Source organism: Equus quagga, chromosome 5 (genome assembly GCF_021613505.1).
Source record: "Equus quagga isolate Etosha38 chromosome 5, UCLA_HA_Equagga_1.0, whole genome shotgun sequence".
NCBI lineage: Eukaryota > Metazoa > Chordata > Mammalia > Perissodactyla > Equidae > Equus > Equus quagga.
The window spans coordinates 124,090,845-124,162,933 of record NC_060271.1 but is presented as its reverse complement, the minus strand read 5'-3'; positions in this window follow the sequence as shown (position 1 = coordinate 124,162,933).

Sequence of the window (72,089 nt, the reverse complement as noted above, 5' to 3'; positions counted from 1 at the left end):
TTACTCACCCAGTTAGAGGTAAGCTGGGGCTATAAAAACTTTGAGTTTCCTCTTTAATAGGCTATAAAAGTGACCCTGTTTTCACTCCTGTTTTCTCTGACAACTTTTTTTTTGCGTTTGCTATCCAAAGTTTACTTTTAACAGTTTAAAACCTCCTTCTTTTAAAAATAATTAAGAAATACATATTTAATCTAGATGATGATCTGACATAGATTCTGGAAACCTGATAAATAAATACAATTTTATGTTTTAATTTTCACCTAAAATATTACATAAATGGAAACTTCTTCTTGAATTCTATAGCATAAGCAGTCAATGACAAAATAGCTTCATACAAGATACTTTATTAAATGTACAGGAAACTTTGAGAATGTGGGTGGTATAATTTCTTCCCTCTTTATTAACTACAATAACACTGAGTGAAACTTCTGTTTCAAGTCAGGAGATTGTGTGATCCAGGATGAGGTTTTTACCTTCTTTGAACTTCTCTTTCCTCATATGTTAAATATGGAACAGTATATGTGTCTCATATTGTCCTAGGAGAGATTAAAAGAGATTATATGGATTAAGATGCCTGCAACCAAATCAGGTACATAAGAGGTACTCAACAAAATTTAGCTGTGTCTGATCTACTTTTTAGAAAAATTTGCAGTGAAATGGTCCTTCAGTAATTCTTTCTGTTCCTTCCCTTTCTTATTTATAAATGGAGATGTTTTCAGACAAAATGACCTCCAAAATCTCTTGCAAAGCTGAAGTTCTATATTTTTCTTACTCTATAAAAGTTTTCTGCGTGTCCTCTATTTAGCTAGAACTTCTTCTGAGAAATTGAGTTGGTCATTGAGAAGTCAATGAGAATCCCTCGATAATCAATAACATATATTAAAAGATCTATTAGATATCATGCATAGGCTTTGCTTGTGTTTAGTGAATTCTAGTGTTCACAAAAATACATGAAACTGAACTGTGATGAATGCCATTCTTTCCTTGACATAGAAAGAACTTCAAGATATTGTATGGCTTTTTGTTTATTCTTGTAGAGCAAGAACTATTGTGCTATTGGCATGTTGGTACATCAGTTAACAGAAATTTTCAGAATAAAAATTGAGAACTAGAGTTCTCTATTTATCTATTTGATGTTAGATGGATTCTGGGTTCATTATGGTAAATGTTTAATTTTTCCCTAGTCCCAGTAACAGTATCTGATGTGTAGTTGGTGTTCAACAAAAACTCAGAGCGATTAACAAGGTCATTTTTCTGTTGAGTTCCATTAATTGGTGTGATGAATAGAAAAGCATTAATTTGAAGTTCTTCTGCTCCAATTCTTTTCTTATTTTTTACTTTCTTTCTCCTCCTTTTTCTTCTATTTATCTCCCACTTCTTTCTCCTTCTCCCCTCCAGCGTCACCAGCTGGTCCAACATTGGTCTATTCTCTGCCGTGTTGTAGGAACCACCAGCAAAGGCCTCAGGAAGCAGTGGAATGTCAACAGGCAAAAGAGGATGCAGAAGGCAGCAGAGCCTCAGAATCATGTTTTCATCATCGACAATGGAACATGACATATGCTGAGCCAGTCTATGATTTAAGCGTTCAGTAAAAGGAAATTCTGCATGAAGAGTTATCTGCAAAAAATATTCCTACGGTGAGTTAAATCATCAAGCAAACATGGTTTATAAATGTTCCCATCTCATTGTTTTTGCAAGAATGTAAGCCCCACCTAAAAGCACATTCCTTATTTTGTAGGGAAATATATGGTGATGCACACTTTGTCCCTCTGTGCCAAAACTTACCCTTAAATTTAACTTCAACCTTCTTGTTTTCCTCCTGTGCTATAGTATGATTTCACAGTACATCCTCCCATCTGTTGAAACAGAGAAGTGCTTGTATTTTAGCCTGCGATGACTAATATTCATGAGGAATGAATCCAAATTCAAACTAAATGCACATTTTTGCATTTGTCCAAACCTAGCCATGAATTATCTCAGGCTATCAATAGAAGAAGAGGAAAGTTGCTATCTGTAAATCCCTATTTGTTTTCCCAAATTGCACCCTTGGCAATGGGTGTGACAGAAAAATGTTCAGTATTCCTAGTAGCCTAACCTGCCAAGAGAGATAAAGCCACTTTGATGTCCTGGACCCAGAGACTACACAGATTTTTACCCCAAATGGGCCTCAAGCCCTTTTCAGAGAGAAATGGGCTAAAATGATCTGCCTGCTCCCCAGCCTTCTGAATCCAGCAGATAGACTGGTCGCCTGCTGGCTCCAGGAGGTGGCAGATCTGACATTAATAGAGGCAATGCTCTTTAAACTACTCTGGCCAATAATTATGATAGTGATAATGACAATAAAACCATTAATAGTAAAAGTTAATACAGTAATCGTTAATATTATCAATGCTTACATTTATTGTGTGATGACTGTTTTCTAGCACTATGCCTAGTGACTTGCATACATTATTCCATTCACTCCTTACAATATCCCTGTGACGAAGCAAGTGAAGCTCAGAGTGGTTAAGTGCCAAAGCTCACACCGCAAGTAGCAGGACTGAGACTGATACCTACCGGTGCCTCCCTCTGAGACCCCTCCCCTTTACCTTTTCTGTGTGGCATATGCTGTCTCCTTGCAAATGCTGCTGCCTTTCTCAGCTGAGGCCCGCCACTGACCTCCTTCTGGGACAGCTTCTCCTAAAACACTGTCCGTAGCAGCACCCCCCGACATATGCCACACACATGAAAATGAGCTCTTCCAGAGGCCAAGTGGACAGAACACCCTAGAAGAGATGTGACTGTGTTGTGAAAGAAATTGCGTTTGTGAGGCTCTTTGGCTTTAGCAAAGTGTTCTCGCATTCCCCCTTCACTAGAGTTGCTCTGGTTGCCAATGTGACTTGGGGGCAGCTAGTTCCCAGTAATGAGGTCAGAGGAGTCAACTCTGGCTGCACTCCCTCTCCTGAAGTCTCAGTTATTCTCTTTCACGGGCAAGAATTTGTTCACTCAGCCATGTTTCTGAGCACCTACCTTGCACCAGCACTAGGCTAGATTCTACACATATAATATTTCCATTATTCCCCACAAAAATATTAGAAACACTTTTTGGTGCTTGTTTTTATTTTCTTTTGTTCTGGCTGATGAGGATAATTAGATAGGAAGCACGTATGTAACTTACCCAAGGTGCTAGGTGCTATTAACCCAGCGGTTCTCAACCAGAGGAGCTTTTCACCCCCTTTCTCCCAAGGGAATCTGGCAACGTTTGGAGACACTTTTGGTTGTCACATCTAGGCGGTGAATGGGGCAGGGCCTCTACTGTTATCTAGCCAGTGGAGGCCAAGGGTGCTGTTAAAGATCCTATGATGTGCAGGATAGCCCCCACAAGAAAGAATGATCTGGTTCACAATAGTGATAGTGCTGAAGGTGAGAAACCCTGGATTAAAATGAAATGTTTTTGACTAGATTCTGCCGTGTGACCACTCTGGCAGATGGCTTACATGCTCCTAGATAGACTCAGCTTTGAATCAGAGCCTCTGGCTGCTCTGCCAGAAGAGTGTCTACTCTTCTGTCACGTGCAATAGCCCGGGAGCTGGGGTCCGCCCTGCTCAGCCAACTGGCTCTCCAGAACATCCATGGCTTAATGCCTCAGTGCTGCTGCAACTGATAAACCCCTCTAGATGTGCCAGACTCACACATTTCAGAGCGACAGTGAGTCAGGAAACATCCATGGCCCAGGAATCTTGGGGTTCTAAGTACTCTTAAGATTCGGAGAGCCCTTTGCTGAGAGAAACTTTGCTTTGAGGAATGGCCACAAAGCTGGCTCCTTTAACTGGTTCTTGGCTCAAGGAAAAGAGGAAAGGGGGCTACCCAGTTCTTTCCCAGAATATAGACCAATTTCAGTAAGGCAGGAAAGGACTCAGGCTTCAGGGCAGCTGCTCTGTCTGGGAAAAAAGACGGAAAATTTGACTTCATTTATGCACCATCAGGTGACCAGACCATTTTAAACAGAGAGGTAGTATTCACAGTTATTCTACATAAATAGATGTTTGTTGGGGCAAAACTTAAACTGATGGTGTAAAGACCTGGGCTTGAGGCCCTTGGTGAGACTTTATTCATTCACTTATTTACTGAAAGATATGCTATTGAGCATTTCTTTAAATGTGTGTCAGACACTGAGTAAGGCTTGGGCTATGTAGATTCCAGTCTTGTGGAAGGAAAATCATGGAGACAGAACATTAAAATAGGATGGGAAAACAATGGCAAAGAGAAATGGGAACAAGAAGGGGAGGGGACTGGAAAGATACTCCAGCAGAGAGAAAGGCATATGAGAAGTCCCAAAGGCAAAAGAGAGCATAGGAAGTTTGAGAACTGAAAGAAGCCCAGTGTAGTCAGAGCACAGAGAGCAAAGGAAAGAGACACGGTGAGGAGAGTGAGCCGGAGAGCAGAGGCTGTGGAAAGGGTAGACAAGGTCGGGTCTGAGAATCTGGATTCACATTGAAGTCAGTGCCATACCACCGAAGGACCTGAGATCAGATTTGAGTGTCAGAAAGCAGGGAGGAGCAAGGAGAGACCAGTGAGGACATTGCTGCTAGGTGCAGACAAAGGTGGATGGGGTTTTGACTAGAGCTGTGGCAGAGGATTTGCAGAGAAGTTGATGAATTTGATGCATGCTTGGGCGAACGGAAGGCCAGGAGTTGGCGATAGATGAGCTGTGACAAGTGAAGGAGGTGGAGGTAAAAGGATTCCATCCAGCTTTCCTTTCCAGGCAACTGGGTGGATGCCATTTACCAAGACTGTACAATTCTCACTTTCCTCATCTATAAGCTGGAACAAAATTCTCACCTTTCCTACCTCACAAAGCCATTTTGTTGACCAAGTGATATAATAAATATAAAAGAGTTTCATAGACTGTAAAGCACAATAAATATCTGGGCTACTAGGTGATGGTTCATAATTATTATTAAAACATGTTCATCTCCATGGCTTGGTTACGAGTCCCTGGTGCTGTACAACAGCAACCCCAGCTCTCTGATAATATTGCTTGGGTGCCTTACAGCTTCCTAATTTCATGGTTACAGAAAGAGTTCACAAAACATATAAAACAACGAGGGGAAGGTGTGGCCATTTGTTCTCTGGCATGAACTTGGCTTTTAAATCTTGAAATCCACTCTGATTGCCATGAGAAAACCCGAACCAGCCGAGCTTGGTTGCTGACATGATTGGGGAATTGGGAGTAGACAATGGAAACTGTTTCTCCTGTATCGTTTCACTGAGTTGCCAGAGAATGGCTGGGTCTCACCAGTCTCAGCCTGGTAATTATCCAAATGGCTCTGGGTCATTGAAACCACAGGAAAGAGCCTACTGGCTTGCTGTTGCTCCAAGGCTCCAAAATTATGATTTTTTTTTATCCCTTTGCAGCCTTCGAGAATAGAATGATGATTAGATATGCCCAACCCCTGTTACAAGGAAAATATTCTGGGACCAGTAGATTGGGCTCAGCCTCAGCTTTTCCACTTATCAGCTCTGTCACCTTGAGGAATTCCCCACCTTGAGAAGTATTAATTTCCTTGAGCATTATTTGAGGACAAAGATCATTGATCCATTTCAGAGTTGTGAGAGGCAGAGGAGATAGTGAGCACACTTTGTAGTGTATATAGACATATATATATCTTTAAATCTATCAATCTATCTATCTATCATCTATCTTTGAATATATATATATATATTCAAAGATATATAGATAGAATATATGTATATATATATTCCTCACTTGAGACAGGGGATAATGTTTGTTGGAAAAATTGTATTACAGTAGAAAATGAGTGACCCAAATTTATCAATCAGTGCAAGTTTTAAAACTATATTCCTCATCTGCGGAGATACAAATAGTACAACCTGACCATATCTTAGAATGCTTCAGAACTGGAGATTACCTCAAAGGCTCTCTACCCGTGCATACTTTCTGAGAGGGGTCCCTGAGGGAAGCTGCTTTCTGTGCATATCCTGGCTTGTTCCTGATGATACAGCCAAGCAGCAGTGGTTTGGGGCTGAAGCCCAGACTTCTGACTTCTCATTCAGTGCTCTTTTTACTCAACCACATGCCCTCTTGGAGTCTTTCTATTTCCTGCCAAACATCACAACCCTCCTTGAGCAGGCAAGTGAGGGTCAATATCCCAGACTGCTGGTGGTGGTGATACTGGTAGGTCTGATGGGGGCGGCATTTCATGTTTATTGCATTTGCTGCTCAGGCCAGGCAACAAAACAGATTCAATTCACGTAATTGGAATGGTATTTTTTCTTTAAAAATATGACCACAGTGTTTAAAGTCATCACGTTATACTATTCAGAGTTACTTGGCTTTATTTTGTTTCATTTTTAAAATAAAGCAAACTAGTTCTACTACTTTACAGAAGAACAAAGAACCTAGTGAATATTAAAACAAGAACTATGGATTATTCCATTTGATGGGTAAAAGCCCTTCCTGGGAAACTAGCTAATCTCTAGACCCTGGACACCCCAACTCTGCTTTCTCTTGGGCAGATGAAGACTGATGTCAGGAGAGAGGGGAGAACATAGTGGCACTCTCTGTTTGTCAAAACATCTTGAACAATTTTTCAAACATTTTGAGTTTGTTAAAATCCAGACTGCATAGTGCCAAGCAGTTTCCTTAATTTCTAAACCCCTGGGTATTTAAAGGGAAATTTAATCGGTATTTTTCTGAATCGTTTCATTTAACTCATCAGTGTGCTGTTTCATAAGAGCCATTTGATGCCAAATAAGTCTTTCTGTGCCAATTTAGAAATTTTACTCTGGAAGGCTCTGAAGAGCTGAGAGCAGAAGGAAGAGCAAGGACCTGGGGGTTCTAGAATCTCACGAATCAAGATCTAGAAAGGACGATGGAAAGGTCTTGCTCTAGATTGTTGAAGCAATCAACAGGAAAGATGGAATGTCAATCCCAAAGTGCATAAATCTGCCCCAGGCATTGCTGTCTTTTGTTCAGAATGCCTTATAGTTCTGTGGTGGACAAACGTATACTTCTATTTAGCAGCGTTAATATGAATGTGGCATTTTCATGATTATAATACATAGCAAGGAATGTTCCTGAATGTTCTGCTCTAATTGGCATGACTATGCTGTGAGAAAGCTCTTGCTTCCTCAGGGTCAGAGCCCAGGGCCCTGAGGGTATAGTAGTGTCCCAGAGATAAAAGTTTACTGAAGTTCTTCCTCGCTTTCCATCTACTCACCTCCCATCAAGACAGTGGAAGCCCTCAAAACCAGTTTCTGTTTCTGTGCATTCAGTAGTGCAACACACACACATAGAGGTATATTTTAATGCTATTTGTACAAGGATGTCTAGAACTGGATTTTGGGAATAGGCCATTGCCCAATAACAAAGGACACATCAAACCAACAGTGATATGTCAACATAAAAGCTCAGGCTGCTAATGCAAAGTCCTGTTTAGTACCTATTCTGTCCCAGGCATGGTGCCCTGGGGTTTACTTATCTTCATTCATTTCATCCTCCTAATGATCGTGTGAGTTTCACAGTATTAAACTGATTTTATAATGACGATATTGGTATTTAGTGAGGTTAAGTAATTAATCTAACATCACCCAGCTAGTGAGTGGCAGAGCTGGATTTGAGCAGAGGTCTGTTGCCTTCAAAGCGCATGCTATCTCCATTTGCCACTCCACTTGCTACCAACAATATTTGGTTAGTGGTCATAAGTTAATAAAAGTGGTGCAGCCACATGAATGATAGTCAGACCTGATTAAAGGGAGCTTAATTAGATACAGTTTTCAGGTAAATATTTAATTCCCTATAGGCCTTCCCCAACCTATGGATAATTATGCTCTAGAATTTTATTATAATTCAGTTAGAAGTCAATAGCAGTGCATTTTTCCACAGAAATAACATGGAAATGACAGTCAGGCTTCTGTGATAACCCATAAAATCCTGTAAAACTCTGTAGCTCTGGAATAGGGGATAGCTCTGGAATTAGGAGCAGCACCAGTAGCTGGTCACTGTGTGGGGCAGTGCCCTGGGAGGAGCTGGGGCGTAGGAAGTGACGACATGGACTCTGGGTGGCAATGCGTCTACGGATTGCAGCAACTCTACCACGGGCATGCGAGCTCTTCGGCCGGAACTACACCTAAATCATTGAGCCATAGACATTCCATTGCTTTGGTTTGTGATGGCAAACTTCAGGGGCAGCATCTGTTGTTCACCAGGAACTTGGGGAGACTGAAGATGTGTTCTCTTCCTGTAAGACTCAGGCGCTAAAAAGCATCACCTCTCTGGAAAGATTCACAAGCCTTGCTCATCAGCAGTTTTTACATGAACACTTCCATTCTTCCTCTACAGTTCTGCAAGCACAAAAAAGGAGGGACCCCATATGTTTTGCCCACCATTGCAGCTTTGATAGCCAGCATATGTTCTGATATCTCATAGGTTCTCACTAGATACTCATCAAATAAATAAATCTTCAATGGATTCCCCATTCAGCTGCCATCAGCCTTGTGATTATCAGGAGATTTCATCAGCTAAGTTATAAAGGAAGGAAAGTTGCCTTCTTTACCTACCAGATGCCTATTAATCCATTAGGAGCTAAGTTCAAGCATCTCCTCTAGGGAACTTTCTACTATACCACCTGCCTCCAACAGAGGCTATGATAGATACTGATATTAGCCTATGGTTATTATCCCACGATGATTATTTATCACTGCCCCACATTATTTTGCTATTTTTTGCTTACCTCCTAGACTGGGAGGCCCTTGAGAGTTATTCCTCTTTGTAAACTCAACATCTAATTCACTGGCTGATTCTTTGTGCTTAAGTGTTTAACTGGTGTCAGAAGAATAATAGCCATCTTTACACCTATGCCCCTAAAGATGTCAGTGTCCTCGTACCTGGAAGCCGTGCATATGTTAGATTATATAACAAAGGGGAATAAAGATTGCAGATGGAATTAGGTTGCTAATCAGCTGACCTTAAAATAGCAAGATTATCGTGGATTATCTAGGAGGGCCCAATGTAAACACAAGGGTCTTAAAAGTGGAAAAGGGGAAGAAGAGGAGGTCAGAGTGACACAATGTGAGGACTCAACCCTCCATTGCTGGCTCTGAAGATGCAGGAATGGGGCTATGAGCTGAGGAATGCAGGCAGCCTCTAGAAGCTGGAAAAGGCAAGGAAATGGATTTTGCCCTAGAGCTTCCAGAAGAGAACACAGCACTGACGACATCTTGATTTTAGCCCAAAGAGACCCATGTCAGACTTCTGAAGTTCAGCACTGTAAGATAACAACTTTGTGTTATTTTAAAGCACAAATTCATGGTAATTTGTTTTACAACAAATGCAACTGGGATCTCCATATTTACCATTTAAAATATGAATAGTGGACCTGTGCAATGATATCATGGAAAGCAATCCTCAGGTTCCCATGTATTCAGATGAACACGAAGTCCAGTTTCTCAGGCTCCTCCCACTTCTCTGTCTAAGAATTCATACGTGATTACCAGTGTCTAAAAGATGAGTCCTGCTTTTGTCTCTTTCATTTTGCTGAGGTCAGATTTTAAGGGCCTGCATTTTGGAGTGGATGATGTTACAACTGCCATCAGAAAGAGTACTAATGTCATGAGTCATGCAACATCTTTGCAAAGGCTGAACCTGTTCTTTCATGAGTGACCCAGATAAAAAAATGTTCTATGGAACAAAGAGTCAAAGACAGAACCACTGTGTCTACCAGAATGTGGCCAGGCTGACATTTTGCTCCTGTACTACCACACATGTCAGAATGGACAACCATCCATGCCACTGAGATTCTTTTAGAGAAATTAGCCCCTCCTTTCCAGGGTCACACTTAACCAAAATCTGGGACTCCCAGATAAGCATGGCCTCCCTCCTTCAAATAGTGCTGTCAGGTTCCTGTGCTGAAGCAGCATCGTCAGCAAGGGTCCCATCTGAAGCCCTACAACTAAGGCTTCGGGATGTTGGTAAAGCTTCTGCAGATCCCTGTCCCTACTTAGTGGTTGTCCAAAGTGAGGAGGTCGTTCCACAGCCATAAAGTGAGACCAGATCACTGAACCCCACTCTGACCAGGCTCCTCAGGCTCCACTCAACAGCCATTTTTCCCAGACACCAGAAGTCACCCAAAGGACTGCACCAGAACAGGGTCTAGTATCCCAGGCTTCAGGACCCAGACCCCACATTCCAGTCAACATTCCACTGCCATCCCCCATTGTCAGTGCAGGAGCCAGTAGGCTACCCTCAGAGTTATTTCTTTTCCATGGAGCTCATTGTTCTTTCTTGATCTACCCCAAACTGTCTCCCTAACTTGGAATCTGAAAAAAGAAGATGGGCTCTCCATTTCTTCCTTTCTGCAAGACCCTGACCTCCTTATGCAAAATCCTGCCCAGACTCTGTGTTCTAATGCACACTGGAGGAGGCAACTTTTTCTAAGCTCTCCCACTCCCCTCTTCCAATCTCTCTCTGCCGCACACACACACTCACACATACACTTCTACACCTCACACAAATATTCTTGTACATTATCTTTACATAACTTAAAGAAAGCCATTCCATAATAAGAAAGATTTTCCAATATGTAGAAATCAGTAGAATTTTTAAATGGCAGATTATTTTTCATGAACAAACCCTCTGCATCAAAGGGCCCTCCACATATGTGTTGCTTGACTGACTGACTGATAAATGTGTGAATGATAAGAAGACACCTCTAGGGATTTTTAGGGTAATTGGAAAAAAGCAGAGCTCATATAATGGGGACTCACTGAGGAAGATGCAAAGAGGTGGGTTGAGGAGTTTGTTTTCATCTACACTGATAGGCAAAATGTCAGAGTAATTCAAGAAAATGAGATAAATTTGTTACCCATGAAAAAAGACAGTTCATTAGGATGGAGGCACCAGGAATGGTGACTTAAGTGATTCCAGAGAAGTGCTGGAAGCACATTCTCCTAGAAGGTTTAATAACTTACCAAATGCTTCACCTTCTTTGGCACTCTCCCCTCCCCCACTTAGAAGGTATAAATCACTGACTATCAGGATAATGAGAAGCAGATTTGCCTCTGCTAATTTCTGGGATGTGAAAGGTCTTTAGAAAAAGCCTCATAAGACATTGCTGAGTGTTATGAGCCCTACCACCTTGATAGAGGGCACATGTGGGATGCAGACTGGCAAGTCTGTTCCAACATGGTGGATGCTGCCGGCAAGGGTGGAGCTGCACAGGTAATACCTGTAAGCTCATCACATGTTCTGGTACATGAGGACCCTCTCTGTTTTGATTACCAGAGCCAGGGATGAGGAAAATGCAGTCTACCCTTCCATGCACTTGAAGTGTATACATCCTTCTCTTAGACTGAGGTGGAGGGATCTTTAGAATATCCCCCTGTGTTGTGAATAGAGTCAAGAGAGGCCAGTCAGAACTCAAAGACTCCCTCAATAAATTGCTAAGTTGAAATTGCTAGGGGTGCATAGAAACAAAAAGTGAATGCAAAAATCTACTTCATGAGAAATTATGTTAGTATAAGCCAGAAGGAAAGAGCCAAGGGGAAAGAATGCTCCCTGAAAACAGACCTACCTATGAGTCCTGAAGCAGGAGGAATTGACTAAGCAGGACAGGAAGCAACAGCAGAAGCAAGGTGTCTGGAACCTGGCTTCCTCGTACTGAGCCTTAGAAACTCCTTGTTGAGAGACAGCATTTCACTGCATCCCTGGCGGAGACCCTCTGCAGGGGCTGGCCTCCCTCAGGAGCAGCTGACTGGCTTGTCCTCTGGGTGCAGAGCTGGGCAAGGGCATTGAGGGAAGACCTTCTTCGGGTGCCTCTGCTGGTGGATACCGCACAGGACTACAGCGCCCCACAACTGAAAAGGTGGTCTGTGTTGCCAGGTGAATACAGGGACCTACCTCATTTATCAGCGACCTCTGCCACATGAGCCATTACATTGCAATGTGGCCTTTCTGTGCAGTGGCAAAGCTTGAGTGAAAATGAACATGTCTAATGGCTATTTTACAGTGTACAAAGAATGGATCATCACAGCATCACAGAATATTGCAATTGGAAGGGCACTTAGAGATTGTGTCTCCTAAATCTTTCATTCTACCTATGGAGAAACAGAGCTTCAGAGGGGAGAAGATCAGACTACCACTTCTGTAGAAGTTCATGGAGTTTATCGGACCTTCTGAAGAGTATTTGCCAATACCTCTATTTAGGGTGACCCTTAAAATATATTTTTGAAATGTATTTTATCCCTCAGAAACCAATTCTTCATTGCAATGCAACAGGCATGCCAAAGGCCAAGGGATGGAAAAGAAGCAAAAATATATTTTACACCATCAAGTTCCTTGCAGTATAACGGAACAATGACCTCTGACATGGAATAATAAAAGCTATAGAAGGACATACATATAATTACTTTGTTCTTTAAAAAAATTTACCAGATACCTACGTTTCCAAAGTAGGAACATGGCCATATTCCATAGAGGTGGAGCTGTCAGCTAAGTGATTTTCAGATGAGTAAGGGGTTAGTATAAATACTGGAGATGTTATAATAAGGAAAGTATCGTAAGGTGAGAAAAAGAGAGGCAAATAATTTTAAATAAATATAACTTTTTAAGTAAATTTCAAGTAAATATAACTTTTATTACTATAATGACAGAAACTCAATTATGGAAATTTTAAGTATATATTATGAACATTATTGGTTTGATGTATCAGCTTACTTACCTTTAAAAAAACCTCTAGTGCCTACATTAATCATATTGAATATTAGTGCTACCTCTATGAATTTCTGACTGCCAGAAAACACTTTGTAAGTAATTATGTTAATATAATGAGGATAATTTGCAGTTGGTTAAGTATTCAGTAGATCAAATCAAATTTTTTTTTGTAGCCCAGTGTTTGTGTGTGGCAGGGGGTAGATGCGTGTGGGTGCATGCATGTGTGGGTGTGTGTATGTACGTGTATGTTTCGCTGTGGGGACTAGGTGAAGTGAAGGGTGAGGTGATCAGATCAACACAGATCAGAATATCAGAATAAGAACGAAGTGTTGGTGACTCCACTATCATGAGGCAACTTCAGGGCCACATACTATCATCTGTGAGTGCTAATATAATTCATGGCCAAGGCCCCTTTAAGTTCTCAAAATGAGAAGGAGTGATGTGTTATGCAAGCTAATATATTTGACCCTCCGCTTTCTTTGCTCTGCCAGGAGCGACATGAAGTGACCCCCACGCTTTGGGGAAAGCGTCAACCTTCATCCTCAAAAGCTAACCCCTTCATCCTGCATGCAGCCATCTCTGACCCCCACCTTGTCAGCTGGCATGACCTTCAAGTAGAGGGAAATAATAGGATGAGGAAACAGGTGATTACCTCCCAACATTGGCTTCACATGTTGCTGAGATGAGCCTGTGCCCTGATGGGGTTAGAGAAGCATTTTTAACATCAGCAGAAGGATAGGACATGGAAATTATGTTTTCATATGGGCTGGGAAGCTGAAGGACAAGGCAACACTTGTACACAATCTGATGAGGCCCTTACAAGCTCCTGAAAATTTATTCTAACGCAAGCAAGGAGGAGATGGAAACTGATATATTTTTAAAACTTCTCCAAAGTTGCTCTCCCAAGCAAAATCAGAGAGTAGGAGTCATTTCATGTTCAGGTTTCTCCCAAATTTCCGCATTTGACTTAATCATTAATTCTTAGGTCAAGTAGTTGCAGAAAACTGACACTGACCTTCACTGTGCTGGCCCTATGTGCCTGCCATGTACATGGTTTTTTTCCAGTATATATTTTTTCTTACACCTTTGGGGACGGCTACCACTTTTTAATCTAGCACAATCCCGTATAAAGTAATATATATTAAAAAATAGTTTATTCTATTGTATATATCTATTGCATCATCATTCTATAATATTTCACAAAAGGCAGTGATTGCCAGGTACTCTGCTAGCTAAAACAATTGAGAACCACTGGACTAACTGAATCTTGGTTCAAATAGTTATCCTTCCAAATATCTCCTCTTGTTCTGGCCCAGCCTAGCCAAAGACATGGGTGAAATGGGCATGTTTACTGCCTATATGACAATTTCTTTCAACTGACTAGAGTGATTATCAGCAGCTTTCTTTCTGCATGTGCTTCTCTAATCTTTTTAGACTAGGCCAACAGAAAAGTTACTTTAAACTTTCTTTAAGTGTGGTCAACATAGATTGAGTTTTGTGGTTGGTTGATTCATGAAGTTAGACTTGCTGTGGACTGCTATAGAACCTGAAGCTATTGGAGAAAGCAGAATCTTAGAACCAGAATGTACTTTCAGAGATGCCCTGACTTAGAAGGAGGCTGAAGGGCTCCACGGCCAGAAACTCCACAGCACCTTGTAACAGAAATAGCAGGACACACAGCTGCTAATCTGTGAATCACCTCTACCCTGGCTGCAATTATGGCTCTCCTGGCAGTTCTCCTAACCTCTTGGCAATTGTTCTTCTTCAGTACTCAATTCTTATCTGTACTATTGCCCTGGTGTTGACTATGACAGTTAGATTTCTGCAAAGGAATCCCCAAAGCAGTGTCAAAAAGCATTTGAGACTCTAGAGAATTTCCCTAATAATTGTTTTTCCTTTTCACCAGAATAGGTAAGGTTGTGATTGCTACTCTTAAGTAAAATATGGACTGCACTTAGAGTGATTAATATTTTTAAATCCCTCTTTGAGGCTCCCTAAATAGAACAGGGAGACGTGTCCCCTTTGCAGCTCTCAAGCAAAATTATACTATAACAGAATTGCGCAACAAATGGAGGTCATGATTGAATTTCTCCAGGAGAAGTTAAGATAAAATTGCAGCTCTCAGGATTGTGATAGAACAGAGGAGTGTTCTTGACAGAATGGTATCCTCTACATTCTCCACCAGAATTTGGCTACAGGCCATGAGCATGGCTCTCTTTTAGCCCCCAGTTACCAAGTGACAAATGCCCATTTGATGACCCAGGACTACTTGGATCACTCCAAGTTGAGGCTGAAAGTAGTGCAGGGAGCATCTATAAATTGTTAGGATACTACATTTCAAAGAAAAAGAAAGGACATGTAAAGCTGATAGGCCAATCTATTCCTTAGTGTCTTGAATTTTCTCTCCTTGCTATTAATTAATTAAGGCATAGAGTGGCCTAAAAGGAGGAAGCACCCATAATTTTGACATATGATAAAACAGGCAGCAATTCACCAACTGGACTGAGCAAATGTCTCAGTTTTTCTAGCAGAATTTTTTAAAATTCTCAAAAATAGTCACGGTGAAATTCCTTAAAATAAATTTGAATTTGCAAAAATAAATATCCTTGTTTTTCTACTTTCTCTTTCACAAAGATTTAAAAAGCTGGCTTTAGGATGAAAGAAAATTTGAACTCCTCAGGGAATATGCTGCCTAACTCATGGAAGGCTCAGGTGTGGGAAACGCTGGCTTGACTAAGATATCCTGAAACACAACAGAGGTAAGAAAGAACCACACATTGTGAGGATCGTTGAGGAATTTCATCCCAGGGATGCAAAGGGTGTGAAACATCACCAATTGGATTCTCTCTTATCTAATCTCTGCTTAGACAGTTCATTCTCTTTTGGACCATTGTTTTAGAACGTTCTTCCTCATACTGACCTAAACTCTGCCTCCCTGTCACCTTGTTCCTTGCTCTTCCTCTAAACCCCCTGCAGGCTCCTTCTATTTAACAGTTTTTGGAGACATTCAGACACTGCCTCTCCCTTCTCCACTCCTGGGTTCTTTTCTTCTCTGCGCCAGGCACACCCAGGTCTTCACAACTGTTCCATATACAATCTTTCTTCTCTCTCCTGGCCTTCCTTCTTTAAACCAACTACAATTTGCCTAGAGAAATGTTTTCCCTCAAATAGAAAGAACATGATACTCCAGGTGAAATGAACACATCTCTTATTCTAAAAAGTAGATATTTAACATCTAGGAAGTCTAAACATTGATATTTAAAAACAGCAAAAAGAGTAGGATTTCACTGATCATTAGACAACTTTAGAATTTTCTTCAAGACCTTAAGATACAATACCAAATAAGTAAAAGTGGTAAATTTCAAATGTACGTAGACATATGTGTGCATGCAGGGTGGTCCACTTGATGGAGGGTCCTTATAAACCGCATTAGGTCCAGAAGCTTCCAAAATGCCTTGAGTTCAATTTATGAGGTAGGCTTTCTTTAGGGGTCTACAATGCATAAATAACTATTGATTAGCTTCCTAGAGACGGGTTTTTAGTAGAACTCTGAACAAGGGCATTAGAGAAATGCCCCCAATGGGGTCATTTTTGTTGACCTGGGACTACATAAAAATGGGAGTATTGAATGCTTAATGTCACATTTTATTGCTTGGTTCAGCTAATTTGTCTTGTGGGAAGCAAATGTTTTTGAAAGCATTCCAAAGCCTTTGTAGTGTTAAAGCTCATTACCTTGAATTTCATGTGAGCCAAAAAATATACAACTAACTAAGTGCTCTGAACCTCCACAAAATTTCATGACTAGACAGAAGCAAAGCTGTGAGTATCATGTCCTGCAAAACTAAGATGAATTTAGCAATTTGCATCCTTATTAGTAACATGCAATATAATAAATTTGGGGGGATTCCTTTGTTATTGTTTTCTTTAAAGTGCTAAAGATAAGTTAATGAACAGATTAAAGAACACATAGAATATATCTTCTTTAGTGAAATTATATTAATTTTCTGTTAATCCTTAACTCTGGATCCCAGTGTACAAACCTGGAAAAAGACTGTGTGCATTTTACCTAGACAGAGTACTTTTACAGACCAGAATATATTTTCAGTTACTACAATAGGACTTGTTCTGTGCCAGGATCTTTCATATACGTAACTCAATTCTAACTCTTGAGGAATTGTTTATCCCACTTACAGATAAAGAAACTGAGGCCCCAATGTCATTATTTTGATAAATAAAATTTCAGTGGTTCATAAGAGCCAGGAGAATTTTATTGCTCCACATGGTCCTCAAAATACTCACAATCTGGGGCTGGCCCCGTGGCCGAGTGGTTAAGTTCGCGCGCTCTGCTGCAGGTGGCCCAGTGTTTCGTTGGTTCAAATCCTGGGCGCGGACATGGCACTGCTCATCAGACCACGCTGAGGCAGCGTCCCACATGCCACAACTAGAAGAACCCACAACGAAGAATACACAACTGTGTACCGGGGGGCGTTGGGGAGAAAAAGGAAAAAATAAAATCTTTAAAAAAAAAAAAAATACTCACAATCTGATCCTAATCTACCTTCTTAGACCTGTTTCCCACTCCTGTCTGCCCTGAGCTAACATTCATTGTCAACCTTCCTCTTTTTTTGTTTTGTTTGAGGAAGGTTAGCCAGCATCTGTGCTAGTCTTCCTTTACTTTGTATGTGAGATGCTGCCACAGCATGGCTGACAGTGGAGTAGGTCTGTGCCTGGGATTTGGGCCTGGGGATCCCAGGTCACTGAAGCGGAGCATGGAACTTTAACCACTGGGCCATGGGGTCGACCCTTCCCACTCCTGTCTTTAAGGCCCTCTAATACGTTTTTTTTTTTAGATTTTATTTTTCTTTTTTCTCCCTAAAGTCCCCCCGGTACATAGTTGCATACTTTTAGTTGTGGGTCCTTCTAGTTGTGGCATGTGGGACACCGCCTCAGCATGACTTGATGAGTGGTGCCATGTCCGTGCCCAAAATCCAAACCAGCAAAACCCTGGGCAGCCAAAGTGGAGCGCAAGAGCTTAACCACTCGGCCACCGGACCGGCCCTAAGGCCCTCGAATACTAACTCAGTGGGTCAGGTAACAGTCGTTTGTTTGTGTATTCAAAATCTCACAATATTACTCCCTCTGAAATATTCTCTGTTATCTATTCTGTCTGTTGAAATGAGCCAGCTTCCAATCATCTGAACAATTCCTTCTGCAGGAAACACTCTTAGCTGGCCCTGACGCAAGGATGCACTCCATATCCTCTTAACTCCTTCTCCATAAATGCTGAGGGGAGAGTCAAATATTCTACTGCTAGTGGGATAAAACAAATCAACATATAAAATTTAAAAATTTAAATGTCCCTTTTATTCTGTAGATAAGCTAAACTGTGTATTTCAAGACTCTTTATCAAGTGATATAAATAGTGGTCCAAATTATTCATCAAATCATTCTTACAATTTCCAAATCACCTGTCAATATTAAGACATTGCTGAAATGAGCATTCTTTTGATATAAGTGTCACTAGCTAAATAATGAATCTGTTTGCAACTTTATTTTGACAGAGAGATGTGCACACTTTTCCAGTAACTTTTTGTTAAAAACTTTTAGATAGTCATAGGGACTGACCCGGTGGCATAGTGGTTAAGTTCACATGCTCCACTTTGGTGGCCCCAGGTTCACAGGTTTGGATCTTGGGCATGGACCTATAAACCACTTATCAAGCCATGCTATGGCAGGCTTGATAAAATAGAGGCACAGATGTTAGCTCAAGGCCTGTCTTCCTCAGCAAAACAAAAAGAATGAAAAAGAGGAGGATTGGTGGCGATGCCAGCAAAAAAAAAAAAAAACATAGGTATCAGGTGACTCAGTTCAATAAGCGGAGGATTTCTTTTAACATCGGTTCTATTATTCATGGTACTAAATCTTTTATCATCTTCAGCTGAATTTATGTAATTTCATTAAATTATTTTTAGCTCATGTATTTCTGTCTGAGATATTAAGATAATAAATATCTCTAGCGTCAGTCATGGTGGCCCAGTGGTTAGGTTTGGCACACTCCGCTTTGGCAGCCCAGGTTCAGTTCCTGTGCATAGACCTACACCACTTGTCTGTTGGTGGGCATGCTGTGGTGGTGGCTCACATACAAAAAGAGGAAGATTGGCAGCAGATGTTAGCTCAGGGCAAAATCTTCCTCAGCAAATAAATAAATAAATATCTCTGTTATGAACTAGGTCATGAAAATCATTTGTTAGACTGTTATGTTTATGAACTTTATTTTACTATATTTTGTTCAACTTTATTTCACAGAGACTTGCAAACTTTCTTTGGTCAAGTTTCATTATACACACAAATTCATTATATTTTTTACTTTTTGTCATCAAATCATGGTCATGTTTACTTATAGTAAACAATTTAATAGCTGTCTCTCTTGGAATAATACATTGTTGCTTTCAAATATTTTATCATCTTCATTTCTATATCTTTTGCTTTCCTTATATAGTCACTTTGTCGATTTCTTTAATAATAAGTAAGATTCATATTGTGTAAAGCTAAAAAAATTGAAATTAGGGTTCCATTTATTAAATTACAATTTTCAAATTGTACAATTTCTCCAATTCCAAAATTTTTATTGGAGTGACTGTTCGAGGCTTGGTTCAGCGTCAAAGGTGTTTGAACCTCTAGCGCAATAGGCTAATAAATATCCCTTCAATAATCATCATTTCAATTCTTTCTAGCTCTCTCTCCTCTTTGATATTTCTTTAATACATAGTCAGTAAATCTTATTGATTTATTGTATTGATTGTATTGTACTGTATTGATGTATTGATTGATTGATTATGTATCTTTATTATTGTATTTTATCTTCATCCAGAGAAATGACTTAGACGATACCAAACTAAGACATTCAGAAATATTTCTCAAACTGTAGGTGCCTCTCAGCCTTTCTCCAAAGCTGTGGCACCATCTATACAGTCTAACCCTTTGATCTTTAGTTTCTTCATCATGCATGGGGGAAGTACCTTCTCATATATATTTGCCATGAGGACTTCGTGAAATGCAATGGTAAGTAAAAACATGACACACATTGGGCCTGTCACAAATTAGGCCATAATCATTATTATCTGTGATGTACAATTATTGTTTCTATAAACCCAGCATCTTTGCTCCCTTATTTTGATAGTAGAAACCCTTTCTTTGGGGATCTGTTCCTCCCCTACTCAAAACATAGGTTTCTGTGTGCAGCCGATTCCATGACCCCATCTCCAAGACACAGCATGAGCACATGACCTGGATCCAGATGATAATAATGTTCCATCTCCTCTGGTGACAGTAATTGATCTGGGAATGGGAGTACGACTCAAGCTAGAGCAATCAGAGTTTTCCCCATGATTCTCATAAGCAGAGCAAGTAGAGAAAATTTATTTTCCTCTCTGACAAAGAAGCATCGTGGATGTGATGACTGCATGTCCTCTACACTATGGAGACACTGGAGAGTGTAAAGCTGACACCAGGGAGAAGTAGTGGAGACAGGATCCTGGAAAGGGTGACTCCCCTGTCCCCGAGGTGTCCAGTTACTGCAACTCTTCCACTAATTTCATGAGTTTTATCTATTCTTAACAATGAACATGTGTTAAAGTAAGTTTGAATCCAGTGTTCATCATTTGTACCCAAGAGCTTCTCTGATGAGTACATGAGTTTATGTAACGAAAAGCAGTGCTGTCAGAAAAAGCAGTAGAGAAGACTCATTTCAAGTAACTGTGGTGGTATCAGTGAGTTCTAGATATGGAAACTTCTATGACATGAAGAGGAGCTACAGAGCCCAGGTTATCAAAAGCAAACCAGTGTAGTTAAAAAGGAAGACAAGATAGAACACAGGTGCATATCCTTGAAAGAGAGACACTCGCCCAGGTGCTCCCACTGAGGCACCCTGAGGAAGGCTATATAAAGTACACCCACTGGGGCTTGGGCATAGTGCCTGGCAGAAAGGAGCTGGTGGGAAGACAGCTGCTGGATGGGGAATTTGTAAGCAGGATACTGCCCTGCAACTTTCCCTATCCTAAGGTGTCTCCTGTGTGATGTAGCACTCTGAAGGAACTCTTGATTCAAGTCAATAAATGTTATTTTCCTTTCAGCTATTTGGTCTCGTGCAAGGCATCTAAGTTTTCTGGGACTCTCACCCATATCTGCTCAATTCCAAAGACCAAGCTCTTGACCGCTTCATGGTGTTGAATCGACCCTGTTTTGGATGAGGGAGGGTTGTGCAGCTAGGCACTTCTGCATCAGTAACATGCTCTGTTGAGCAGACCTGACCTCCTGGAGTCTGGAATTATTGGGGAAGAAGCTGCCCAGAGAGGGTCTAGTACAACCCTTGAGGTTTGGCTTATCTCCTTTCAGTTGACTTCAGAAGAGCTCTGACATTTCTTTCATTTTCATCCTGGATGCTATTCTCACAATAATTGGCCCCTCACGCTGGTGGGGTGAGACATCTCTCTCATAAGGGTGTATTCCATGAATTCCCACACACTGAAATATCCTCTATGTACTAAGTCATTCGTATCCATCTCCAAGGAACAGGGAGCCTCTGCCCTCTGATATAGGGTGTAACATCCCATGAAACCACAGGATACTAGAGTGAAATGAGACTAAAGATATCATCTTCCATACAATTTCATCTTCCTGCTCTTGGACACCAAGTGAGAGTGTCCCACAATGGTTGTCGACAGAGCTTGGCTGATAACCTACATGTCCTGATATCAGCTTCACTCCCTGCATCACACACCACATTGCCTAAAGATGTCTAGACTTGATGGAGCTTTGTCTGCACTGAAGCCCATTCTGTGACTGAGTAAGGGTCTTGGTCATGTAGTGGCTTGTCTGTTGCCCAGGATGATATGGTAGGTTTAGTGAGATCACCATGCCTAAGACCACAGAGTCCTAGTGGCAGTTAACACTGCAGCTGCACAGATTCGTGGCAGCACCGTGTGCGGGCGCCCGGGCCTGCGTGCAGTGCAGTGGGCAGCATTCTAGACCAATGGAGCACTTAAGGCGAGAGTTCCTTCTGGGGATGACATTCTCATCTAAGTCTGGCCTTCACTCCTTTCACACTTTTACACTGAACACTTTCTATGCACCGGACCCTGTGATAAAACTGGGTATACAATGGAAAACGAGTGCTCCTGTCCTTGGGAAGCTCATAGTCTAGTGAGAAAAGGATAAGTTCCATGAAAAATGGGGACTCCCTCTGTGCTGCGCAAACAGAGGCCAAGTGCGCTTCTCCATCCTGGGGACTCAGAGACTTTCACTCTCATCTTCGCTGGAGAGATAAAAGGCACAGAGCATCAACTTCGACAAGCACTGATAATGGCTACCAGCCATTTTATTACATTTTTACCAAGTTAAAGGACTAGGGAGCAGGAAATCTACGTAACAGGCTTTTAACTGTACCAGTGTCCCTCTTCCGCCTCCATCAGCTCCTGGTGTCTCTCCCAGGAAAAGTACTTTTCACACTGAGCCACAATTGCTAACTCACCTGGCAAGCTCCTCTTTTCAACTGTTAACCCAGGAAGGCATGGATCTTGTGTTTGTTCTTTTTATCTCCTGGACCAAACATGGTCCTGCACACACCCAAAAATAAAAGATTCTCTTGGGGCTGGCCCCGTGGCCGAGTGGTTAAGTTTGCGCGTTCCACTGCAGGCGGCCCAGTGTTTTGTTGGTTAGAATCCTGGGCATGGATATGGCACTGCTCATCAAACCACACTGAGGCAGCATCCCACATGCCACAACTAGAAGGACCCACAAGGAAGAATATACAACTATGTATCAGGGGCTTTGGGGACAAAAAGGAAAAAAATAAAATAATAAATAAATAAATAAATAAAATAAAAGATTCTCAGAGCATCTGCTGAATGAATGAAGAAAGTTGTCTTTCGTGTCCTCTGACCTGTTATCAGTCCCTGGACCTCCATGTACTTATTGGTACAAAGGGGTTTGAGTCCTAATATGTCTAAGGTTTCCCCGATATTCTGCACTGACGTTCAATGGTTTAATGAGATATCAGAGGTTAGCATGGACTGGTGCATCTGTGCGTGTGTGCTGTACCCACGTGTGTGTCAGGGTGAGGGCTCAAGTAATTGGCAGGTGCAAGTAATTGCAGGTCGAAGGGTTTCAAGGTTAAGGCAAGAAGGGTACTTCTAGATCACATACAGGAAAGCATCATGGAATATAAATACATGCCAAAAGGTGAGCAGGATGAGTGTGGGACTCTTAAGTACTCAAAGGAGAGTGACAGAGGAGGGCACTGCAGCCTAGAAAAAATCACACCATTGTCATGCACGAGATCATTTGTTCAATCGCTGGCATTTTCATTGCAGGAAAGAAAGACAGGTGGTAACCAGATTCTTTAATGACAAATATCTGGGTTTGAGTCCTGAATTTACCATGTATTTGGGAAAATCAATTCAATTTTCTTATGTGCAAAATGGAAGTAATAATACGTGTTTCATAAGTTGGTGGGAAGAATCAGGGAGAGTCTATCAGTAAACCACCTATTACAGTGCCAGTTACATAGAAGGTGCTCAGAAGCATTATTATGGCTGTTGTGATTGTTGTTATTTTTATCGTGGAAATTTTTTCTAAAGCATAGTGCTCAAGGCCCTTGGGAGCAGGATCCAAGAATGGTGAGTTTGTCTGGTCTTCTCACCACACCTGGACACTGGGCTGCAGAAACTAGACTTGAGGTCTGTCGCATACGGCCACTCGGATGTGGAAACAGGGCTGGTGTCCTTTAACATAAACACACATGCAAAGCCAGCTCATGCCACGCCACTGCCTCACCTGGGCCTTCACTGGTGACTCGTGTGTTCTTGAGGAGGGGGGCTCATCGCCAGCACTGTGTTGAACACGTCCTCCTGCGCAGAGCTGTGCTCCAGCCTCATTGGCCGCCCACATGGCCATCTGGCTGTGCAAGACTTCTATTTAGTGTCTTCTAAACATGTACTCCATTATGTAGCACTCTTCTCCTGAGGTTTCTGACTTGACATCTTAAGCAAAGCCTGATAAATGGTATTATTTACAAAACTGTGTGTGCATATGTGTGTACTGTGCACGCGTGTGTTTCTGTATATGTATGCATGTGTGTAAAACACTCTCTGATTTTCCCGGGATGGTTCCAGAGCCTGTGCTGGGGCAGGCCAGTGGCTGATTCTGAAAATTTCCATGTACTCCTGGTCTGCGGGGTGGTAGGAAGGTCCTTATACCCGCTCCCCCATCTCTAGACTCAGCATCAGTCCTGGTACCCTCTGGAGAAGCAAGTTGGGTGGAAAGTTAAATCATTTCCACATATGCCGAAGTCCCAAAGCACCAAACACTAATATGGATAAAATAAATGCATAAACTTTTGAAGCATATTATCGTGTTTCGACCAAACTGTAGCTATTACCAGGCAAATAGGCCAGAAGTTTTTAAAAGTTGTTATTCTTGAAAAACATGATTGATTTTGGACTTTTTTTTTAACTTCAATGTCATGAACCAGACATCCATAATTATATTATTTGTCTTATACAAATGAAAAAGAATAAATTAAAACTGGACATGTTGCAACAGGACTGTTGACATTATATACAAAGCCTGCTTATTGTCATAAGATACTCTTAACCTTCAAGCCAAAATCTTTCAAAACTATTAGTGTTAAATCTAGCAGCTGTTGTCAGAGTTCTCCTGTTCTCTGTTTTATGCATTGTGCTTTATTTGAAATGTTTGTTATATTTGTGTATATAACTTTCTGTGAGCTGTTCCTTGAAAGCTCCAAGGATTAAACATGAAGGTTGAGCCAGTTCAAAAGGAACAAAGTTAAGAAAATTAAAGAAAACTTACTAAAATGAATGTTTAAACCATTAAAATGTTTAGTAAGGTTCGCCTGGAGCTGTTTCCTTTGTAAAACATGATGCATTTCTTTTCTCTTTCATTCTTTCTCCTTTAAAACAAATGAGGCTAAGGAAAACATAGTTCTGCTCTGAAGTTTTTTTTTTAAGCATTAGAAATTTAATATCTAAATATTTTATGCAAATAGATATGCTTTATTAAGGCAGAAATATCTCAAACATCCCAAGTGTTTGGGCTAGTGGTTAATGGACATATTAGATAGGTGAAGGAGATGCAGAACCTAAGTGATTGTCCTGTTTGAACTTGATTTTATTAAGTCATTAGGAATTAACTGTATGGCAACAGAGAGTGTAGTTCTTGTGCATCTTCAAAATGCAAAAGAAAGGATGAATTTTGCAGAACTCAGTGTAGATTTATCAGGCTTTCTGGGTTTATTTGTTCAGTTCCTAATGAAGAGTGCTTCATTGATATGCTTGATTTCACACAAGAACTTGTGCTGCCCAGCTCTCTCCACCATCCCATGGCATCTGGAGTTTCCTCCCTGTCCACTTGTTCAGAGATGCTAAGTCTTTGAATTGTACGGGCATCCATCCATCCATCCATCCATCCACTTGGGGGAAGTATGGTATGCTGGAAAGAACATAAGGTTCAAGTCAAACCATTCTGGGTTCAAATGACACATATTAGCTATGTGACTTGCAAACTTACTTAACATCTCTGAGCCTTGGTTTCCTCATCTGTAAAATATGAATACTGCAATGCCCACTTCACTGGGGCATTGTCAAAATTATATAAGATAATGTAGTTAAAATGCTTTTGTTAGTGCATGACTCAATAAATGTTAGGAGAAAGTATTCATCAACAAATACTGAGTGGGTGCTTACCGGGGCTAGTTACTTCATCCACCCCCTCAGGTCTGCAAAGCCTAAACTAGAAGAGGAATCTTGTGAGTTGTACTTTTGTAGAATCACCAACCAGCTTTGCCTAGGGCGGAGAGCTCCCGACTTTCTGGAATCACAGTGCCCTCCGTGACTCAAAAATTTTTTCAGGGTATCCCTAGACCAAAAGAAATACCCATTTATGCCATAACAATTTAGTGGCCATTTGAAAAAATGTATATATTATATTGTACGTAACTTAAGAGAAAGAAAAAAACATGATTTCATTCTTTAAAAAACACTGTGACTCACTAACGGGTTACGTGTGTGTGTCGAGCCCTGTGCAGCTTCTCAAAACTTGGAATCAGAGTGGATGCCGTCACTCCCATTTCCTGCTCCATGTTGACTTTCACGCAGTGCTCTGTTTTATCCACAACCAACCACCAAAAGCTAGCTTTGCAAAAATATGACGTCATTGAAAGGAATGTGATACAATCTAATGTTGAAACTGTGCCCTACTTCGAGCCAGTAGTTCTCATGATAAGTGACAGATGTTCAGTGTCACTGTGCTGCCTTTGAAATGATTTTTTTTTAATAAAAAAAATTATCAAGGCTGTGGTACCCCTGTGCTTTTGCTGCGGCATCCTGGGCCACCTCAGCACTCAGTTTGGCAACTGTGGGCCTAGGATATCCTCAGCAGAATTTGGTGTTGCTTCTACAAAGAAATTATCTGGCTTCTAGCTCCAAATACGGATTTCACAAGGTAGACAGAAGTGCCTGTGAAAATATTGCAATAGCAAAGTCTGGACTTCTGCACATTCACATCCACCCAGCAGTTCAGGGTACAAGTTCCAGCCTCAGCTGTGTGTACCGTGGGCCCTCTGACCAGGGTACTAAAGACAGAAGTCAAATGGAGCATAAGGAAATACAGGAGCTAAAGAAATACAGCTGCCCGCCAACCTGCCTGACTGTCTGGGTTAGTCATTGCCGAGTGGCTTCCCTACAGAATGGCCAATCATTCCACCTCTCTCTTCAGAATTTCAGTTTCTTTTGTCAGTGACATGTAGAGTCATAGAGGGCCACTCACAGCCACCAAAACATATCTACCTGCACGGTGGTTGGCATTGTGGTAAATGTCTGTCTAAATGCCCTGTTACTGGGCACACAATCAAGAGCATACTTTTCCCTCTGGCACTCCATCCTGTCCTCCACAGGCCCACCCTGTAGGTTGTAGCTCAGTGTCTTCACGGCGTTATTTCAATTAGCAAGTTTCAGAGGTGCCCCACAGGCGTGCCCTGGGCTGTAGTCTGTTTATTCTCACACAGCTGGACATACATTTTTTATGTTTCAATTTGAAACCACCAGATGCCTGGAACTGTGTTATATTCTGTGGGTGCAAAAGGAAAAGTCTCTGACATTCTCTCTTGCCCTTAGAAGAAAAAGATACTTAAGTTTCTGTTTAGCTGCTCTTTGGGCTGAAGTCTTACCTTCTTTAACATAGAAATCCCATGCTTTATGTGGAGGCTCTCAGACCTTTAGGGCATGATGCTTTTATGGATAGAGTGGGAGGGAGAGGAGGAGGAGAGGAAACTTTCTGGAGAAGCTAGCTTCTCCTCCAACTCTAACCTGGGAACTGTACACAGTGGAGGCAAGAAGTCAGAAGCCCAGGAGCCTCACTCATCTCTATCTGCTGATTTAGAACTCCTGCAGACTTGCCAAGAAGAGATGTGCTCCTGGCTTCTCAAAGCTTTGACTTGGCCTCTGACTTACAAAGAGGAGCAGTCTAGAACTCCTTTTCCGGCTGTGAATAGCTGGAAAGCCCTCCCCCATGCCAGAATAATTCTCCCTCAACCTCAAAGTTAAAACTGTCTGCTTTATTCTTATTTAGAGAATGATTTTCATATATTGAAAAGAAGAGAACTTGTTAAATTTTAAAAGAAGAAAACAGAAATCCTACCAAGAATCTGGTCAAGATATTATCTTTTCTTCTATTCTCTCTCTCTTTTTTTTAAGATGAATTCTGAAAAAATAGTTGAGCTCTCTGCATATGTAGGATCCCAGCTTCAGGTGTGTCCTGACTCCCACTTAGATCTTTGCACTACCAGAGTCTCCCGGTCCACTGATAACGTGATCCACCCCGAATCTTACTCTCTGCCCCTTTCTGCCCACACAGCCCTCTTTTTTTTTTTCTGCTTTATGTCCCCAAACCCCTCCATACATAGTTGTATATGTTAGTTGTGGGTCCTTCCAGTCCACACAGCCCACTTTACTCATACACTTGTATAGTTCTTGCAGACTCTGTGAAGGGAGCTGCAATCTCCAAATGGTTTCAGAGAGGGAAAGCCTAATACAAGGAGTGGGGAAGATATAGAAAAAGTCTGTTGGGGTCAAAAAGTAGGCATCATTGTGCTAAAGGGACGGTGTTCATGTTTTCCAGAACTTCCAACCTTGAACCAAGTGTCAAATACAAGTGAAGGGACAAAAGATCATTCTACCTTTTCAATGCCAGCAACCTCACTCTGGTCCCAGAAGCATAGCAAGAATAGATGCCACATTATCTTCTTCAATATATTTTTGTAAGACTTATAGTTAGTGGAAATTCTTCCCAGATCTTGGCAATAGGGTGAGCCTCAGTTCTAGTTTTTGAAACTGATTTAGGGATGAAAGTTATTGGAGATGGCACAGCAAATTCACAGCTGGGAGACAATGAGAATTAAATGAGATTCAGGGACTGTTAACCAGATGCCATTTTAAACCTGAATTTCATATAATTCTTTAGGAAGGATTTATCTATTTAAAAGTAGATAATGGAATATATTCCAAGCAATTTGATTCATATATTATAAGAGTCTAAAAATTACAGAGAATGATACCTAGAGCTTACAGATGGGAGAAAGTTAGATTACCTGGCCTATAGGAAGGATTCAAAATGCTCTTAAGTCCTTCTCTTAATCACTCATTTGGCACAATTTCTAGGCAAGTATTGAGATAAAATTAAATTTGAGGGGCTGGCTCCCTGGCCTAGTGGTTGAGTTTGGGAAACTCCACTTTGGTGACCCAGGTTCGGTTCCTGGACGCAGACCTACACCACTCATCAGTGGCCACGCTGTGGCAGCAACACACCTACCAAATAGAGGAAGACTGGCACAGATGTTAGCTCAGGGCGAATCTTCCTCAGCAAAATAAATAAATAAATAAATTAGAACCACTTGTGATTTGTATATGTGCTGTGCTTTTAACACTTTCCCATTTATATCACCTTATTCTCCTTATGTGATATCCTCATTCTACAGATGAAAATTTATTTTGAAAGAACTGGCAATCCTTAAGTGGATTCTGGTTCCACTATTTATTAGTTTATCAGTTCATTATCTAGATCACTCATCCATAGATTTATTGATTCCACTTTTTCGTAAAGACTGTATTTCAGAGACTGTGCTAGATTTTGAGGATGGATACAAGCAATGCTATAATAGTAGATGTTTTACAAACTCTCAGGGGATGAGGGGGTTGATTTTTAGCATTTGCCAATTTTTGTGATATGAATAATCCCACCATGACTGATTTCTAACTACCATTATGATATCACTGAGCTCAGAAGTGGAGAAAGATGATGTACCATTGGTTCTCACAAGCTGAATAGCTGGCTCTAGCATACTGCTGGACAACTGTCTTAGTCTATTCAGACGCTATAACAAAGTACCATAGATTGAGTGGCTTAGGAACAGCATAAGTGTATTTTTCACATTTCTGGAGGCTGGGAAGCCCAAGATCAAAGTGCTAGCAGATTTGGTGTCTGTTAAGGGCCCACTTCCTAGTTCATATGTGGCCATCTTCTCAGTATATCTTTACAAAGTGGAAGGGCTAAAAGGGGGGCCCTTTGGGCTCTCTTATGAGGTCACTAATCCTATTCATGAGAGCTCTACCCTCATGACCTAATCATCTGCCAAAGGCTCCACCTCCAAATACCATCACATTGGGCATTAGGATTTGATACATGAATTTGAGGGGGCACAAACATTCAGTATTCAGCAACAAAGTATAGAAAACAGTTTCTGTATTTGAGTTGCTCATAGTATTAGGTAAGAGGCAGAATTAAACATAAATACTTATGATATGAAATTCCATAAATGATGTAATAAAGCTGTATACAGTGACCTGTGAGAGGACTAATTTTCCTAGAATGATTATCAGGTAGATTTCACAGAGGAGGTGATGTCTGAATTGAGTCTTAAAGAGTGAGTATTAATTCCCCAGATAGTCGATGGGAGGTAAGGGCTTCACAGGCTGGGAAGAGGGCATGGGCAAGGCATGCAAGTGTCCATGAGCATGGGAAGTGCCAGGAACTGTGAGTGGTTCCTTAACATGTAAAGTGGGTGTGTCCTGAGAGCCTCAGGAGATGAGAAGTAAGATTACCAAGGAAATTTCAAATTGTGTTAAGTCTGGACTTGCTTGATCATGAGGAAACTGAAAAGGAGTTTTCAGAAAAATTTTTTGGCTTTATTGAAGTATAATTGGCAAATATGAATTGTATATATTAAAGATGAACAACTTGATGTTTTGATAGATGTATATATTGTGAAATGATCATCACAATCAAGCTAATTAACATATCCATCACTTCGCATAGTTACTGTTTTCTGTCTTTTTCTTTTTTTCTTTGTGAAGAGAACTTTCGGCTACCTCTCAGCAAATTTCAAGTATACAATACAGTATTGTTAACTAGAGTCACCACACTATCCATTAGGGCTCCACAACTTATTTGTCTTACATAACTAAAACTAGATTTTCTTTAATATATCACTTTGCCTGAGAGTGGTGATAGATTTAAAGGTGCAAGACTCATGGTAATGAGACAATCAGAAGGATGCCACAAGAACTCAGCTGAGAACAAAAAGGACTAGGTATGAAGAGGAAAGAAGGGTTTGACACTCAGAAAGTGGAATCAACTGGGCAGACTGATACAATGGAGACTTGAACCCAGTCCTTTGGGTCCATCCCATTAATCCCTTCTCTCACTGTACTGCCCTCTGCATACAGTGGCCATTAGTGGGGTGACTCTGGCCACCTAGGCAACCCTTCCTGGCCTTAGGTCATCCCGAGTTGTGGACCATGAAAGCGTAACCCCCACCCCAACCCCAGCAGACCCTATCTCTGCTACTGAGTGCTGCAGAGATGGCTTGCTCCCTGCTTTGAGAGGCCACGCAGACCCAGGGCCACTCTACAGAGAACATGTGGTTGCTATTTCATTTATGCTTTATCATTTTTCATTCTGACATTAAGGCTCCTCTGCAGCAGGGTGAGAGCGCTGTACATTGTAAGGCGTAATGTGAACCGAGGGCTCCTGCTTCGTGCCAGAGGAAACGTGATTCAGAAACAATTTGAGGGCAACTGCAAGGTGATGTGGCCCAGAGAACCAGAAGCTATTGAAACTTTAAACATCATTTCTGGACAGTATAATATGTTCTGCAGGGCAGCTTGGAAAAACAGGAAAACCCTCCTTGGCCAATCCTCAGAGAATTAGAAATCTTTAAATATCATCTGGAGCAAATGTTTCTTAAAGAGCCCACACCCTTGAAAGCAAAGACGACAATGTTGAGCTGGAAGCACCTTCACCCCGTGGCCCTCTGAGAAAGCTGGGGCCATAAGAGAGGATGGATTTGCCCAGGGTCTCACACAGCCTCACTACAGACATGGGTCTCCTGACTTTCCCCACCCCATAGCAGGCTTTCTCTGCCAATGGCCACCTTGTACCAATCTCTCCTTTGTAATCTTGAGCCATTGAAAGGTGAATTTTCAAGGGGACAAGTCTGTCAAGATCTTTTTAAAAGAGAAAGAGAGCTTCCTTATTTATCCTTGCACAGTGACTTTACTTTTGTGACTTTGCATGTGTCTCTCCCACTAGGTGGTGTGTAACTTGAAGGTACCTGGAACTTGAGGGTGTCTAGAACAAAGAGGATACTCAATAAATATGGAAGGACGAGTGAGAGAAAGAGGAGGAGTAAGAATGGAGGAAAGGAAGGAAGACTGAGAGAACCAAGAGGGAAAGATGTTTTTCAGTTTTGAGATTTTATATAAGCAAAAGGAGAGTAATTAAGCATTCTGCAAATTGATGTAGTCAGAGATAAAAAAGAAAGGCAATTTGTGTTTATTGAATGGCTTCTTTTAAAATCTCAAATTCTGCTCATCAGTTTATCACTGAGAAACCATGTTTTAGCTATGGACCATTAACAATTAATAGCAAAATATAGCAAGGTTATTGGTAAAATCAGGCTTCAAATGACTTTAACCGAGTGCAATTATTACTCTTTCGTGGGATCCAGAACACCTCTCCCTTGTTTTTTCTGCTTTTCAAGCATAATATTCAATCCTTCCGACCATGATGATTCAGTAGGAACGGGCACATGACTCATTGTGAGATGTAAAATGAACTTTTATTAAAAAATGCCTCGTTTTAGTTTTGTATAAACTTTAAAATTTAGGACAGTTTTAGATTTACAGAAAGTTTGAAAGATAGTACAATGAGTTCCATATACCCTTACCCAGTTTTTCGCATTATTCACATTTTATATTAGTAAGGTATATTGGTTACAATTAATGGGCGATGTTGACACATTATTATTAACTAATGTCCATACTATATTCAGATCTCCTTAGTTTTTGCCTAATTATCATTTTTCTATCCCAGGATCCCATCCAGAATGCCACATTGCATTTAATTGTCCTCTTAGCTGTGACAGTTCTCATCCTACATTTTAATAGGAGTGAATAAAAATCTGTTTGCTATGCTTAAAAGTGGTAAATAAATTTTCCTGCCCAACATGGGCTGTGCTGGAAAACACATTTTCCACAAGTGTAAAGTTTTAAACATGTTTACTCTGTTACGAGGAAGTAAATGGCTATTTCACTCAAAGGAGATAAACACTTACTCTACCCCAAGGTTATACACATATTTTAGAAAGTACAAAAAATTATGATCATGTTGGTAAGGAATGGTAAACAATGTATATGTCAATGATGGAACAGTTAATGTACCTTTGACTGTAAGCAATCAGAATATGAGGGGTGCCACTGTCAATCATTTGCGTGTGAGTCACCCCAGAGTACCCAGGCTCCTAATTTGTATATATGCCCAGTCCCTGCCAGACCACGAGGAGCATGAATCCCTGCATCGGTCCAAAGCTGCTTTCAGCTTTGCACACACTCACCATAAGGCAATAGAGACCCGGAAACAGTGGTCGAGAGTGAGTGGAGGCCAAAGCAAGGAGAGACTGGTCGGTTCCTCCACAGATGGGACGTGCCTTATCCCCTATCCTTTCTTGCTCACAGTTGCTACTTAGCTTGTTGAAGGAGATACATGAGAGAAAGCTGTTTAAGCTACATGGTGTTTGTATGCAGTTTTTCTTAGTATTGTCTACCCCTCCAATAAAACTCATGCTGGGCCAATTGAAGTATTTCCTAGGGACTTTGTCTACTCAGGAATCAGAACCAACAGGGAAGGCCCTTTTCCTGCACTACTTTCAATCTGTGAAGATGGAACCCTAGAAGTACCAGAATGGAGAGAGAAAGTTTATAACAAAAGCAAGTTGAGTTGGCACACAGAGAAAAGCAAACAAGAGAAGTGAAAATAAAGAGTCTCATATCAGTATTGAGCATTCAGAGTACTTGGACTCAATTACTCCTGAATCAGCCCCATCATTGTTTTTTCTAAAATCCTGTCCCATTCCTCTGTGCTGTTGCTGCTTTTTCCCCCTTATGTAAGATTTCTGTCATCTAGAACTAAAAGAGTCCTGACTAATACATCTAGTAAAAATACAAACTATTTAGGCATCTGGTTTTATGTTATTCTTTCTTATAGCATTCAGGTTATTTCCCTTCTAATGTTTATCACAATTTGTAATTGTGTGTTTATTAAATATAATTTCCCCATTAGTCTGTGTATAAATGAGAGTAGAGACCGTGTCTGTTTGGCTCGCTGTTGAATACACAGCACCTAGCATGGTGCTTAGAACGGAGTAAACATTTAATAAATATTGATGGGGGAGTGAAAGGGTGAATACATGAACTATATTAGATATCCAAGTTATTTTATTACTGAAAGCAATAATGAACTTTCAATAACCTCCATGAAAATAAATCAAGTAAGAGTATGGGAGGAGTTCTCAATGCCCAAGAATTTAGACTACTGGTGCTTATGAATAAGTCATTCAAATTTAACATACTCAATTATTTCATTATCATTTAACTTGTAGGGTTTTCAAGTTGTTGAGATCTCCATTGTGTTTTATGCTTTGTTTTTGAAATTAAAATTTTCAGTCTTGCATCTGGTCATTGTAGCCAATTAAAATGAGGATGCTTGCAATTTGGATATAATGTGACGATGATAGAATTCTTTCTATCCAACAGGGTAGTTGGGTAGCCAAATTAAAATAAGATAGTTCCCTGGGTAGTCTTTTGTACAAATGCACTACAAAAGTTTGAGGGAATAGGACTTTTACCTGAAAACCACCACCACCTCTAAGAACTAAATTGGTAAAATTAAGTCCGAGTGGATGAGATAACGATTTCTGCAGAAGTCCCTTTAGGGTACAGGATATCCTCCAAATCAAAGCAGAAAGAGTAGAAATCTTATTGAAGGATGTGATCTAGGGCAGAGAAAGAAGATTAGACATAAAAATTGTGCACACATCACTGAAGGAAATATGTGTATTAGTTTCCTAGGGCCGCAGTAACAAAGTGCCACTAACTGGGTGGCTGAAACAACAGAAATGTATTGTCTCACAGTTCTGGAGGCCAGAAGTCTGAGATCAAGGTGTTGGCAGGCGTGTTTCCTTCTGAGAGCTCTGAGAGAATCTGTACTATGACTCTCTCCTAGCTTCTGATGGTGTACTGGCAACATTTGACTTGTAGAAGCGTCGCCCAGATCTCTAGCTTGGTCTTCAAATGGCATTCTCTCCGTGTATGTGTAAAATTGGATTAGGGCCCATCCTAAAGACCTCATCTTAACTTGATTATCTGCAAAGACCTTATTTCCAAATAAGGTAATATTCTGGGGTACTGGGGTTAGGACTTCCATATAGGAATTTTGAGAGGACACAGTTCAACCCATAACAAGATGAACTTGCAGAGAAAGGATGCTTCATTTGGAGATTTAAAAATGGGAAGCAAAAGAAAATCCATGTTTGTTACTCCCACATGGTCGAGGAGAAAATATGCTCACATAGACCTGGCTTAGCACTGACGTGTCTGTTTCTAAGGTAGAGATGAAGAATCATCTTTCTTCTGCTCCCAGCTCTGACCCCATGCTTATGAAGCAAGATTCTGGAAAGTATTTTAGTGTTCCCAGTAGGGGAGAGCATGGCTGATCTGATGGCATAAGCTTTCTTATCCATTCTGGAATGTTAATTCTCAATGTAAATTAATATCATTGTCTACACTATAAATCTATTTCTGTGGACTTTGTTTAAGGTAAATCAGTCCTTCTGAGCCCAGTACCTCTAAGTGCCATGGCTGGATCCATTTTCTGGATGTGTCACACCCCGCTATAAAACTCAGAAGGTGTAGTCACCTTGTTTCCTCAACATGATGATAATGGAGTACAACTTTTAGTAAGTTTAAGTAACATTTACTAATATTCGCCTACTATTTTACATATTATCTTTCCTAGATATATATCTCATTCATATCGATATTTTCAAAGCTTGTGAAAATGCTCAGTACATAAGAGGAGCTGAGAACTATCATCGTTAATAATAATAATTGTGCTAAAATGAACATGGCTCCTCCAAGTTACTGTTTACATAACTTTTGATAAATCTGAAAAACATGTATGCAGCCTTGCTTCTAAGTTATCTCCAGTGATTGCAATGGCATTTTGTTTCCTTGCTGTGAATTCCTTCTTTGGTTTTTGAAAAGCTCCCAAGATCAGATCTGGCTTTTATCAGTCTAGATAGATGCCCTAGGAAGGAGCCTAGAGCAAGTTGTCACATTGATGTTCCCATTGCACCCTGACCTTCCCCTTTATTAAGACTCATCCCACCCATAAATTATTTTAACAGCCTTGTTGAGGGGTAATTGACATAAATAACGAGGACATAAATAGTATAATATGATATCTTTGACGTATGTATATACTCATGAAACCATCATGACAATCAAGATAATGACATACCCATCACCTACAAAAATGTGTTTGTACTCTTGTAATTTGTCTCTCCTGCCCTTTCTCATTTCTGTTCCTGTCCCTAGACAAATCCTAATAGATTTTCTGTCACTGTAGGTTAGTTTGCACCTCTGAAGTTTTATATGCATGAAATTATATAGTATGCACTCTTTTTGATCTGACTTTTTGCTTTTAGAATAACTATTTTGAGATTTGCCTATGTTGGTAAGTGTATCAATAGCTCATTCTTTTTTTGTGAGTGTTACCTCACTTCATAGATATACCACAACTTGTTTGATGCATTTACCTGTTGATGGACACTTGAGTTGTTTCCTACATTTGGCTACCGTAAATAAAGTTTCTGTGAATACTTGAACACAAATCTTTTTATGGACATATGGTTTCATTTCTATTCAGTAAACACACAAAAGTAGAATAGCTGAATTATATAGTAACTACATATTTAACTAAGAAGTTTCCAAACTACTTTGTGAAGTGGTTGTTCCATTGTACATTCACATCAGCATTGTAGGAGAGTTCAAATTTCTCCATATCCTTTCCAATACTTGATATGATGATCAATCTCTTTGTTTTAGCCATCCCAATAGGTATCTCTTTGTGGTTTTAGTCTGCATTTCTCTAATGACTAATGATATTTAACATCTTTTTGTGAGCTTACTTGCTATTCATACATCTTTTTTGGTAAAAGTGTCTGTTCAAATCTTTTGCCCAGATTTTTTATTGAGTTACTTGTTTCCTTATTATTGAATTTTGAATATTCTTTATATATTTTGGATATAAGTCCTTTATCAGATACATGATTTGCAAAAATGTTCTTCCAGTCTGTAGCTTTTTAAAATTGTTTTAACGTGTCTCTGAAAGAGAAGTTTTTCATTTTGGTGAAGCCTAATTTATAGATCCTTTTTTTCCTTTTGGAAATCATGCTTTTCATGTAATGTTTAAGAAGTCTTAAATGAACCTATGAACATAAAGACTTTCTCCTGTTTTAATGTAAAAGTTTTATAGTTTCAGTTTTTAAATTAAGGTGTAAAATTCATTTTGCGCTAATTTGTGTATGTGGTGAGATGTACTGCTTGAAGCTTAGTTATTTGCTTATGGTTTTCCAATTTCTTGAAAAAAAAATCCTTTCTCTCCACTGAACTGTTTCTGTACCTTTGTGGAAAAATAAGTTATTTGTATATTCATGGGTCTATTTCTGGACTCTTCCTTCTGTTCTATTAATCTATTTGTCTGCCTTTACATCACTATTACACTGCCCTAATAACTTTCACTTCATAATAAGTTTTTAAATTGAATAGTGTTAGTCCTCCAACTTTGTTAATTGTTTTTAAAGTTGTTTGGGCTCTTTCATTTCTATTGAATGTTAGAATCATCTTCTCCATTTCTAAAGAAAACAAAATAAAACAAAAACAAAAAACAAAAATCTTGCCTGTTTTCAACTGGGATTGCATTGAATCTATAGATCAATTCGTGGAAAATTGACATTTTTAACAAGATTCAGTCTTCCAATTATGAATTCAATATATCCCTGGATTTTTAGGTCTTTTAAATTTTCTCTCAGCAATTGTTAACCTGTCAGTATATAGACCTTGCACAACTTTTGTCAGAATTATCCTTAAGTATTTTGTTCTATTTTATTTTGAGAAAGATTAGCCCTGAGCTAACATCCATGGCCAATCCTCCTCCTTTTGCTGAGGAAGAGTGGTCCTGAGCTGACATCCATGCCCATCCTCCTCTGTTTTATGTGTGGGATGCCTGCCACTGCATGGCTTGATAAGCAATGCATAGGTCCGCGCCCAGGATTCAAACCGGCATCCCCGGCCACTGAAGTAGAGCACACGAAGTTGATTGCTATGCCACCAGGCCAGCCCCAAGTATTTTATATTTTGATGATATTGTATACTTTTACTTCAATTTGTTATTTTTCATTGTTTTTATGTAGAAATAAATTGAATTTTTGTATGCTGATCTTGTATCATTCAAATTTGCCAAACTCATTCTTTCTAGTAGCTTTTTTTTTTGGTATATTTCATCAAAGGCTCTACACAGATGGCCATGATGTCTCTGAATTAAGACAGTTTTACTTCTTTCCCAATCTGGATGCCTCTTATTTCTTTTTCTTGCCTGACTTCCCTGGATAGAACTTTTAACACAATGTTGTATAAAAGTGATAAAAGATCTGAGTAACACTGTGGGCTATTTCAGTGATCTTATCTACTTAGCTTACACAAAGCCTGCTGGGTCCTGCTTTCTAGATATTTATTCTAAAGCCCAGGCTCTATATTTGTCAATAATGTGGGCATAATAGCTTTCATTAAGTGTCTGCTTCTGGTAGCAACCTACGCATATTATGCCATTTCATCTTCACAACAGCTGTATAGAGAGAGAACTTGCACAATGCCTACTTACCACTTAGCATGGTGCCTGAAGCCTAATAGGTACTCTAAAAATATTCACTTAAGAGCCAGCTCTGATGGCCTAATAGTTAAAGTTTGGTGCTCACCACTTCATTGGCCTGGGTTTGCTTCCCAGTTGTGGAACCACATCACCTATCTGTCAGTTGACATGCTGTGGCAGTGGCTCACATAGAAGAAATAGAACAACTTACAACTAGGATATACAACTATGTACTGGGACTTTGGGGAGCAAAATAAAGGAAGAGGAAGATTGGCCACAGACATTAACTCAGGGTGACTCTTTCCCTGCAAAAAAAATAAAATAAAAAAATAAAATAAACAAATAAAAATATTCACTTAAGAGGTGATTGAATATTTGTGTTATTATCTTTATTTTCCAGATGAGAAAATAGATCATTAGAGAAGTTAAGTAACAGACTCAATAGCAGTGATGAAACCAGGATTTAAGTGGAGTCTGTTTGAATTCAAACCTTCTTGTGGACAACCTTGACTCAAATTCCGTCTTCATCACCTGCGTGACTCTGTTGCTGAGTCATCTGTTGCTCATAGCCCCATGCTCTATAAGGATAATATGGAAGCCACTATTTACACTCATCTTTTTTAGCTGGCGGTCGTGCCCATATTACAGCCAATGAGTTGAAGTTAAAGGAGGGTTTACCTCAGATGAGTGTATATTTGTATGAGGATGCTTAGATTTGTATTTATCCTCTGAGAGGCTAGGTAAGTGCTCCTTGCAGGCTATTCAGTTACCATTGAGAGGCGAGGATAGGTGTAAGAGGGTGGGGATCTCTGGCCCCACCTACCGCTACTTCAATCAATGCAATGTTTGTTTCTATGTTATATATTGAAATGATACTTCAGATTTCACTTTGAAGGTGATAGATAGATAGATAGATAGATGACAGATAGTTAGATAACTGCAACAATAAAACCTTTACAAAAATTCTGCCTTAAATATAGCCCCAGATTTAATGTTTTAGGAATTCTTCAAAATAAAATGTGGAGACAGGGAATGAAGTCATTCTACAGCTGACTCAGTAAAAATAAAACCAGCAGTGTGTGAAATTAATTATTAATTGAATGCTTCTTTTAAAAAATCTTTGTAACGAACTGTACCCAACCCTCAGCCTATCCCAGGGCAGTCTGTAAGGAAGAGCTTGTCACTTGTCACAACACTAAGGCAAGTGAGAAACTTCGCTGAGGAAACACTGTTCTTGTCCTTCCTCCAAGGGCAGGGCTACCTTAAATAAGCTGCCCCGTGCTTGATACACACTTGTCAACCATGTTTTTCAGCTTCTGAAGGACTGTCAGCAAATGCATGAAATGAGGTCAGGTTTACACTTCTGCTGTCAACAATCAGCCAATTGTTGAGGTTGAATTATCCTCATTGCTAGTTATTAAATCATTAAATGTCGAAAGTTTATTCATCCTAACAGTGCTCAGTACAATTCAATTTTGTTTTTCAAATGATGAATAAAATGTCCTGAAAGCATAAGATCTTAAAGCTAACAAATTAATACTCTTCCTAAAGAAACCCACAGCAGAGACATGATTTATAACTTCAAGAATAATTGCTCATTTACAGATACCAAACTTCTTTGCTAACTAACACATTCTTACTGACTTTACCTTAACTGCCCATGACCATCAATGAAGAAACAGAGACGTAAACTGAAATTCATCATGTCTCATGGTAAGGTATATAGCTTAAATTGCTTTCAGCTGCAAGTTTCAGAAACCCCACCTCTAATTACCTTAAATAATAAAGAAATGTATTATTTCTCATGAGAAGAAGTCCAGAATAACATAGTGGATATATTATCTCACTCATCATACAGCCTTTCTCAACTGGCTCTCCAGAGAATTCAGCCCTAATGCCCCAAGTCATCTATTGAATATCATGAATTAACTTTTCTCCTATGTGTCTCGAATGGTACTATTATAACCACCCTTGAGAAAATTAAGAAAATAGACACATATATCATTTTCTTTGTGTGGTGGTTCTAAAGAAGAACCCAATTGAGGAAAGTTGAATAGTTTGGCTTCTCCCCCGAAATGACTGCAAGACACTTCAGCAGTTCCTAGCATCACATGCAAATGTGACAGGTCTCAGAGAAAAAGACCTTTTTCCTTTGCCCATTTCTTAGAAGAAAGAAAACAAGAAGGCTCCAGCACACTTTCCTCCACATCTTATTGGTCCAATGGTAAATCCATTGAATCACAAATATTTTTGCATAACGAGCTTCCACAGAGAATCAGACATCTCCTGTGGTTCTTAAATCCCCAGTTGCTGATACTTTTCTCAGAAGGATATAGATTATAAACCAGTGCTGTGAAATGAAAATATGCTACAACTATTATTTCTGATTCTATAAGCAATAAACATGCATCTGAATACAAAGTCTAGAGTTCCATTACGAGATAATACAGTTTGCAGATATTTTAGAATACTCTTTCTAGTATGTAGTTGTTCTGCAGCTGCATATGACATAAGCCACAGGACTTCAATATTTTGAAAGGATTAAGCACAACTAAAAAAAAAATTTCCAGAATTTCTGATTAGGAGTCATCTCTGAAAGTTGGCTGCAGTGACTCCATCATATTTACTTTATTAAACCATAGAAGTACATTACTAGAGATTTATATTTGCTAATTTTCATCCGTGGATTTTATGCTTGTTTGTGTGTGTATGTATATATATATATATATATATATATATATATATCTCCACTTGCTTATCTAACAATGTCTCGAACAGAATTAAAGTGCAGATAAAAGAACCCACCCTAGCTAGTTTAAGAAGAGGATTCATTGCCGAGTATCATCTGGTTTACAGGATTCTTTGGAAGGTTGAAGGGAATGACTCTGGCTAGAGCAGAACCAGGCCAGTTCAGAGATTTTTATTATCAGAGAGCCTCTTATTGAATTGGGCTGCTGCCAGCTCCAGAATAGGCAAAATGGTTTATACATATTGACTTTCTTAATGTTACATTGTTTTGCCTGCCTTAAAGTCTTGACCTAAAGGCTCAATCCTATTTCTTTATTCCTCAGATGCAACTGTTGTAAATCAAGGGACGATGTAGTCTGCGTTTTTTCTTTTAATTCCTTTAATTCAGTATCTCCCAGTATATCCCATTCTAGAATCAGATTCAAAATGAGGTTATATAGATTTGACTCCTTCAAACCTAATTTGAACTTAAAATTTCTCTAGTTATTCTTTCAATACTTTGTGACTTTTCTCCTAAGGACATGAGATTTCTTGCTCTCTTAGTGTATATCTTTCCACAATCCTTATCATTTTCCCCTCCACCCTTCCTGCTTGACAGAAAAAATTGCTGAGGTGCAGTGTGAGGTGAAGGGAGAAAAAGACAATGTTTTCTTTGCAGTGTTCTTTGCAGTTCTTAATTTTGTTCTCCTTATATAAACACGGAAAAGGGTAAAAGTTAATAAACTAAAGGATTTTTCATTGTACCAAAGCGTGGCATTTTAATGGAGCCTCTTTCCCTCTAAGGTGGCAATTCTGCAGTCTCTTAAAGATAAGAAAACGTATTTCCAACTTCCAAAGCTAGTTCCAACTGCTCATGATAGGGCTATGGATTCTAAGACATTTTAAAACATAGCACTTTATTTAACAACTGGAGTTGTCCCTAGAAATGCAAATATTTTACTGCCTGTCTTCTGAAAACGTAGGATAATGCAACAACGTTTATCAATAATAAGTTTTTTAGGGAGAGGTATAGAAGAATTCTATCCTGGCTAAGAAATCTGCTACTGCTGATTGTGGGCAAGCCTTGTTCTGGAGATGCCATGATAATGAAGCTATTATGTTGACAAATCCTTAGAGACTTACACAGTTTAGGGTTAGCTAACTCCAGAGAACTGGGGATTAGGAGATATTCTAAGATCTAGCCAGTATCATTACTATCCTAATGTATAAAATTGCTTTACAGCAGCAACCATGTAGGAAGTCTACTGGATTTATTGACTAGATAAAAAATAACTTGCCTTATCATTTCTGTGCAACTGGACACTTTTGGTATGCCTCCCTAGCCTTGAAATGTCTGCTCTTCAATACTTCACCCAGCTTTGTGCTGCTTTTGTATTGAATTTGTGCTCTGATCTGGATAAGGAGTTATTGCCGAAAAATGTTTCTGTCTTAGCTGAGCCCAAACAACAGAGGTTCTCTCTCTTTTGATACACCAGAGCTTAGAAAATATGTTTCTCATATACTCTTCTTTAAAAAATGACCAAAAGATCATTAAAATTTAATAATTTGAGATTGGAAATAATATGTTAATGTATTATATAGAGATAATATATAATATATTAATATAATGATATTAAGTGTTGAAAGCAGAAGTGCATATAGCCTGAATAATAATTGTAAATTTGGTAACAACACAGACAGCAAATACAAAATTCACTCCATAGTATACACACACACACATTCATTTAACAACAATAATCTGAGAGGTTATGGCTGCAAAAAATATTAACAAAAACTCAGGAGTTGATCGACTAAGATTTTCTTGTAATTAATAATAGCTTAAAATTGTTATTGGAATAACATAAAAAATCAAAATCAATAGTATTCTCCTGTAAATATACAAAACAGTTTGAAGATGATCTGAGAAATATTCTATGCATATTAATAATAAAAATAACCATGAATTACCCAGCCCAACAAAAATGTTCAAAGCACACGTAAGAACACAATAAAACTTTAATAAGAAATTTAAATATGAAAAAAAGGAGAGCCATATTCTGTCCCTGGATGGGAGTATTGAGCTTTATAGATATTCATTCTCTTAAAATTCATTTTGATTCTCCAGGAATAATAAATGTGACAGCTAGTTTGAAAAAATACATATAGTTAAAATCCTAACTCATTTTATATCTCACAATTAATGCTAAGTTAACATAAAATTAAGCATAAAAAGAGAAACTCTGAAGGAACCAGGAAACAAAAAAGCCAATCTTGAGGCACTTGGAGACTTTTATGCAAAAAAAACCACACACAAAAAAACGAAAAATAAATAAATAGGAATAAAATAAAGAAAAGAATTATAATGAAATCGAAATATTTTATCACGACAAATTCCTATTCATCGATACACATTGTAGACAAAATCTGCAATGCAAAAAATTTGGGAAAATGTTTGGACAAAATATTAGGCTTAAGATATTAATATTTTATATATCATTAGAAATATATTTTAAAAGTTTCTCACACCAAAATGGGCAAAAAACCCCCAAACAAATAGGAAATGAAGAATAAATTTTAAAGTAAAGGAAGTACACGTGAAAATAAATTTAATCTCACACAAAATTTATAAAAATTTACAAGATACTATTCTTTGCCTGTCATATTAGGAAAGATTAAAACGCCTCGTGAGGCGACTGTGTGAGCAAAGAAAGGTTCTTGTACAACCACCTAAATAAATTGAAAATAGTTTATTTGGGGAGCAAATTGGCAATGTTCGTATAAGGCCTTAAACTTGTTTAGATTATTACCCTCGTAATTCCACTGGGGAAAAGATGTGCCCTGACAATCAGAAATGTGTAGCTATATTTATGTCCATGTATGGTTATTACATGAAAAGCTAGCAAAAATTGAAATGCCTAAGAAGAAAACAACAGTTAAATAAGTTATGAAATATTATATAACATGGTGTGCGACTGGATTCAAGAACGTGGCTTCAAAAATGTTAAGCATGTGACTAAGGAAACAGGCAGTAACAAAAGAGCTATGTACAATTTTCTTAAAGTGCTCCATCATGGGGGTGCCTGCATTGGGCCAAAGCAATATCTAGGAAAACCACGGCAACTTTTGTTGCTGGGACATGGAATTGTGAGGGATTTTTATTTTTTATACTATATGTCTGTTCTCAATATTTGCCTAGAACATATATTTCTTAAAAAAAAAAAAACCTGAAAGTAATAGCTTAAAAGGTAACTGTCGTCTCTACATTTTGGAATTAGATTGGATTTTTGTATCTTTATATGGTGAAATAATAAGATCCCTATATGTCGGAATTGATCTCGTGATTATGTTAAAATTATTTCTAACAACTTAGAGGGTTGGTATTTTGCTGTAAGAATTAAATATGTCTCACATATTAATCTGTTGTACAGGATATTTTATTCACAATGATTCTGTCCTGTTTCAAATCTCTCAGCGTTATACCTGGATGCATAGAGCAGAGAGTGGGGGAGTTTGCCCATGGAATGAAACAAGCTGAGTTCAGACCTTGCCTCTGTCAGTTACCATTTGATTGCCCATAGGAAAATTACTTATCCTTGCCAAGCTTTTGTTCTCTCATAAGTAAAATTGGGATAATAACACCTACCACGTGGGATTATTTTAAGGATAACATGAGATAATCTATGTAAAGAATGTATTGTAAGTGTTCAACAAATATGAGCCATTATTTTCACTTGTAAGGGTACTTTAAACCTGAACAGCTCAAAACTGTGTAATTACACTATATTCAGCCTCAGTTATAATTACTACATAGTATAAATCTACTCATGAAGCCCTTGGCTATGCCCTGAATGTAGGTACAACAGCTGTTTGGGCTGCACGAGCTTCATAGTCTATGGTACCATGTCAATAGGAACCTTTTTTGGGGGCAAGTCTGAATTGAGCCCAACCCGGCCCAAGCTGGTGGGAGTAATTAGCCCACACAGTGAAATCTTGGGAACTTCATGTTGCAGGGGGTGCAGTCAAAGGAAACAAATTGTAGTGAGCAATACTGTGCTTAGATCAAGTACTTTCTTTTTCTATTAAAACCACTTTATTAATGTATAGTTGATATACAAAGAACTGCACACATTTAATGTATATGATTTGATGAGTTTGGATATGTGCAAACACTCGTGATTCCATCACCACAATCAAGGGAGTGCACATTTCTAAAAGAGCTGAAATCAGTGTCTAGAAGAGACAGCTGCACTCCCATGTTCATTGCAGCTTTATTCATAATAGCCAAGATATGGAAACAACCCGAGTGTCCATCGACAGATGAGTGAATAAAGAAAATGTCACATTTGTATAACGGAATATTGTGTAGCTTTAAAAAAGAAGGACATCGCATCATTTGTGACAAGATAATTGGACCTGGAGGACCTTATGCTAAGTGAAATAAGCCAGTCACAGAAGGACAAATAATGCATGCTTCCACTATATAAGATATCTAAAATAGTCAAACTCATAGGAGCAGAGAAGCCAATAGTGGTCACAAGGGGAGGGATGGGGGCTGTTGTTCAACGGGTATGAAGTTTCACTTACGTTAGATGAATAAGTTCTAGAGATCGACTGTACGACGTAGTGTCTATAGCTAACAACACGTTATTATAAGGTATTGTGAACGGGAAGATGAAATACTTTCGAAGAGTGAACCTCCACTGCTCAAAGAAGAGGATTTCATGGTGCACTTGAACACTGTGTTCAAAGGGAAATCTAAGGAGGGGAAGCAGCAGCACATGTTTCCTACCCCGGGGAGGCAGCACATGTAGTGTTGTGCTTGGGGTCACTGAAAAGAGAAGGGGAAAAGGAAAGAGTAGGCGCTGTCTTTCTTTGAGATGGAGTGTAACTGGAAACAGCCTCCAGCCAAGGTCAGGGTCAAGAGTAATAGAATCCTGGCAAAACGTGCTAGTTTATCTTCCCCCAATGAATCGCTGCCAAACAATATACACAGTGTCGCACAGCACCGGAGAGTGTCTGATGCATCTCCAGGGTATTTATGAGGACTTCTGTTTTGAAGATAGTTTCTTAGGTAACAGGGTAAAAACATATATGGATGAGCTCTCATTTATCAGTGCTGTGGCTTCCTGTGAAAATTAAACAGCAAGAATTTTGATATTTTTCTCCTGAGCAAAGCAAGTTCTTCAAAGGGACGAATCGGGTGGGGTTCTTTGAAGATGGTGTATGCCCAACCGACTCAGCAAAAAGCCTGGCATCTGTGTAAATGACTCAGACGTCCTGGCCCAATGCTTCTAGTCCCAGCTCTAATGGAGAAGGACCACGGCAGTGGAAGGCCTGAGTGAAGCTGTTCCTTACGGCGCGTGGAGCCCTCTGGCTGGGGCGTGAGCACCGTTTTGCTATGCTTATTCCAGTCACCTTCAATGTCCCTGTTTCTCAAACTTCATTCAGCTGCTCTGATGCCTGGAAGTTGTTAGACTAGAAATTCTAGATGACAATTAGACTAGGAATTCTTTCCTTTTTAAAACAATTCCCTTAGTTCTGTAACACAAGCTGGTCCCATGTTTCCACAGAATGATTTTTGTCAGCAGGGAATGGCCAGAAAATTGCCTAAGAACCAAAGAGAATGCTGAAGGGGCGCAATCCAGAACATGGAGGACTCTGACATGGGTATACAGGAGGCAGGGCCAGGATGTGCCAAGGGAAGCACTTTTTGGTTTAACTTGAAATAATTGTTTAGTACGACAAAATGTTTTGCCTTCTATGAAAATACCCCCCAAATTCCCCAATTTTAATATGAAAAAGCAGATATTTTTATTATAAAATAATGCATTTTTAATTGATAACATGGAATTAGAGTAGAAAGATTCCACTTTATGAAGATATAAAAATCCAATCCAGCTCCCAAATGTGCAACAGCTAACAGTTACACTTTAGACTGCTACTTTTCAGGTTTATTTTTTTTTAAAGAAATATATGTTCTAGACAAAGAAATTGAGAACATATAAATAGTATTAAAATATAATCACTCATAATCTCACTACCCGGCAATAAAAGTTGTTGTTTTCCTGTATGTTGTTCCGGTCTGATCCAGGCATCTCTCATGGTAGAGGGATTGAATGAAATTGTACATAATTCTTTTGTCACTGCCTTTTTTGTAAATCACATTCTTAACATTTTTAAAAACATCATTCTTAAATTCAGCAGTATATTGTATTTTATTAATAATCCATAATATTACAGGTCCCCACGAAATAAGTAAATAAATAAACAGCTTGAGGCTCCTGACCTAGTTAGTCAAAGTGTTCATTCTCCGAGATTTAGTCACCATTCTGGAAATGTAGAAAATGAGTCTTAGTGCAATTAAAGGAAGTTTTTTCTGGACAGAACACCCAAAGGCTGGGGGAGCTAATCAACTATTTACCCCCCAAACCTCCCCAAGCACGCTAACCCCCCACCCACCCATGTCCCCCTGCCAAGATGTGCTTAGACACCCTTGTAAATGGTCCACAAGGCAAACACTGTGCACAAAACTTGAAGGGTCACTCTTGCATATGCAGCTAAGAGGCCAGGTAAAGTCCCCTTTGTATGGAAAGAGAGGGGGGACTGCAGATGAGTTTGAGGTGAAGAGTCACAGATTTAGCTGCTCGATTCTGTCACCATGCTCTGGACGTAGCATTTCGACCTGCTCCGGCGTTTTGAATCAGGCTCTGAGGGACGTGCTCACTGAGAGAAAGTCCACATTTGGAAGCCATTTGCTTTTACAAAATGTTTACTATTCCAGCCCCTGACAGTTATTGTTACTGGAGTCATTACTGACGGAGTTCAGAAAGAGCAGGGTTCAGACAACCGCCCTGTGGACATGTACACGTATGAGGGAACAGAGACGGGAAACAAATGTGCATCTGCCGCTAGTATTGTTCCACCTATTCTGAAACCTTAGCTTTCTCATCACATCCCATCATTTGAGAGTGTTATAAAGAAGCACCCATACGCAGTATGCTGCTTCCCCAGCAAAGATAACAATTCTTTTCTTTTTTTTTCTAACTTTTGTGGGTAATTCTCCAACTATAACACATTTACAGTTGCCAGAAATAATCCCAGGCTGATTATTGCTTTGCAGATTGTTTGTGCTGTGTGTATCTTGAGGAATTATCTGGTGAGAGGATAGGTGTGAGTAATAAGAACTAAACTAACCTTCAGGGAGTTCCAAGTTCAGCGAATCACCTCATCAGATCAGATCATATCCATGGATGTGACCCTTTGCCTTCACAGAATCGACACAAGCAGGGCCAACTTGCCTAAACTTTTGTTGCTCTTAATTTTTTTAAAATACTTATTCCTCTATTTTTTATTTTTCTGGTTATGAAAGGAATTCTTGCTCATTGTAAAAACCATGAAAAAATACACAAAAAAATTTTAAAATTGTCTGTATTCCACAACCTAAAACAACAACTGTTAACACTTTGGAGGGTAGTTTTCATCTATATGGCCACTTCTAAAATAATGCATGTAGACCATACTTCATTAAGTTTAAGGTATTTGATTATAAGACACCATTGATTTGTGTACCATCAAGAAAATCTGTGGCATAGTGCTTTTTAAAACAATTTACTTCTCTTTTTATTTGTGTCACCTAAGGAGAATTTCACAGAAATATAATTTGTGGGGGTTGTAATTAACATAAAGTGAAACGGACCTTTTCAGAGTACACGCTTCTACAGTTTTACCACACATATAGATTTGTGTAACCATCACCAACAATCAGGATACAGAACACTTCCATCCCCCCAAAAACTCTCTTTTCCTGCCGCTTTTCAGACATCCCTCTCTCACACCCAACCGCTGATTTGTTTTCAGGCACTATAGTTTCGTATTTTCTGGAATATCATACAGATGGAATCATAAAGTATGATATCTTTTTTTTATCTTTCTTTTATTTTTAAACTAATTAAATTTTTTCTGATTTTTTCTCCCCAAATCCCCCCAGTACATGGTTGTATATTTTCGTTGTGGGTCCTTCTAGTTGTGAGTATGACGTTTTTGAGACTGACTTCTTTCACTTATCATAATGCCCTTGAAATTCATCTATATTGTTGTGTGTATCAACGGTTTGCCCTCCCCTCTTTTTTTGATAAGCAATATTCCATTGTATGAATATACTATAGTTTGTTATCCGTCCACTGTAAAGGACATTTGGGCTGTTTCCAGCTTTCTGAGACTGTAGAGAGAGCTACTGTAAGTATTCATGTGCAGGTTTTTCTGTGAACATAAGTTTTCGGTTCTCTGGTGTAAATGCCCGGATTGAGATTGAATATATGGTTAGATATATGATTTCCAAATATTTTCTCCAAGTCTGTGACTGCATTTTTCATTCTCTTAACAATCTTTCTCAGAGAAAAAGTTTTAATTTTGATGAAGTCCAACTTGACCAATTTTTTCTTTTATTGATTGTGCTTTTTGTAACATGTCTAAGAGATCTTCACTCAAACCCAGGGCTCAAAAATTTTTGCTTATATTTTCATCTAAAAGTTTGATAGTTGTACCTTTTATATTTATCCATGCTTCATTTGGAGTTAATTTTTTGTGTAAAAATTGTTGAAGGTTTTTCTTTTTGCATATGGATGTTGATTGTTTCAACATCATTTGTTGAAAATATTACTCTTTCCCCACTTAATTATCTTTTCTTATCTTGGTCAAAAATTGATTGACCATTGGTGTGGGTCTGTTTCTGGACTCTTTATTATATTTCATTCATTCATGTCTATACGTTTACTAGTTTAGATTACTGTAGAATTAGAGTAGATGATATTATATTTTTGATGTTGAATTCCAATTAATAATTGCTAGTATAGGGCTGGCCCAGTGGTGCAGCGGTTAGGTTCCCATCTTCCGCTTCTCGGCCCCCTGGGGTTCGCTGGTTCGGATCCCGGTACGGACATGGCACCACTTGGCACGCCATGCTGTGGTAGTCGTCCCACATATAAAGTAGAGGAAGATGGGCACGGATGTTAGCTCAGGGCCAGGCTTCCTCAGCAAAAAGAGGAGGACTGGCAGTATTTAGCTCAGGGCTAATCTTCCTCAAAAAATAATAATAATAATAATAATTGCTAGTATATAGAAATGAGATTGAATTTTGCATGTTATCCTTGTGCTCTGTGACCTTGTTATACCCACCTATTAGTTCTAGCAACCAATTATTCTGTTTGTAGATTTTTTTTGAGGTTTTTTATGTAGACAATCATGTCTTCTGCAAATAAAGACAGTTTTATTTCTTTATTTCTATTCTGTAGAATTTTATTTCTTTTTTCTTCCCTTATTACACTGGTTAAGACTTCCAGTGCTATTTCAATGCAAATGATGAGCATAAGCATCCTGGCCTTGCTTCCTTCAAATTTTAGTGGGGAAGCCATTCAGTCTTTCACTTCAAAAAGGTATATGAAGGGTTTTTTGGGTTTTTTGCTATAAGAAGGAATTTATATAAGATTTTCAGTCAATAACCAGGATTGTATTCTTTCTGAAACTTATTCTTAAATGTTTTCATGAGTGAAACAACGAGGAGTGGCAACAGTTCAGTCATTCTGACAGGAATAACAGCCAAGTTCATAGATGTGCTGGCAAGAACAACTACCTCCACTGCTACCTGGCTTACAACGATTGCAAGGCACCATGAATTTTAAGATGCATTCTGATTTTGGAAATGTTAAAAGGTGAAAAATGTGTATCTTGGAGCTGGTAACGTGTAGTATTTTTTTTTTTTACAATATGCTTTTGGAAAATTAACCCTATTTCACGAGCAATTTCCCAGGCCATAAAAAATCTTTATAGGCATATTATTTTAATGGGACCTAATATTTCATCATAGGGATCTACCAAAACTTATTAATCTGTCTCATGTATTAAAATTTTATTTTGTTTTCAATTTTACTACTATATATGATACTCTGATAAGCATTTTTAGCATCGGATTTTGATTTACTACCATATGCCTTCAATGAGAATCAAGTAGAAGTGGATTTGATCAAAAGATAATTTGTTTAATTTTTAAACTAATTGTCCTTTCAAGGATATGGTTTTATACCAGAAGAAAATCAAATGATCCCTGAGAAAATGAGTCAGTGTTGATAATATAAACTTGTATTCTAAAGAGAGCTTTAGTTACCACGTCATGAGAGATGGAATAAAATTTAAATGATCAGATTTTTCTTGTCCATCTGCACAAAAGGATAGCACAGGCTGGGGATTATTCTTTATTTTCCCATAAAATTTGCTGGTAAATTGAGAAAAAAATCAATTGCATAACAATCTTCTTGTTAGTATATTTCCACTGAGGGACTATTGCTACAAATTGTAGGCTAAAGTGGAATGTTTACTGGATGAATCATAAGGATTTTTATATCTGACGCAAAGCAAAGTAATTTAATAGGGAAAACACACAAATTTTTGAGTTGTAAAATATTATAAAATTTTTATTTCTACTCAAGTTTGTAAACCAAAATATTCCATTAATTCCATTCCGTCACTATATGAGTAACTACGGGAAAGTTTGTTAACATGTCTTGGATAAGAATATCAGTTGTATTGGAGTTAAAACAAATATGTGTTGCAATACAATTTGCTCCAATGTTTAGCTTAGCTTAGAAGCAGAAAATGTTAACACAGTAATTTCAAACTGTTGATACTGGTTTGTATTTTAGGGGCCAGCGCTGAAATTGATATAAACAAAAAGTACTTACATTGGATTTTTAATTCATTCTGTCTTATGCTTCAAGCTGATGGCTGTTTAAATGAGGAAGTAAGAAGGAAGAGATTAGGAATAAGTGACAGCCACATTTGTACATTTCTTAGTAAGTGTAATTATAAATTACGTAGAAATTGAATAAAGAAATGTACACGTTTTTAGAAAGGGAAAGATACACAGAGGCAATGTGGTATTGTAGAGAAAACTTTGGATTGAGTTAGGAATCTGACACTTACAAACTGTGTGACCTAACATGTTTTCCCCTGTGAAGCAGGGATCTCTAGCTGAGTTGCAAATTTGTGAAAATCAATAGAGAATTGCCAGGAAACTTTCTACTCTTAAGTCTTTTATGACATTATAGTCAAATGAACTATTGTTAATGAAGAGCAAAAATACCCATCTTTACTACCTACAATGTGACCTTGAGCAAATAATTTAACAGTTATGAGCCCTGTTCTTTTACCTGGAATATTAATATTTACCTCATAAAGTTATTTTAAGTGTCAAATGAAATAATTTTGTGAAGTGTAAATGGTGCAGCAAAAGGAAAGAAGATTGGGACAATTTCAGATGCATTTTCATAAGAGGTACCCTTTATTTGCTTGGCATAGGGTAGAGACTTGCAAATCTTGGCTAAGCTCCTCTCCATAGCAATACTGGAAGGCATTATTTTAGCTTAAGAGTCTACAAAGGTCATCAAAGGATGATTTGGCATGATCTGGAACCCTATTGTGCAATGTGTTTCAAGAATCATGGACACAGTCTCTATGGTAAATATATATGTATACACCACACTTACAGACATTATTCAGCTATCCCTAGGCCACGGGGTGATATTAACAACCAATCCCTCATACCAAGCAGAAATGAAAATTTTAGGAAAAAGGCTACAGTTGTGTTTGTGTCCCCATCCTCATGCAGATTTTCATTCTCTATTACTTAGTACTTCTTTAACACCTAGGGATACTCATAAGTTTCCATGCTAGTAACTTTATTGAGCATGATGATTCTTATCATTCTGGACGATTTTATTTGAACTGATTGATTGATTGGTCAGTTGTCCAGAATTCTGTTTGTAATTGTCCTGCATCAATTCTTTCAAGTACAGCCTCATTGTCTATCTTTCTAAAACTTTCTTTGTTCTCTTGCTGGTACAATACCCCCACAGAACCTATAAATGCAGGTGATACAATAGCCTTCACTCGTGCCGTGGTGCTGCAGGGGTAAGTGAGTGGGCAGCACGACTAAAGAGGTGGTGCTTTTATTGGCTTCCATGCACTTTGGTTAGAAGAAAAGGAAAGATCTCAGGACCCCCTAGGACTCTCTCAACTCAAAAGCCTTCCCCTCTAGGGTTACATCTAGTCTCATAGAATCAGACAAATGCTCCTTCAGTTATGTCTCCTTGTTGTCTTGTTCAATGTCCATGCATACATGATTTTCAAAAGAACTTTGAAAATTAAAATTCAGTAGACAAATATGAACTGTATTGTTATTATAGTTTTAAAATTAGACCCTGTCTCTGTTTCATCCAAGACCTTAAGACGAAGGGTGCCACCTCCATCCTGAAGGAAAGTATGAGGCAAGCTAAGCAGGACTACATGTGGGCTACATGTAAGAGTGTTAGCCTGGGTTTGTCTTAAGTCCTGCCCCCAGAGGCCACCTGGAGGGTAAGGAGGTTCAGCAAACAGAGGCTGGAGATTTTCTTGCAGATGCCCTTACGCTGAAAGGTGGCCCTAAGTGCCCAGCCACAGAGAAATGCAAGGATAGATCACCAGAGTTGGGGTAAGCTTCTCCAAGGAACCCACAGAAGCATCCAGAAGAACCCAGAGAGTACTGACAGGACATCCAAAGGACCATTCAAACAAGGCCTTTCCTGACATTTACCTCACATCTTTCTCCACTCTCCATTTCTGGAGGAATCAAATGCTTTGGTTTTTGAGCTGGGGGGAGAAAGGTACAAACACAAGACAGGGAAATAGAGAAGAAGACACCCCATAGCTCCCTTTCCCACTGCAAGGCCCTGCCTGGAACAGACCCAAGGTGGGGAAGGGAGAGGTTTGATTTTAAATGAAGTTAAGAGTTTTGATTACTACATATGATTGGACTTTTTAATTAATAAAATAATACAGCTTTGTGGCTATCAGAAATCTAAGGAACTTTCATTAATAATAAGTGACCAGAAAAGTCATGCATTCTGTCACGTTTCATGAAAGGTATACGGAAGAGTTAGCCCTGCAGAGCAGGTGTGACTAGACAGTGGGAGGGTCAGAGACAAGTGGTGGTTTTCCGATTGCTCACTCATGTCCCACTGGTTCCAAGTATTGCTTTAAACACCAAGGGCTACAGATGATGAGCAGCACCACGGACACTGACTCAAACGCTCCTGTCTTCTTTCTCCCCCATGGCACAGAGCTCTCATGACCCTAATCACAATGGTTAACAGCAAGCAAGACTGCTTCGGAGAACTGCTGATGGTACTTCAGGAAACGAGTGACAAGCCATAAACCTATTGCTCTCACCTTCAGGAACGCCTCCTTTACACAGCTACTCATGCGATTTTTTTAAAGACTGTTGTTGGTCTCAGAGAAATGATTTCTTTTGAAATGATTTCACAAATACCAAGGGCAAGATCTCATTTAGATAGAGGAAAAACTTCCCAAAGCCCAGAGGAACATTCCTCCCAGGGCTGTGATTTCTGCTGAAGAAGGGGAGGTGTCTGAGATAAGCAGAGCAGACTGTGCTGGGAGAAAACAAACATGTTTGTTGTTCCCCCGGTGCATTTTTTTCCTAATATAGTCCTGGACCTTGAGAACTCTGGCTGCCCCTGCCCCGGCGGAGAAACTCAGAGCTCTGTCCTGCGGAACCCAGAGGCCTGTGCCTAGTGAGAATCCCCAAGCGGCCACGAACCCTCTCTGAGAAGAAGGCTAGTCCTAAATGGGCCAGCCTGGGGCAGAGCATCTCGATTCTAGATGGTGAGGGACTGTAGGCTGTCACGTCACTGCAGAGGTTGAAGGGAATAGATGCCCACCTCACTTTGACCCCTTGCCCTGGGCCTTTAAAGAGAAAAGCTCACTGTGTTGAGATGCATTCCTTAAAGATGGCTCTCCACTTAAATCAGCAGTAGGCAGTGTGATGTGTTCAACATTCATGGACCACCTGCCAAAAGTGAGGCTCTGCTGGACACTGGGAATAAAAGATGGATCAAAACACCCAGGGGTATAACAAGAGTGGGAGATGAGAGCAATAGGAGAGGGCATTGTCTGTAGGAAGTCTAAATACAATAATAAAACAGACTTAAAATACATCCACTTTCCTTTATCATCATGCACCAGAAGTCTAAATAACATTGGTGATAAAATATCCCTCACTGAAAAGAATCTTTGTTAGTCTAAATTCTAAATAATTGCTGCAATTACTATAGGATTTTAATTATATGTACAGATATAGTCATATATTTATAATGGTTTCTTATTTATTATTCATAATATTTATTATGTATATGACGTATAATGTGTAATATATTTATGCAAATTTATATATATAAATGTATACAATATAAATATGCATACATTTATATATAAATATATTTATGCAAATATTTTATACAAATATTTTATATAATATCAATATTAGTATATATTAATTTAAGTATATGATGTATAATATACTGTATAAATAAATACATAAAATATTTTAAAATAAATATGTATTAAATAATATATTCCTATAAAACCACACATATATAGATAAGCTTCAAATATGCACCATTTATGACTTTTCCTCTAATAAACATTCTACCCATTTCAATTCAGAGAACTCCCAGTTGTAAGCTGGTCCTACCACACATATGCTCAGCTACATGTGTTTGTTTTGAGAATCAGTGCTTGGTGGTTGAGAATCGTCAGAGCTCATTTTAGGTATGATTTGTGTCCGGCCTCTGTGGCACTAGATCTTCTTGTTTAAGTTTAAATAGTAGCTTTGAAATAAATAACGATGGCATCACGATTTTTGAAGACAAGGAAACAGAATGTGAGTAATTTCTGTGACTGCTTGGAGTTTTTACTTATTTTTAAAATTTAAATCAGTGAAACAGAGTGTAAGCCACGAAGTGAGATGTAATGTTTTCATTTGATAAGTACACATTTTAGTTCATACACGGATATTGTACTGAATTTGAATAGTATCTTCAAGATTGAAGTTTATTCTTTGAAATTATAAATTGTTGCAAAAATAAAGAATAAATCAGGCATTTTTAGTCTTTATTATTATTTGTTTTATTTTCTGACTATAAATGAAAATAAATTTGTCATGTAGAGGAAATGGGTGTAAAAAATTATCTTCTCTGCGTCTCAGATATACTAGGTCTGCTGCTGACCACAATATTATTGACAAGGACAAATATTTACTAAGCAGCTACTATGTGCCAGGCACTATTCTAGGATGACAGATACAGCAATAAACAAAACAGACAAAATTTCTGCCTTTGTAGAACTTATATTCCAGTGAGGAAAAGTAAACGATAAATACAAAAATGAATACATTATGTAATATATTAGGAAGTGATCAGTGCTCTGGAAAACAACAAGGTGGAATGGGATCAATATCTGTTCTGGAAGGGGCTATGGTTTTAAGTAGGTTGGTCAGAGTGACCTCAATGAGAAGCTGTTCTTTGAGCAAAGACTTGAAGGAGGTGACAGATCCAGACACCATTCTCATCCTCAAAGACTTCGTGCGTCAGTGACTTGTATGCCATTTCATTGACCAATCTCATTACTGTTGGTTGTGGAGACAAAGTAACTGAGGTCCATGGATATGACTTAGTTGAACAAAATCTCATCCTATTTAATATCATTTCAATTTTTTTTAAAACCTGAAAATAAATATGTTTATATCTGAGAAAGTTTCAATAATTTGGATCTCTAGTGATAAACAATAAGTATTCTATTGGAAAAATATTCAATGACTGCCTACTATCTACACCACATTTTGGTAAGTATTGTTTGGATCTAATATGAACAAAATTTAGTCTCTGTTTTCAAATAGTCAAACAAAGGGATAAAATCCAAACATGATGCCAGGGAGGAAGTGCTATATACTACACAAAGGCATTAAATACTATGAGGAGTTGAGGAAAGGCAAGATTATATCTGACAGCATGACATGGGAAAGGCTTTATGAAGGCAAGGGCATTTAAATTGACTTTGAAGCACATCTGTGATTGGCATAATCAGAGATGAGTCCCGTGGAGAGTTCATTAAAGCTAAGGCACAGAGGTGAGAACCTGTAGGAAGTTGAAATAATTTTCTGTGGGTTCTTGTCTGTGATGGAGACATGCAAGTGATCAAAAAGATTTGAGAGAATGGCCTGCCTGGTGGCGTAGGTGTTAAGTTCATGAGCTCTGCTTCATTGGCCAGGGGTTCATTGGTTCGGATCCCAGGCAGTGACCTACACATTGTTTATCAAGTCATGCTCTAGCAGATGTCCCACATATAAAGTAGAGGAAGATGGGCAAGGATGTTAGCTCAGGGCCAGTCTTCCTCAGCAAAAAAGAGGAGGATGGTGGCAGATGTTAGCTCAGGGCTAATCTTCCTCAAAAAAGAAAAAAATGCTTTGAGAGAAATTGAGGACTTGTGCTAGATTGTTGATGTTAGGACAAGGAAGGTAGAATATTGGATTAAATCAGAAGCGTGAGGAGTTTCATTGTATAGATTATTACAGGTGGACATATGTTTGTCTAGTAATGAAAACCAATGGACGACCATGCTTGAGGCTTCTGAAATAGACTATGATTAAGGGCCAGAAAATTTAAGAAAGCCGAGAACCAATGGGTGGGGAGTGGAATCATCAATGTGGGGTTTAAATCAGTAAAGAAGAACACAGAGGATGGGCAGGAGAGGAAGATTGTGTCTGACACTGATGTCTGTGAGAAAAATGGAAACATGCCCCAATCTTAGTATGAGTGGTGAGGGTGGGGAAATATTTAATTGATGCCTCCTTATAGGGTCACACTAGAGCCCAGCTTGCTTTCTCCATTTTGGTAGGCTGTCATTTCATTGTGTTGATGGAGATTCGGAAGCAGTTGTCGGGGGCAGGATAAGAAATGGGGCAGCATACATTGTTCGTGGTGTCAGATTTAGTAACTGTAAAATTCAGTTGGGCGGTGCCTGCAATTAAATGCCAATTGACTAAGTGCAAAAACTATCAAGATGCTGTGTATGTTCTTTTAGGTCCCCCATTATGTACATATGATTCAAAGCCAATCGACAAAGGATGTGTTTTATAAACCAAGAATAGAAACTTAGACATTCTCAATAAATACGACCCTGTGGGGAAATCCCTAGGGACCTCCAAACAGGGCAATGTTTACATCAGAGACCCCGCCCAGCATCTTCTGGAAGCAAGATGTGTAGTAAGGAGGGACTATCTCTGAACACTCAAATACATTCCCCTGACAGCACAGGCTAAAAGCTTTCCCCAAACACATTGTTCTTCTTCCAAGACCATTTAAATATTGTAATTCTCTTATCCAGCTGAATAATTTCATTTAAAGAGGAGAGACTGGGCGCTTTTGAGCTGAGAACAGATGTGCTACCAGCCATAATCTAGATCAGCCCTTTGTAAACAACTAGGAGAAGAATCACCTTATTTGCATGGAGATCATTTATTTAGAAGTGCATACTTTGGTGAAGCATTCAATTTACTCAATGTTTGGATGGCTCATTAATAATTCTAGGCTCTATCGAAATAGCTTTTTAAAAGTAATCCATGTCCAGGTTAGAGGAAGGCATCATATTACGAGAAAAAACACAGACCCACACAGCAATGGCATTGAAACCTGAAATACCAGTTGGCATGAGCAGAGACCTCAGAGCTTGTGGTTGAAGGACCATTCTCTTCAAGGTGCCAGGTTCTCCCCTCCCACACACATTGATCTCTTTCCCCTTCCTCCTTCATCAAGACATGCCATCTAGGTGCATTGTCCCCAGCATAAGAAGAAATGGCTTTTGGAATCTAATAGGGTGCCTCCAAAGCTTTTCAACATTTTTTCTCTTTGATGTTGGGATTAACACTCCAAATATTAGAGGTGTAACATTTTCACTAATGCTAGTTCAGAATTCAGAACAATAAGAGCACGGTCCCTAGGAAAGCCCTAAAGATCCATTTTTGGAAGAGAATGTCTGTGTTTATATTTCCAGTTTATAAAACATGCACCAATCACTTGGCCTCAGAATATGTTTACAGAGGAGAAAAACACCCACAAAACAGATAAACTGCTGCTTGCACAGTTCAAACTCGCAATCCTTGGCTCTCCCCGTTCAGGGCACTACTTTTCCATGCCTGATACAGGGATTTACTATCCTAGGCAAGGGATTTTTTTTGGAACATCCATTCTTACAATCAAAATTTAGTTCACATTCCCTCCTGTCTGAGGTGCTGACAACTGGTTGAATTTGACAGAAAATGTTCCTCCTGAGTAGGACCCCTCACTAACAAACCACAGGTACTTCACCATGGGGTGGCATCCTGAATCCTGGGCAGTGTAGACAGTTTACTGAGTCTGTCCTGCAGAAGGAGGTGGGAACCCTGTTCTCATGGTTCCAGCTCTTGGCCTGGGCCTCTGTTTAGATTAGCAGAGATATAAATTAGCAGTTCCTACTTTGATGCAACTTCTCCAGAAGAACACAGCCTTTGCAAACCAATTCATGTATTTTGTCAATTAACTCAAGTCCTGTCTTGTGGGACCTGAGGAAGAGACCACTGGGAGATACATTAAGCTCGTTCCTTTCTGCAGTTAGTTTGTTCATGAAAAAACAAAACAAAAGAACACTGAAGTCCTGAGCATTGGCATTAAATCTGGTGAGAACAGAGATTGTGACACTCAAAGTATAAATGTAAGAGAGTAAGTTTTGAAGGAAGAACTGTGAGGAATAGCTACAGGGTGATCTGAGTCACACACAGGAAAAAATGAGGAAGCTTGTTCCCTGGAGAGCTCCTGCGTCTTTAATGTCAGGCCTAGCAGCTCTGACCTTTTTATTAACTAGAGTTAGAATTTTCAACTTCTAAAAAGCAGCAATCAGCAACTTCCCAAATAAATTTCAAGGAGTCATGCTTTGTGAAAACCCGTCACCTCCATGAGTCATTAGGAAAATGTCTTGTGTTGATTGTGCCAGCTGTAGTTTCACATGATGTCACAGTTCTGCAGCATTTGAGACCCAATCTCCTTTCTAGTCATGGCTGGGGCATGTAGTTAATTTTTGAGTAATGGCTGTTTAGGACCACTCAAAATTAAGCACAGTGACTCATGTATAGTGAGGACCCAAGAAGTATTTATTGAATGAATTCATCAGTTAAAATAAATTTCTGGTGATAGAGGAGGAGTCATGTGTAAATGATGTAGGGTAGTAACCAATATCTTTGTGTATTTTCTTCCTATTTTAAACAAATAATTATTTGTACTCATATATCCTGAGAGTTCGTTGGCCCTGCTATACTCAGGTGTCTGTTAATTAATTATCATTTATTGCCAACTTGGACTTGCTTTATAGATGTCCTGCTCAACTTACAACTTGCCCATAGGAAGAAATTCTGGAAAGCACTTCTTTTCCATTTCCATGGATGAGTGGCATCATTCTAACTCAGCTGGAAAGGACTTTTAAATCCTGATCTCCTGGACTGACTCCCATTAGAATGTGGGCTGCATGAAGGCAAGAGTTACGTCTGTCTTCTCCATCATTCTCCCATACTAAGCCTAGGGCTTTGTACCTAATAGGTGCTTAGTAATTTCTATTGTGTAACAGCATTCGGTAAATAAATATTTAATATTATTTGTTGAATGAATAAAGGAATAAATGAATCAACAGCCTTGTCAAATACATCTCTACTGAATCTTTGAAACTGCTTCCCTACACACTAAGAAACTGTCATCCTAAATCCTATGTCCATAATTTTCTTGCTATATTTTTATTGAATCTCTATATAGTCTTTAAAAATATTTATTTAGTTTAATAGTTTTTAACTTTACAGGAATGCATCATGTCATACTCTATGGAATATTTAGTGACTTCTTTTGTTTTTACTTAATATTATATCACCAAAATGAATCCCTATTGTCACATACTATTTAGTTCACTTTCTTGGACTATTGTTTGAAAGGGCTTTGTTCACACTTGGTCAACTCTTCTGTTGATGGTATTGAGACTTTCACTATGAAAAATAATGCTGCTGTGAACATTTACATACACATCTCCTCTTGTACACATGCCAAAGTGGTGTTGGGAGCATATCTACACTGCATTTGTTGTGTCATAGGATGTATGAAGGTCCAAATTTAGAAGGTAAGGCAAAGCTGTTTTCCAAAGTGGTTGCACCGATTTGGAATCCTATCAGCAAAGTTTAAGAAATTCTATTGATTCATCCTCTCAAACACTCAGAATTGTCAGATTTGTTTAAAAAAAGTACCAGTCATAAAAAGTATCTGGTTGTAAAATGATGCCTCATGTGACCTTGATTAGCATTCCCCTAATCACTAATGACATTGGTCAGCTCTTCATATGTCTGTTGGTCAGAGGATCCAGGTCTGTGTTAATTCTTCCTCTCAGGGTTCCCACAATATGCGGAGTTGTGGTTCTTTGGGGTGATTCTTTTGGGTTACCCAGCGTAGATGGTCATTTATGAGCCTGAGACAGTGAACAGATTCATCTTAATTATGGTATCATATAAAACAGTCCTTAAAAGCTCTGATTTCCAGTCCCAGCCCTGTCACTTCCAGTTTGATATTCCAAGACAAATGAACAAGCATTTGGTGCCTTACTTTTCTCATTTGCAAAATGGGCATGATCATAACCCAATCTTGGTGTATATTGAATGGCATTCTGACAAACACTTTGTCTGCTATGTTGTTTGTTCCTCCCTCAATGCCAGGCTCTGTGATTGTGCTTCTTCTGTCCCTGTCTGCCTCTAATATGGTCTGTGTCAGGTTCTCACTGGCTTGCTAATTCATATGTTTTGACTGTTAGAAAATAATTATAATGTTTGTTAGAAAATAATTATAATATTATGATAATGATGATTATAACACCTAACAATTACTGGGAGATTAATATGTGCTGAAGACTGTGCTAAGCATGTGTTAGATATTATCTCATAGAATCCTCATAGCCACTCTATGTAGTAGATACTAATGTTAGTCTCATTTATGTCTATCCCCTAGAATAGTGGTGAGCAATTATCTGGAAGGGGTCAAATGGTCATTATTTTCAGCTTTGTGGGCTATCAGTCTCTGCAGTTATTTAACTCTGCCATTGTAGTGTGAAAGCAGACATAGACAATATGAAAATGAATGTTCCAGTAAAGCTATTTACACAAACAGGTAGTGGCACAAATTTGGCTTGTGGGCTGTAGCTTGCCTGCCTGAGAGCATTGCCATGTGTGCAAGAGTGAGAGCCACATCTTAAAATTGCCATCACAACTGTAGGCTTACCTTAAGGATGGACAGGCTTTCGTAGAACGTCCTACTCCAGCAAATGCTCTTCATTTAAATTTAGTGAACATTTATTGAGTACTCAGGGTGCACTAAGCACTATGCCAGGTGCCAAGGAGACAGAAATAAACTAAGGCATATCCTCCGCCCTCTAGGCTCGAAGTGGAGGGGTAATGATAGAATTATACAGCCAGTGCCATGAAAACTCAGATGGGTGACTCCTTCACTTCCCAGATATCACAGGGCACCTACTATGTCCCAGGCACTGTGCTAACCCCTGGGGATGGATATACAATACACAGAACCGACAACCCCTACCTTCATATACTAACAGTCTAGTGGGAAAACTCTGTTTAAACAAATAATGTAACAGATATTCGTTTACAAGTGTGCAAAATGCTGAGAAGTCTCAAGTACTAGGAAAGCATATGACCATGTGGAATCTGGGAACGGGGAGTTTGTCTGGTGTGACTGGATTATGAGGTGGTGGGACATGAACTAAAAGGTGAACTGGGGCCAAACCAGAAGAGTTTGAACACAAGTGAAGGAATTTGGACTTCATTCTGGAGACACCTGGTAGGCATCAAAGATTATTGAACAGGTGAATGACAACACCAGCCCTTTTGAAAGAAAACTCTGGCGACCATATGTAGAGTAAATTGAGAGTAGAGAGAACTGAGGCCAGCAGCCACAGCTTCACCACGGCCTTGGTGAGAAACCATTTAATGAATGCATGAAGACGGCAGGAAGAAAGATGCTGGCAATTGTAAGGCTGTTGAATAAACCCAAAGCAAGAAGTGAGTACTCCCACTACAGGCTTGAAATATTTTTAATTAAAAGCATATTAATTTTCTGCATAATTTTTGATATGGTGGTGGGTTGTTCGTTATCTGTAAATAACATCATCATTTGCTAAAATACATTGGGCAAAACTTCTAATCTTTCAAGTATTTGAACAAAATACCTGCTATTTATTTGCCTGTTAGTTTTCTTAGAATCTTCTTTGTGCATGGATAGTTTAAAAGCAAAATGATCATAAGTCAATGTGATTACAGACTACCAGGTGGCGGCATCCACCTACCTGAGACTGTCCTGTGACACGCGATTTGTTGTTCCAGCCAAGAACTTTGTGAAAAGGATGCCAATTGTGTATTTCCTTGCTCTATAGGAGTTTATAATCCAAGAGATTTCTAAAGAAAGTTTTCTCATTCAATATTTTCACCATGGATCAAATCTCCTAAACTGGGATTATTCATTTTATATATCTAGTTACCAAGTCCGGTTGAGACTCTCTTCAAACTGCATCTCAGCTTTAGTCTTTCCTTTCCAGTGTCACTTCTACCATCCCAAAGGATTAATAAATTTTGCATGTCAGAAAAAAGAGATGGTGAGAGATAACGAGAGTCTTGACAAGGGCAGTGACTTCTGGATAAAAGGTCTTGGCCCAAGCAATGCCAAGGCTGTCGTCTGCTTTGTGGCACCAAGGCTTCAGTGCTGATCTATAGCAAAGAGGGAATCCCCTTTGGGAGTCAAAATATCTCGCAGGCAGAAAAACAGATGCAAGAGCTGTGAATAACAGAAGGCTTAGCAGGGCCGAATCCAGGAAAGAGATGATGCCTGTGAGTGAGGAAAGGGTTACAGGTCCCCCGGGGCTCTCTTCTTGCACACATCCGTGAACTGGGCATCCACAGAAACACCCTTCTAACTGAAGGGCAGCTGATCACTTCTGCAGCAGACGTTGGTTTTAATATCTGCATCCTAATTTGTTTGACATCTGCAGAACATCCAAAGAAAATATTCAAGGATGGGATGGGCAATCCGACTTCTTTCTGAGTTCATCAAATATCTCACACTCCTTTTTCAAATGTTTTCAGTTTTGCAAAACTCAAAATGCATTTTGCCAAACATGTTCTCTGTTAATGTTTATTTAGAAGGGAATTTAATCCGTATGCTGCTGATGCATTTACACTTAACTCATCAAAATGTTTTACTAGAGTCATTTGATGTCCAAGAAACCTTTTGAGTCTTTTTTATAAGCCTCTTCAAGCCCATTTTGCTTCGAAACAGGAAGTCGCCTGTTACTAACCATAAACGTATGCAATCCCCGGAGGATTTGGTTTCATTTAAGACACTGAGAGACCACAAGTTCTCAGCCTACCCTGAACTCCTCAGAAAAGATTTTCTCCTGAACCTACTGAGAATGTGCTGTGCACAAATGAGGTGCTGTTATTATTTTCCAAAACAAAATCCTTTATGAAGAGGCATCTTTCATACAACTCCTGGGAAAGACTGTTACCAAAGCAGAGCGCTAAATCATTGGCTTTGCAGCCTGCACCTGGTAAATGTAACTGTCTCCTGTGATCCACTTACCATTCAGGGCTCGTTTGCTAGTATTAATAGAACAAATAAAATGGAATGGGAGATAAAGATACTGGGATAGTGATTTCTTGCTTCAGGAAAACCTTCCTGGGTTACAGACCAATACAATGTTCCCAACCACGAGCCAGGGAACCAAAGCTGATATAAACACAGCATCCAAGCCACAGAACATGACTTGTTTAAGGCTTAATTCTGTGAAGTAAGGCAGGAAACAAGATTTATCCTTCTGGGAAACTTTTGGCATTTGCCTCGAGCTGGGCCTGATTACTCTCTGCCGTCCTCACCATCCATTACAGCTATCTGAAGGAAATCAATTTTTTTTGCCCAAACTAAGGCAAAAGAGAAATGTCTCCATCTGAGTCCCATAGAAATCCCTCTGTTTGACGTGGCATTAAACAACGGAGAGCGAGCAGCGCTGTTGCTCGGAGGATCGCCGGTGCTATCTTCGGCCTTTTGGCTGTGAAGGGGAGTGAAATTAGTTGGGTGAAAGCCATTTTACAAACATAGTAAAAATAAATTACTACACTTAATAATTGAATCTTAAACTTGTCACTATGGCAAACTCTAAATTATTCCGAGAGCCTTCACTGGGACTTGGCAAAAGTAGTGGATGCTGGAGGTCAGATTTCATGTATGAAATCCAGCTTAGGTTATAACTGCACAGGCTACAGAGTAAACGTTCAAAGGATGAATGGGCCATTGAGAAGTAAATCAGACTCCCCAAGACTTCGAAATGAGTCCTGGAAGGGTTCAAGCCATCAGTTTGGTGGGCTACCAGTAGAATCGGGTTGTTAATACAAGGGAATTTGAGGTTGTTAATACCAGGCTTTTTCCCCCCGTGTGTGTGTATATGTGTGCAACAGTTTGTTTTTTAACGCGTCTTTATTTCATGCTACTTTAGTTGTTTGAAGTGCACTCTGATTGGGCCGGGAAAGCTCTGTGACTTGCTCCTTGGCCCACGCGTTGACTCCTGGGCACAAGGAGGAACTGTTTACCCTGAAGGGGAATGTTCAGACTCTGACCCAAGCGGGAGACATTTCAGTTAACATCTGGCTTTGCTTACTTGTTCTAAATATTAAATTATTAATGGACTATTAATATTAGACCATTTCATTGGGTCATTCTTTTTCTCCTTAAAATCATATTTAAAGGACACTTTCCTTAGAATAAGGTTTAAAACCTTCTCTTAGTGTCACTGCCTCTGAATTTGGCATATGTAAAAATTTTCAGGGGACTCGAGCAAAAGAACTGCCAAAGCAACAAAAACACAAAATTAACTTTGTGTGTGTGTGTGTGTGTGTGTGAGGAAGACTGGCCCTGAGCTAACATCTGTACCAACCTTCCTCTACTTTATATGTGAGGCGCCACCAGAGCACAGCTTGATGAGCAGTGCGTGGGTCTGTGCCTGGGATCTGAACCCACGAACCTGGGCCACCGAAGCAGAATGCACAAACCTAACCACTCATCCACAGGGCTGGCCTCCAAAATTAATTTAAAAAAAAATGTTTTTAGTAATATTGGGAAAAGCAAATTAGTTCATTGTTCACATTGAAGAGGTAAAAATTTTTATATCCAAATGTTAACATTACTGCTAATCGTTCGTAGGCCCTGAGGAGCCGCCTGAGCTGGGAGCATACGTATCTGAATATGCTACTGAGAAATAAATATTTTACCTTTTTATCTGATTTAGTCTCATGAATTATTTTTCAAACCAGGTCTAGACAGTCACAATTGCCTCATTAATTTAGGTAAGATCAATTGTGCTTCAGAGGTAGGCATATACCTATTCACTGATTGAATGCCAGTCTACTCTTGCCAGAATAAGTCATGGATACATCATGCCTAATGACAGAAATGGCCTCAGCTGGTGGACTATTTTATTGAACTTACCAGTTCATCACCACACACATGCTCATGATATCTGGATGGAACAGTTTCAGAAAGCACATAAGTGCCTTGCATCATGACATATGGGGTATATATTTCGCTATTTGAGATGAATTATTACAAAATGACTCCCTTAATTTTGAAGTGTCTTCTTTTTCTAGAGAAATCCACAGTCCCTCATGGGTGCCACTAGCAATTCTAATTTGAATGTGTCACTTTGTTCCCATATCTGCTCCTCCTTCTGAGTCCTCAGTTTTTCTTAATGGGACACAGATATTTTTAACTTCCCAGTCTCCCATTTTGAAGGTGAACAAAATAAAGAGCCCCTGTTTCACAGAGTCTTGAATCCATAGACACTTTCTAGGTGGCCCCGTTCTCTAGTCTCTGGAACAACTCAGGAGGAGTTTCCATCTAGTCTCTCACTACCATTACCAGGTAAGCAATGCATGTGCAGGAACTTTAATATATATTATGATTGTGTATGTAAATTTAGAGATACATGTGTATAGAATTCTGTACTTGAACAATTATTGTGAGTACGAACACACTCAGAAAAGCAAACCAGGATCACCAACAAAAATAAAAATAGGAATAATAACTAAGTTTTATTTAGGACTTTGTGTTTTAACGTATGCAATTCCAATCAGTGCTTATAAAAAAACATTATGAGGGGCCGGCCCGATGGCGCAGCAGTTAAGTTTGCACTTCTGCTTTGGCAGCCCAGGGTTTGCCGGTTCGCATCCTGGGTGTGGACCTATGCACTGTGTGGCAAGCCATGCTGTGGTAGGCGTCCCACATATAAAGTAGAGGAAGATGGGCACGGATACTAGCTCAGGGCCAGTCTTCCTCAGCAAAAAGAGGAGGATTGGTGGCAGATGTTAGCTCAGGGTTAATCTTCCTCAAAAAAAACCCATGATGTTTTTTCTCCTTTTCCTTTCCTACCTCTTTTCCTTCTTTTTCTTCCATTTCTTCTCATTCTTACTATTTTACAGCTTTGAGAAATAATATTTGGAGGTGAAGATTACTGAGGTGGTGGAGTGAAGTTAGGCTTGGACGCCAGTAGATCTGACTTAGAATCAAGTTCTTTTCACCAAAGCCGCACCTCTCGTGAGGATGATGCATGACCCTGATGTTTTTGCCACCATGTAGGGACCCCACTCTGGCAGAACTAACCCCTTCTTATGTATACCCAAGTATGGGTCCTTTTTAGGAATAGCTATGAAGGAAAACAAAATCAGTGTCTACTTTCACTGTATAAAGGCAGATCCTACAAAAATACTTCATAACCACCCCATCAGGACAGCTTCTAGGATGAGGCAAGTAAAGCATCTAGGGCACAAAGTTTAAGGAAGAGCTTACTCTCAGGGTCCTACAAGCGCCAGGGCCACAAGTGAGAGTAAATGCCTCCTTAAATTTTGCCCCCTAGGCATCTCACTTGCCTCATCCTAGCCCTGGCTCCTAGTGTAGCGATTACCAGATGCTGATCACCTTGCTCTAGTGCCAAAGAAGTTAAAACCAATCAATGAGTGATTTATTAAACATCTACTACGTGCTGTATGTTGTGGGAAACATTTCCAGTTATATCGCATAGGCCTGTACCGGGAGAAAATGTTATCCTACTAGAAAGATAAGACGTATGCATGGGGAACCATCAAATCAGATATATTGTCAACTCTATAAAATATCATGGTCACATGAAGTCACAGATGGTGGCATCACTACGGTGGGAAGTAGGGGACGTTCCTGCAGATGCCCTAAAGAATAAGCGCTTGTGCTGGACTCATGTATTGGTGGGTGAGGCAGGGCCCTGCTGGGGAGACTACTGGGCTCCAAGCAAAGGCTGATTGATGTTGGCCGTAGGAAGCCATTTATATATTTGAACAGGGGAGCAATGTGCAGAAAGCTCTGTGATGGATTATGCATCATTTTGCTGGAGTGGGTCAGGGTGATGGATGGATGGTAGGTCCATCCAAAATAAGAATATTGTTTTAAAGTGGGGGCATATTAGTTTAAAATTCATTTTAAAGTGATTACTGCTCAAAATGGTTTTGATCTGTTACAGGGAAATTGAAGTTGGAAGAAAGGAAACAGTAGAGGTTGAAATGTCCAAATCAGGCATCTTTATTTATACCATTTTGTCACATTTCCATTTCTCCTGAAGTTGGCTCCACGAAGCACTTAGCAGTTGTTGTTGGCTCTGAATTCCGTATTGTCTGACCCATACTGCTGGCTACTCTATCATGTGCTGCCTAGCTCACTGAGCAGTTTGTGTGGGTGACTCTGGTCTTCCAGACTAGATCACAAGGCCTTCAAGGTCAGGGCTCAGAGCTCATTCTGGAATGTTCTATCACTGTAGGCCTGGCCGCATCTGGGTGCAGGGAAAACAGTTAGTAAGGGTTTCACAGCTGTCTGCTCTGGAGGAAAGACATGGAGAGAAATTGAACTTGATTACCTAATGTGGAAAGGTCTGCATTTGTTGTACTCTGCAATGTTTGGACTGATCTAAATGAAATTTCCAATGGCTAATTTCATTTCTAATTCTTACGTGAGCCAGAAAACTCCACCTGCAAGGGAACGGTTTTTCATTGCCTTTCTTTTGAAAAGGGTGAGCGCTCCATTTCCTGTCAACAGGAGCGAGCCGGAATTGGTTACTTCTATGACAGTGGTAGTTGCTTAGGAAGGAGGCCCGGGACTCATGCTTCTGTCAAACTTCTTGGCATAGGGTCAAACCAGAATGAGCAATGCAAGACCCACATGTCTCTTGATAGACAGATATCTGAGCTGGGGACGCTGAGGCCCAAGACAGTTTACCAAGAAGGTAGAATTATGTAACCCTGTCATTCAAAGGGCTTCTTTCCAGTGCAAAGTATCCTGGGACTAAACAGTACACATAGCAACGAAACAAACTGAACGTGTACACTCTTTGCATTGTTAAATGGAACACACTCCCCATATTGATGCATAAATCAACAACAGTGCTGTGGAGTGATGCCTCATTTATTCCCCATCACTAGGGAATGTACTATTTATTATAGATAATATTCCAAATAACTTAAGCCTGTGACTTTATGTGCCAAAATTTTAAAAAATGGTAACAACATATGATGAAAATCTTTCTAAACATTTCCTACTGTCTTAAACACCATGCCTAGAATATACTCTGACCCTGAAATGTTTGGAGGAAAAAAGTGGAACAGGGAATGGCCAGGCATATGGCTAGATCTGATGTTTTAATGCTGATGATTAACCAGGAGAAATAAATTTCTTCTAGACTTAATCTACTTTTTTTTAATTTTTTTTTTTTTTTGGAGAACCATTGGTGGACTGAAGGGGTAGTATGGGCATTGATGGGAAGAAACTGAAGTCTTGTTCTTAGAGGAGGCAGTAGGAGAAGGCTGCTGCTGAATATGTAAATATTTCTCAACACAGAACTCAGAATGATCTGCTAAAACAGAAGTCAGATCACATCCTCCTCTGCTCAAAACAGGCATTATGATGCCCTGCGAGGCCCTACACAACCTCTCTGATCTCGTATGCTGTTCTCCCTCTTCTGAACTCTGCAGCAGAGACCCTGGCCTTCTTGCTCTTCCTTCAGCACGCCAGCCTTTAGCAGAGACCATCTGCACTATAACTCTATAATTCAGTTCTCCCTAACTATTGTTAGTGCAGCCAAATTGAAAACCAAATAATATAAAAGGGGTGAGACACTAACTTGACCAATAATTATAGTCTTCCTATAAAATGCATAAGTAAAGGAAAATGTCCTTTTACTGGGAGAAAACCAAAATGCCACACGGCCTTTTGCCAACAATAACCAGACACAGCATACCTACAACCCCACCCAAGCTGATTGCACGTCTATGCAGCTCCTGTGTTCTTTCTCCTATGTGGAAACCACTCTTCAGTGCCAATCCAGAACCAAGGTTAACATTCTGTAAAGCTATTAGGGTTCTTGGGTGGCAAACTTCCCAGTCTTTGTCTATCTGGAAGTATCTTTATTTTGCTTTCCCAATTAAATGATAACTTATCTGGGTATAGATTTACAGGTTCAAGATTTTCTTCCAGAGTTTTGAAGATAACTTTCCACAGAGTTTTTGGGAATTTAAGGTCTGTTTTCCGTATCTTTAAATATTTCTTTCATTAATTGTTTTTATCCTTTCATATTGCATGATGAGTATATTTCCTGGTTTTAAAGTCTAGATCATTAATTTGCTCTTCCGTTTATTCTTTATTTGGGGTATTTTGAATTTCAAATGATATTGTTAACTATTGATGTATATCAAATCTTTGGTAATCTTCTTGAAATTGTCTCATGTAACAATTCTTATTCCATAGTAACCTGCTCCACTGTGCATAATAATTATGCTTTTATTTAAGGGTATCCTTCTGTTTTTGTATTTATTCTTTTTCCCCCTCTGGTCTTAGCTTTTCAGTGAGTGTCTTTCATGCTGGTGGTTTTCATCATATATTAGGTGATTCCTGGCTGTATCTTCCTTCTTGTATCTGAGATTCCCTGTTTGCCAGATCGTGTATGCTACTGTTTCTGTTTAGTGCAGCTGGCATCTGATATTGCAGGGGAGAAGCAGGGCATTCTGAAGGAAGGAAGTAGGGCTGCCAGTATCAGACTCCTATTTGTAATAGATCTCCTGAGAGTTTGGGAGTGATGGGAGCGAAAATTAGCACAACATTGAAACAAATAAACAAACAAAATCTATGAAAATTCTTGTTTGAAATTTTAAGTTCCTCAGTCCTGCAACCACAAATAATGTCTCAAGGAATGTCTCTCTCTGGCCCCTGAGCAGGCACCAGTTCTGGTATCAATGGGCCCGATTTCCCTGCTGAGATCCTCACCTTCAACCTCCCTCTTCTCAGATTCCTCATGGTCATTTAGACTTCTTGACTTTCAGAATCCAGGAGGAGAGCTCCCCAATTGTGATCAGTAGACAGAACAACTGATCTCCTTCTTTTCCTGTCTTATCTATTGCCCTTTATGAAGGGACAAGAAAGTGGGTGAGTGAGCGGGGGCCTCACTCCTGAGAGATGAAAGTGTATTTCAAGGGTGATTACTAAAAATTGAGCACTCTTACTAAATGGAGTAAATTTTTCTTCCTTTTAGAGTCATCCACGTTTGTTTGTTTGTTTGTTTGTTTTGGAGTTGTTGCATTTTAATTTTCATCATTTAAAATATATATAACTATGATATACATTATGGAATGATTCCCTGTTCCAAAAGTACACTTTCTTCTGTCACCTTCCTCCCAGCTCCAGATTAAGTATTCATATTAGTTTGATTTGTGGATGATTCATAATATTTACATTCTCCTCTGGCTGTTTTGTCCTATATAAATGCATTCATTCATTGCCACAATGTCTGTTATGATGGTTTCTCTGTTCCCGAGGCTGCTTTGAATCAATGGATGGATGAATGGATTTCATCAAGCAGCCGTCACTTCTCAAAGGGCCCTTGGTGCTCTTGCTCCCTCCTCACCTTGCATGTTGGGTTTGGGACTACTATGAATAAAGCTGCTATGAATAGTTTTTTATAAGTTCTTTTGAGCATATATTTTCACTTGTTTTTGGAAAATATCTAGGCGTAGGATTGCTGGATCATAGGATACAGTATGTTATTCTTTATAAGAAACTACCAAATGACTTTCCAAAGTGGTTGTACAATTTGACACCTCTACCAGCGCAGCATGAGAGTTCCAGTTGTTTCGCATCCCTGCCAGCATTTGGTGTGGTCAGTCTTGCTAGTTTTCACCATCGTGTATTCTGGTGTATATGAAATGGTGTCTTGTGGTTTCAGTTTATATTTCTCTGGTGACTGA